The sequence below is a fragment of the Lissotriton vulgaris genome, chromosome 3_1, assembly GCF_964263255.1.
Source record: "Lissotriton vulgaris chromosome 3_1, aLisVul1.2, whole genome shotgun sequence".
NCBI lineage: Eukaryota > Metazoa > Chordata > Amphibia > Caudata > Salamandridae > Lissotriton > Lissotriton vulgaris.
Genome location: NC_141689.1, coordinates 947,356,966 through 947,429,054, shown reverse-complemented (window position 1 = coordinate 947,429,054; position 72,089 = coordinate 947,356,966).

Below are 72,089 nucleotides of genomic sequence, written 5' to 3'. Positions count from 1 at the left end.
AGTACTCTGATTGTAATTCTTTCAGAGAGGCTTTGATTGTTTGGTGTCTCAGACCCAACCCCATGTGTGCTTCCAGTAAGAGGAAGCCCCTCCTGCTCCTGTTTGGAATTACTCTGTCCCCCACTCCAGGGATTCGAGCAAAAGGAACGGAGTTTGCATCGATTATGTATGCATATTTGAGTGGATAGTTTACGGGTAGTGCTGCACAGTCGCCTTTTACGGTCGTTTTTACTGCCAGCATGGTTTCCCCGTCTATGTATTTATCTGTATGCTTTTTTGTGGCTACGGAAGCCGGGTTAGTTGCTTCCGCTTTGGCTGTATTAGCCAATGAATTCCCTGCAACGTGAACGCCATCACGTCGAAGACTCTGTGCGTGAATCACGTGAGTCTTTTGTAGTTCTTTGTGTAAAAGAGCTACCTCGTTCCAGAGCAATTTATGCTTTATTGTGGCACCTGTGTCATCTTTGTAGTCGTTTTCGATCCAACTCTGCAGTTTATTGTTGTAAGAGTTGACGCAAAAATGAGAATCGCACACTATGAGTGTCGGGAATTCACGTTCTGCATTTTCGAGCGCCATCTTTAAAGATCTGATTTCAGTTCTCTGAACCGAACAGTTTCTTACAGATTCAGTTTTTGTTACTTTCGGTCTGAATTTACCGCACAGCCAACGACCTTTAATGATCGCACATGCTGCATTGTAGGATTTTCTCTCTACGTTGAAATGCTGTACAGAGCTATCTGTATAGATTATACAGGCGTATTGTGGGAGAGGCAGAATTTCGATTGGCAGAGGATATTCTTCTTCATATTCTAAATCATTCAGTTCTTCAAATTGCGGGGCGAAATAGTATTTCACATCTTCCGCTCCTAGAGAATCTATGCACTGTATCCACTTTGAATCCAGTGTCACTGTAGGCAGGTTTACCGGGCTGAATAGCGCCTCGAAGGCGGATTCCGCTGTGAGGATATTAATCCTTTTGCCGTGTGCTAGTTCTCGTTCATTTGCTAATGCGATTTGCACTGCGTTCACAGTTCTTTCTGTGTGACTGAATGCTTTTTCTGCTTGTGTGTACAAGTGAGATTTAATTGAAATAGGTACCTTTTCTCCCTCATTAGAGGTTAGGTACGTGAATCCGCATCTTCCTGGGATGACTCGGATTACAAGATCACGTGTGTTGTCACGTGTATCTAATTTAGTTTTTGCTAACATGTCTGTTTGCAGTGATCTCAAAATTTCTGTGTGTTTTTGAGTCCAATTGATTTGTTTAAAATCAGGTTTAATTAGTTCGTAGAGTGGTTTAACCCTCTCTGCGTAATTTAGAATGTAAGTTCTCCCGAAATTCAGGAAACCTAGAATGGATTGTAAATTCTTCAGCATTTTTGGAGCTTGGAGTACAGCGCACTTCTCTAAGAAGTTGTCCGCTAGGCTTTTCCCTTCACTTGATAATTCGTTCCCTAAAAATAGTACTGTCAGATGGGCAATTCGAGACTTTTTAAAGTTGAATTTGTAACCCTCTGCTGCGAACCCAAGTATGATGGTGTTCACTCTTTTCAAGTGAGTATCCAAGTCGTCGTCTGTGAGATAAATATCATCTACGTAAGATAATGCTTCATCATCATAGATTTGTAGTAACTCTGTTACCCTAGCTGAGAATAGTCCTGGGCTGTTCTTGAACCCCTGTGGGAGTCGACAGAATTTTTTCTGCGACCCAAATGCGGAGAAAGCGGTCAAATATCTGCTTTCTGGAGCAATGTTTTGACAAAAGAAACCATTAGAAATGTCTAATGTCGTTTTATATTTTTTCCTAACTATGTTATTCATTAGGGCTGCACTATGCGAGTTTTGTACTGCAAAAGTTTTGCAACATGTATTAAGGTGTCTGTAGTCCAAAACTAGACGATATGAATTGTCTGGCTTCGAGACAGGAAACAAAGGATTGTTCATTTGAGAGGTGCATGTTTCAATCACCCCCTGGTACTCAAGTTGATCTAAGATCTCCCTGACTTGTTTTTTAGCTTCTTGCTTTATGGGATACTGCCGTTGGGCAGTTGGTTCACTTTTTAATTGGATTTTGTGAGGAGTTGAGTCCTCATCCCATCCTACATGATTTTTATACAATGCAGGTGCCTGGGCCACTACCCATTTCCTTGCATATGTGTATTTTTTGTGAATCGGAATGTGATTCGAGAAGGCAGGCATAATCACTTCTTCGCCACGAGGGCACTCCCTGACAAACTCCGGGGGCCAATCTTTTTCAGCTAACAGAATATCATAGCCTTTTGAGAGCTTATCCCAAAATAGACCCTTAATTTTCCTAGTCTTATCACCCTCTATACGCAATGTTATTTCGTATATTTTATGGGGGTCGCTAAGTCTGGCGTCTGCAGTTTCAACTTGAATGAATTCATTCGTGTCCACTGTCTCCAGATGACTCATCAAGATCTTGCGCGCTATACTGATTTCTGCTGCACTGTCCAACATTGTCAATGCCCACTCCCCGTTTTTCAACTGTGTCCTCAGTATTCTCGGCATGGTTGATTACTCTAATACTGGCTACCTTCTTTTTCTGAAATTGAGATTTTTTACTCTGAGCAGGTTCCTTGTCTTTGGACTTGGTGTGCTCTCCTGGGTCTGACCGTCCTCTTCTTTGCGAATTCTGTGGAAGAGATCGAGAGGGACGTGTATCAATACTTTGATATCTATCAGGTTTTTTCAGATTATCCCTATTTCTAAGGTTATATCTTTTCTCAGAGGGCTCCCTCTGGGGAGACTGGCGTTCTCGAGTCGGAGTTCTTTCCCTCCGTCGAGGAGACCTTCCTCTGGACTGGAAAACTTTTTCCTTGGGAGTGGATTGTTTATTTCCATCCCAGCTCTTTTTAGGAGTATTTAAATTATTTTTAATAAATAATTTTTCAGGATTTTCGAGCAGTTGGGGCTTAACTGGTTTTCCACCCAAGCTGTCTCTACCTAATTCTTCATAGCATTTTTCTATGATTTTGGCAAGCTCAACAGGATCTTTTATATCTGTTTCCATCAACTTCTGGCGGATCGCCACAGATGCTGCTTCTCCTTTAATGTTGGCTAATAATATAGCCGTGACCTGCTTGAAGTCTTTCAGTAATTTCATACCTAGATTTAAAGCGGGCTCTGGACCGAATTCATTTTGAATCTGTTTTAGCACTTCTGGTATTACCGCCATAGACGGAACACCGTGTGTTTTTGTGTAAATGGAAGCAAAGACTGTACCCCAAGTGTCGCAGTCCTCCACGTGTGGTGCGATTCCCATAGGAAGGCAGATGGTCAAGATTCTGTGTTTCTCTATAGGGGTAGTATCAGGAAATACTGCCTCTATTTGAGTGATTTTCTGTGCTAACCAGAAAGGAATGTGTTCCCGTTTTACGGGTGTTTTACCAAGACATGACTGTATGTTCTGTGGTGTAATTTTATTTGTGTTCCCCTGATGAGGGGTCAGCTGTGGTGTATTAACAGCTGGTTGGACTGTTGCAGTCCGCATTACATATTGGACTAATTGCCTATGTATTTTTATTAATGTGTTTAGCTGTACTAACAGCTCTTCTCTAGACATTTTTACAATGTCAGGATGTGGTGTGTAGCTGGCTAGAACCGGCCACGTGGCTCCTGGTCTACCTAGTGGACCGAGCCTAGTTATGTGATCAGTATGTTTTTAGGGCGCCATTAAACCAGAGCAGGTGCTCTTGAAATTTAAGTGGAATATCAATCTCCTCGAAAGGAGCGTACTCTTCCGGAGGTTTCTCTATTTTGTAATAGTGAAACTCTTTTGTTCTAGCGTTTACCGCTGGAAAGTTTATCCATGAATAGAATACCTCTGTCTGCCGATACTCGTGAGCCTCTATCACGAAAATTACTGTACCACCTTGAGGTGTCAGTCCGTTTTCTATAAGTTTTAAAGTTATAGATCTTCTTAAGTGGACCGGGATGATAATAGCATCCGGGTCTGTGTATTCGGGACCTTGCTGAGTCGCATCTGCTGCGGCCCCATTGGTTCCGTTATTTTCTGGCATTTTAAAAATGCAAGGTTTGCAGAGTAGGTCTCCAAGGAGACAAAGATTAGGTGCACAATATTTTGGAACACTGTATCCTTCAACGTTGAATAAACCAGAGCTTTACATAGGAATCTCTTCCTACTGAGTTCGGGCGGATTTTAACCTTTCACCCACTCCAGACGTCTATTGGAGTATTTACGGGAGAAAGGGGTCTGTGAAATATGCACGAGTGAGTTACTCTAACTGTCTTGCGTTCGTTTATCGCCTTACCAAACGTTGGGCGCCATGTAGTGTAGTTCCTAGTTTCCCACTAGGCCCTGCGCATTGGAATAACATAAACAGTAGTATCGACGTGGAACTGCGGATATTCCAGGCCTCCACTGACTATGCTAAACTTAATTGGGTTGTGTTACCAACTAGCTCAGAGGTCACTGGAAACTTTCTTCTCTGCATAGGAAGTGATCAGCTTCCTTGGCACAGACTAGAAGGGATTCAGCTTTCCAACAACCGTGCAACATGACAACTTTGCTCCTCAGATCAAGAGTCAATCTCTAGGGTCGTGTGAAACAATAGACATGTATTTCACTCAGTCAGTCTAGTGCAGTTTACTTTCACGAGATGTAGAGAATAGAGAGACGGGCGTTTGTCAATAAAGGGTTAACATTTATTGAACAGTCTTTCTTCTCGTACAAGAGAAATGTATTGCCACAATTGCAAGAATTGTTATTATAAAAAGTACGTACAGTAAGATAAGTATTGCGAAATAGAACTGTAAAAGCATTGATATGGTTTCTTAGCCATACAATGGTTTAAAAGTAATAAAACATATATACAGTCATATATACATTAGGCTAACATACTCAACTGGTGCTTCTAACTAAGCCTACCCCAGTGTGCCTGACCTAAGCCTAACACGTGGAAGGGGAGTAAGTAAGTAGCTTTAAGTTAAGTTGGTTTTGCCAAGGTTTGTTTCAAGAATTCTCGTCTAAGGGTTTAGTCAACACCATACCTCTGAATAGAATGATGGAGGATTGGTATCTCCTTCAGGGGTCTCTCTCGATATCCCAGTCACCCGCGAGGGTAGACCGGAAACGCCGGAGCTGGATTTCTCTGCAGGAGAAAGGCAGCGGGTCTCTTCCGCGCGTCGAGGAAGGAGGGGGGACAGCGTCCGCGGGCAGCTGGAATCTGCTGGATGTCTTCGCAGAGGGACGGCTGTTCAGCTCCTAAGCGTACTGCACCATAGTTCGCGCTTTAGCAGCGATAATGGTATCAGTAGCTTCACCACCACAGGGACAGCAGGCTGCAGCGACAGAGTGCTAGATTTACCAACACGGAGTCTTGCAGGCAGCTGGCATCAGCAACAGTAGCTCGCTTTGCTTAAGGCAACGTTGGTAATATTTATACCTGACAGGTGCCGGGTTTGACGCAAGTTTGCTGGACATAAGACGTCAATTAAAGATGTCACTAGGAAGTGATAGTTATCAGTTGCTCATTAGAGTTCCATTACTAATCAAAACATAGCAAGCGGGGATTTCCAGGTTTGCTGAGTTTTTATCTTGTTGAAGAACTCGGAGTGTTATCTAGGAATATCAGATAGTGACTACTGCTCTGTCATTGCACTAATTGGTCGCAAAGGAAGTGGCAGAGAGAACTATGCTGGAATGTGGCTCTGTTCGTGTGAGGCCAGAGATGACTTTTCAGAAAATCGCACTTGAACGGTTATGCCAATATAGGGAATAAATGGATTTATAGCCGAATAGGGGCATAAGGTCATAGTATCGATCAGGAACCTAGATAAACACGCAACAGGCTGAGCGGGGGGGGCAACGCCCCAACGCCCATAATGGACGGACCGCCACTGCTTGACCCTCTGTATGGCACTGCCTCAAGCTTGGGCCAAACATCCGTTATGTTTGCAAAATTTGCTGTTTTTCGGTATTTCACAAATCTCGCGAAAGAAGCGAAAAAACGTAAATTCTTAAGCGGAACGGATTTTTGGCCCATGCTTGCGGCAGGGCCATGCAGACGGTCAAGGCAGGCACCACTGAATGAAGCATCCTCCTGGTGAAGCATACCTAGGCTGTTTGACACAGACAGACAAAGCATATCTTCTCACTCTCCGATGCAGCCTGCAGGGCATTGGTGTAAAGCTTGTAATGCGTTTGAAGTTGCCTTCTGTCCACCAACCTTTTCCAGCGGGGTTGGATGTTGAGCGCCAAGATGCTCCCTGGAGCGATAGCAGCGCTATTTAAGTGTAATTTTACATTACATTACATATCTACGGTTTAGGCTTTTTGGGTTTAAGTTGGTATGGTTCACACTGATTCTAGGGCTCGAGCCCGATGCAGGCTCGTTCATAATGATTTTGGCAATGTTTTAGGGGGGTTTGGTGTTCTTTGGTCCAGAATTGGCAGAATTTTGGTCTTTTCGGGTGTTTTGCGGGCGCGTGTGTTTGGATGAAAAACTAAGTGAAAACTAGTCGTAGACCTTCTTCTTCTTTTCTTCTTCTTCTTCAAAGAGCGCAGTGGTTCGATTTTGTTCTGCCTTGCTGAGATTGTTGTGAATCGCTGGAACAAGTGACTGTCCAGGTGAGTTTCAAGAGGATCAAAGTAGTGGAAGTTCTGAAAACAGCAATGTTTTGTGAACAGCGCAATTTGCCATGTTTTGAATATACCAGTATTGCATGTTTTTGGGAGCTGTTTAGGGGTGTTCTAGATTTGTGGGGGAGGGTGTGGGGGACTGGGGGTCTGGGAGCACTGTTGGGATAGCATAATTTTTATTGGAAGTGATCGTAAGAAAATCCATGGTTGGAAAGAGGAGTTAGGGCCTAGCTGCAGAGCGCGTTTGGACCGATGTTGACTGGTTGGCTGAAAACTTTCTAAGTATGAGTTATTGCATTTTTGCTTTTTGCCTGTTTAGGGGTGTTCTGCTTTTTTGCGGGTGGCTGCAGGGGTCTGGGGGCATAGCTCGGAAGGTCTAATATCGGAATCAGGTTTTTTGGACTAAATCCATGGTGAAAAAGTTTTTGCGTTTTTGCTCACTTGCCTGTCTTTGGGGTGCTTCCAGGTTTTTGTGGGTGGGTTTTGGGGTCTGGGAGCACTGCTGGCACAGTCTAATGTTGATTGCATTTGTTTTTCAGGAAATCCATGGTGGAAAAGGGGAATTAGGGCCTAGCTGCACAGCGTATTTGGACTGAATTGAAGGTAGGCCCATTTTTGCTTTTTGCCTGTTTGGGGGTGTTCTGCTTTTTTGCGGGTGGGTGCAGGGGGCTGGGGGCATAGCTCGGAAGGTCTAATATCGGAATCAAGTGTTTTGGACCTAATACATGGTGAAAAAGTGTTTGCGTTTTTGCTCACTTTCCTGTCTTTGGGGTGCTGTTTGGGGGCTTCCAGGTTTTTGTTGGTGGGTTTTGGGGTCTGGGAGCACTGCTGGCACAGTGTAATGTTTATTGCATTTGTTTTTCAGGAAATCCATGGTGGAAAAGGGGAGTTAGGGCCTAGCTGCACAGCGCATTTGGACTGAATTCCAGGTGGGCCCGAAATTTGCTAAGTCTCACTTTTTGCGGTTTTGCTTTTTGGCTGTTTGGGGGTGTTAAACTTGTTTCCACCTGGGTTGACGGGTCTGGGGGCATTGCTGTGAAGGTATAATACCGGATAAAAGTGGTTTGGAGAAAATCGGAGGTGAAAAAGTTTTTCCATTTTCAGGCATTTCGCTCACTTTAACGTTTTCGGGGGCTGTTTGGGGCGGTTCCTGGTGTTTGTGGGTGGGTTTGGGGGTCTTGGAGCAACGCTGGGTATGGATACTTTTGATTGCAAGAGGTTTGACGGAAATCCATGGTGGCAAAGGGGAGTTAGGGCTTAGATGAAGAAAGTGTTTGACACTATTTTTAACTTAGGGCTCAGCAGTATTGCATGTTTTTGGGGGTGTTCGAGATTTTGGCAACTGGGTTCTGGGGTCTACTCTTGGAGCACTTGTGGAGAAATGTCTAATTTTGGTTGCAAGTGGTTTGAAGAAAATCCATGGTGGGAAAGGGGGGATTTGGGCCTACTTGACTTTCAAAGTACTTTTTGTCACCATTTTCCACTAGGCCTCAGACAGGTAGCAGTATCGCAGGTTTTTTGTGGTCTGATTGGGGGTATTCTACATTTTAGCGTCTGTGTTTAAGGGTCTGGGAGCACTGCTGGGAAGGTCTAATTTTGTTCTAAAATCGTAGTTTACACTGCACCTAGCTTGAGGGGAAAAATCCGCAAAATTCGCCCATACTTATTTATCCTTCAAAAGGAGACTCAGAGTACGCCCTTTCGAATCTATAGTACTGTCGATTCTGAAATTGAAAGTGTGAATTTTTGCACTACACAGCGTACGTACCTTATATTTTTTTCTCAGTGGTGTTTTAATATCACTTCCTGTTTTTGCATAAACATTTACAGGGCGGCTTTCACCCTGTGCAATGGAAAAAAGGATGAAGTCAGGCTTCACATTAGAGACCCGCAATTCAGCATCCGCCAGGCAGGAAGTGGACAGGGTGTCTTCTGGTCACCAACATTGATCGACGGAGCGTCAGATGGAACGGAGGAGTACCGCAAATAAGAGGAATGGCTTGATGCATGCAACTTCCCAAATTCAACAGGCCAAGTACAACAACATACAGTAACAGTATCCATTCATTTCTACTTATTTTTTAAGTAATGTTATTGCTGTGAACTTCTATGAGTGTGACTCAGAATTTCTTTGCTCTCTGCTTCTAAATTTGCTATGTTTTGCTATGTTTAACAGTAATTTAATGTTCTACGTGTTTATTCTCTCTGAGGGCAGAGAGGCAAGTGAAATTGCGTAATGACTGCAGCCCTGTACTCTCAACTTGTTTCTTCGTAGTTACTAGTAAGTTGCAGTAAGTAGTAGTGCTACTTTGCAGTAACCTAACCATCCATTTAGTAAACAACTTCTGGCATGCAGTAGTGCACTTCCTTTATGTCCCTTTAAAGATTTATCAATATCTTCAAATCCAAAGATTTGTTTCTCTTCATTTGTTGTTTGACTGTCCATGCTGTGTTTTTTTCCTCTCTACCAAACTTTCCCAAAAAACCCCATTCCCATCCAATTTTCAAACCCTAACCATCTTCCCCCGGGCTGTGTGGTATTTCATTGTGGTGTGACTGACAACAACAATAAATTCCACACACTTGCTGGGGAGGATAAAGTCAAAGCAGCCAAAATCATTACAATCAGAAGTTCATGTGCTCCATCGTGGATTGATAAGAACATCCTCCTCATACACAACGTGAACAATCAAATGCTTAATGCTTACGTTACGTTGATGACGTGTCCTTTGCCTTAATTTCTTATAGCAGTCCAACGCCACGTAACTACTACTTATATTTACATTAATTTAACACTGCTTAGGCTACAATTTAGGGCACTGTTCTCTATACAGTACTATCTAATGTACTGTTTCTGATGCTACGCTCAGCCCACTCAATGTTTCATTTCTTTTTTTTCATATGGGGAAACTGCCAGTGTGTACCACTACTGCTACCAGCACAACAATGATATTGCATCCGTCGAGGATTCAAGTCAACAACCAACCTTATTCACCAACCGTGATTCACAAATCACAGGTAACATAAGCATATTGGAGAGGTAGTAGAATAATGGGCTAGGACTAAGTTGGGAGGAGAGCAGAGACTGACAGTACTACTAGTAAAGTACAGTAGTAGGGTTACTGAATTGACTAACTCGGTTACTTGCATTTTGGTACATTTCAGGACAAGATGCTTCATTCATGCTGGTAAGTTTGAAAAACCAAATATCCAGTAACCACCGCCAACCCCCACACAAAATAATATGAGTGTGTATACTGTGCTTTGGTATGAAAAATATCATTATTAAGAAACATAAATTATGGATGTTGCTGTCACAAAAATAAAATAAATTTCCCCAACTCACCCCCCCTCACTAACCAAACCAATGTCCAAAAATCAAAAAGTCCCCTTTCCCAAAAACCCAATTCCAACCCCCACAACAGTCTTTAAAAAAGGGGCAAGGGACAATCACTTCCTCCGGTGGCGTAGTGTGGACAGCTGGCGCTGCACGTCCCACAGCTCTTTGCGGAGGTCCCAGAGCTGGCGCTGATGTTTTTCGCCCAACCGATCCAGGTAGTCCACTCGCTTTCGGAGGCGGCGCACACGTGCCATCCAAGCTCTGGGGGGGCAGCTGTTGTTTTTGCTGCTGTGCGGCGGCGGCGGGAGGCTGTCGGGCCACGGCTCCATTTGGCTGGAGGCTTGTGGCTGGTGGACCCGGGGGCAGTGGAGGAGGATGTACTGGTTGATGTTGATGTGTCCTCATGCTCCCGAGCTCACAACCGCCGATACTCGGCACAAATAGCCTCCAGCTTACGGGCCCTGGCCCGGACAGCCATCTCCTTGTGGGTGAGCTTTAATGGAGTAGCATCTATGAAGAAAGAAAGAAAAATACTGTAGCCAATAGTCTTTAACATAAATTCAAAATAATTCAACGTAAAGTTGACACTCAGTAACACCAGCAAGTAGCAAACACAGTATAACATTTTGAAGATAACGGACCAGATTTTTTGATTGTCGATCCACAACTGGCGCCTCCCATGTGTGACGTTATTTATAATTTCTAACCTCCAGTTAGGACCAAGATCCAAACATAATTGATACAACAGGTATCTGTGCACACGTCGCCATTTACAGAGTAAATGCTGTAGGTAATCAAACAACACAAGCAATAGACAAACAATGTGGAAGTAATCTTGATGGAAGTTTTTCTTCCATCAAGTGATCAACCAGAGGGTGGCACTGGTGAACCAGAGGGTGGCAGTGTGGAACCAGAGGGTGGCAGTGATGAACCAGAGGGTGGCAGTTGTGAACCAGAGGGTGGCAGTGGTGAACCAGAGGGTGGCAGTCATGATCCAGAGGGTGGCAATGATAAACCAGAGGGTGGCAGTGATGAACCAGAGGGTGACAGTGATGATCCAGAGGGTGGCAGTGGTGAACCAGAGGGTGGCAGTAATGAACCAGAGGGTGGCAGTGATGAACCAGAGGGTGGCAGTGGTGAACCACAAGGTGATGAACCAGAGGATAGCAGTGATGAACCAGAGGGTGGCAGCCTTGAACCAGAGGGTGGCAGTGATCAACCAGAGGATGGCAGTGATGAACCAGAGGGTGGCACTGGTGAACCAGAGGGTGGCAGTGATGAACCTGAGGGTGGCACTGGTGAACCAGAGGGTGGCAGTGATGATCCAGAGGGTGGCAGTGGAAAACCAGAGGGTGGCAGTGATGAACCAGAGGGTGGCAGTGGTGAACCAGAGGGTGGCAGTGGTGAACCAGAGGGTGGCAGTGATGATCCAGAGGGTGGCAGTGGCAAACCAGAGGGTGGCAGTGATGAACCAGAGGGTGGCAGTGGTGATCCAGAGGGTGGCAGTGGCGAACCAGAGGGTGGCAGTAATGAACCAGAGGGTGGCAGTGATGAACCAGAGGGTGGCAGTGGTGAACCACAAGGTGATGAACCAGAGGATAGCAGTGATGAACCAGAGGGTGGCAGCCTTGAACCAGAGGATGGCAGTGATCAACCAGAGGGTGGCAGTGATGAACCAGAGGGTGGCACTGGTGAACCAGAGGGTAGCAGTGATGATCCAGAGGGTGGCAGTAGCAAACCAGAGGGTGGCAGTGATGAACCAGAGGGTGGCAGTGATGATCCAGAGTGTGGCAGTGGCGAACCAGAGGGTGGCAGTAATGAACCAGAGGGTGGCAGTGATGAACCAGAGGGTGGCAGTGGTGAACCACAAGGTGATGAACCGAAGGATAGCAGTGATGTACCAGAGGGTGGCAGTGGTAAACCAGACGGTGGCAGTGATGATCCAGTGGGTGGCAGTGGCAAACCAGAGGGTGGCATTGGGGAACCAGAGGGTGGCAGTGATGAACCGGAGGGTGGCCGCGATGAACCACAGGGTCGCAAACAGGCTGGACACGTAGAAACAACATGGTCGCGACCGTTGCGACCACAAAAGTAAGTTTGCATTCCCGAACTTGTAAAAAAAACCCTCGCGAAGTGGCAAAAACAGCAAATTCGCAAATTCACACAAATTCATGAATTTTGCGAATTGCGAGTTCGCTTTTGCATGAATTTGCGGATCGTGAATTCGCAAATTTCACCCATACTTAATCTAACCCCAGTGGGTATGTTTGGGGCTCCCAGCATTAATGTCCAAACAATATCACATCTAAGCATGGGAGAATTTAGCAAATTCGCGAATTTGCGAATTTGCGAATTCGCGAAATCGCGATCCGCAAAATCCGCGAATTTGTGGATTCGCGAATTTTGGGATTGTGTGGGTAAAGGCCGGGTTGGAAAACGGTGCACATCGCTAGTGTGAGGGGCAGGGCCAAACGGGCGAGGCTTATATGCGAGTTCACATGCCTCTTGTGTGCATAAAAGGACAGGCACGGATCAGAGAAGCTCGTGGTCACAGGAACTGCACAGGGATTGAGCTCGTGAAAGTCAATAATGCAAAGGCCTCCATCAAGCATCAAAGCTAATTTTCGACGATAGATATGGGGAGAACGCACACCTACCCAGCTTCGACAAAACACACATTTTGGGGGGGGGGCTGATTAACTTTGGCATCACACCAAAGAGCGCTGGGGTCCCTCGAGTGAGCTGTCCATCAACTGGGTAAAGGGCGCGAAGATGGTGCACACCACTAGTGTGTGGGGAGGGGCCAAACGGACGGGGCTTATATGCGAGTTCACATGCCTCTTGTGTGCATAAAAGGACAGGCATGGATCAGAGAAGCTCGTGGTCACAGGAACTGCACAGGGATTGAGCTCGTGAAAGTCAATTATGCAAAGGCCTCCATCAAGCATCAAAGCTAATTTTCGACGATAGATATGGGGAGAACGCACAGCTACCCAGCCTTGACAAAACTCACATTTTCGGGGGGGGGGCTGATTAACTTTGGCATCACACCAAAGAGAGCCGGGGTCCCTCGAGTGAGCTGTCCATCAAGTGGGTAAAGGGCGCGAAGACGGTGCACACCACTAGTGTGTGGGGAGGGGCCAAACGGACGGGGCTTATATGTGAGTTCACATGCCTCTTGTGTGCATAAAAGGACAGGCACGGATCAGAGAAGCTCTTGGTCACAGGAACTGCACAGGGATTGAGCTCGTGAAAGTCAATAATGCAAAGGCCTCCATCAAGCATCAAAGCTAATTTTCAATGATAGATATGGGGAGAAGGCACACATACCCAGCCTCGACAAAACACACATTTTGGGGGGGCTGATTAACTTTGGCATCACACCAAAGAGCGCCGGGGTCCCTCGAGTGAGCTGTCCATCAAGTGGGTAAAGGGCGCGAAGACGGTGCACACCACTAGTGTGTGGGGAGGGGCCAAACGGACGGAGCTTATATGCGAGTTCACATGCCTCTTGTGTGCATAAAAGGACAGGCACGGATCAGAGAAGCTCGTGGTCACAGGAACTGCACAGTGATTGAGCTTGTGAAAGTCAATTATGCAAAGGCCTCCATCAAGCATCAAAGCTAATTTTCGACGATAAATATGGGGAGAACGCACACCTACCCAGCCTTGACAAAACACACATTTTGGGGGGGGGGGCTGATTAACTTTGGCATCACACCAAAGAGCGCCGGGGTCCCTCGAGTGAGCTGTCCATCAAGTGGGTAAAGGGCGCGAAGACGGTGCACACCACTAGTGTGTGGGGAGGAGCCAAACGGACGGGGCTTATATGCGAGTTGACATGCCTCTTGTGTGCATAAAAGGACAGGCACGGATCAGAGAAGCTCGTGGTCACGGGAACTGCACAGGGATTGAGCTTGTGAAAGTCAATAATGCAAAGGCCTCCATCAAGCATCAAAGCTAATTTTCGACGATAGATATGGGGAGAACGCACACCTGCCCAGCCTCGACAAAACTCACATTTTGGGGGTGGGGGCTGATTAACTTTGCCATCACACCGAAGAGCGCATGGGTCCCTTGAGTGAGCTGCCTGCCAGTGCCCATCATCCTGTAACAGGAAGCACTAATAGATAAAATAAAGCAGGTGCTCGAGCACCTGCTTTATTTTATCTATTAGTGCTTCCTGATGAAGCTAATTTAGTAACTATTTTAGGATGGCGCTGGCAGCTTGCCGGCGCCATCCTAAAATAGTTACAAGTTCAACAGGCTTGAACTTTTGCCCCCCAAATCCGCCGCTCGCTGATTTCCGGTAAATTCGCGGGAGGTCGCGGATTGCGGACTTACAGAAAATCCACGAAATCCGCGAAATCCGCGAGCAGAACGGATTTTGCGCTCACCCTTAATCACATCCACAAAGTGGACTTGTCGCTCATGCAGAGCCTCTTTGTCACTGGCGCTGCAGACCCGCTCGATAGGCGGTGGGGCTTCCTCGCGGCTTGGCTTGCCGCAAATGCACAAAAACCAAGAGTTGACCCAATGAGGAAGCCACACGCAGACAAGCTTTATCCTTGTATTTGCAGAATGTGAGAACATACAGCCTGGTGCCCCCAACACAAATAGCACAACCATACGCGTTTCAGGCATTCTCCAGCCCTTGTTCACTGGCAGTAGGGAGCAGCAATGAAGAGGAACCACCTGCGCACTTTTAAATATCAATGATATTACTATGGCAGGGTGGGAGCCGTGCAGCTCCTGCCCTGTCATAGCAAACAGGCTTTGGATTTACGAAGCAAAAGCAGGAAAATCTGATCTCGCTTCAAAAATCTAAAGCTGATTGCTTTTCCACACGGAGAGCTGAATGTTAGCAGCTCCCCGTGTGGAAAAGCAATGCTGGCTCCCGCAGGAGGCAGGGAGCCGGCGGGACCGCGGGGGCCTTGGGGCTCCCCCCACTGTCCCCAACAGATAGGACCTGTCCCGGCAGATGGGGTTCCCAGGGCTAGAAGTGGCCTGGGAGGGGGGCCACGTGGCCCCCTCCCCAAATAAAATAATAAATAAATGCCGGCCCGAGGGTTGGGGTCCCCGGGGCCAATAGAGGCCTCAGTAGGGGGGGCCACACAGCCTCCTCCTTAAAAAAAATATATGTGGCTGTGCCCCGGGGGATGGGTCCCCAGGGCCCAAAAAAAGGAACGAGAAGGGGGGCCACACAGCCCCCTTCTTAAAAAAAATGTAATTTAAAAAACCAGCATCGGGGCTAGGCCCTGCCCCCTCCCTGCAGCACTCAGAAAACGCACCCCCTGGCGCGTGGATAAGTTGGGGAATTCATTCTCCTTGAATACTCAGGGCTATATGAGTTGACCAAAATAAAATCATTCGGAATCAATTGTGCCATTTCAGCTACCGTCACCCATTTACCATTTCGCAAGAAATCCATCACTTTAGTGAATCCTGCCACTGCCCATTTTGACGCAAGATATACAGGTTCTCTTACCCCCGCCCGGGGCAGGATTCCTTCTAACAAAGTAGCTGAATTAATTGTCGGAATAGAATACTTTTTGGACAAAACCTGACGTTTTTAAAAAACACAGTGAAGGCACTTATAACGAACCAGTTTCGGGGATCTAAAGATCAGCAAGGGGGAATGGATTTGACTGTCTTTACAGATTAGGTTCATAAAATTATTGCAATAAAAGTTTGGTTGTGGCGATAATTTAAATCTAGATAGATATTGTACAAAATATGCATAATAGCACTCCCTAAGGTTTGGAAGAGCCAACCCTCCCTGATCCGAATTTTCATATAAAGTGCTGAGTGCTATACGTGGTGTTTTCTTCGCCCAAAGGAAGGCTGTAAACATAGATACTACCTGAGAAAAAAAAGGACCATATAAAGTGCATGGTATAGTAGAAAAAATAAAATTATATAACGGAAGAACAGACATTTTATTTAAGGCCATTTGCCCTTATAATGGAAAGGGGGAGCATGCTCCACCGAGCGAACAAGCCCTGAACTTTCTTAAGAAGAGGTGCAAAGTTCAATTTATATAAATCATTAACCGATTCCGGAAAAAATACCCCTAAATATCTCTTTGGACTGGAATTGACAGAAGCTAAAATATCAGGGTGCAGATCTAAAGCTACCCTCCCACAATGCAATACTTCTGTCTTCCCTTTGTTAATTCGATAGCCACCTAAAGCCTCAAAGACTTCAAATAACTCGATGACTTTAGCTTGGACCTCATTTCTTGGTGTAATTATGAGCATGATGTCATCTGCATACAATTTTAGTTTTTGCATGGATGGAATTGGGGGCATATCTCCGCACAGTTCTGAATGGCTATCTGCAAAGGCTCGATAAAAAAAGCAAACAGAACTGGCGCTAGAGGGCACCCTTGCCTTGTGCCTCATTTAATTTTCAACGACACTGCCACAGCCGCATTAATAACTACATTGGCTACTGCGTCAGCATACAGATTACGGATCAGAAATATAATCTGTGATGGAATGCCGAAATGCTGTAAAATTGTAAACAGTGTCTTTTAAACCACGAGGTCAAAAGCCTTTTCGCCGTCTAATAATAAAACTAAAGCTGGTATCCTCTGTGTGTCAAAATAATCTAAAGCCTCTGTCAAAAAGTGAGTATTAGTAGCTAATTGTCTGCCAGCGATAAAACCATTTTGATCCAAATGGATCAAATTCCTGCATACTTATTAAACCTAAGTGATAAAAGTTTAGTGACAATTTTGTAGTCCGAATTCAGTAATGTTATTGGGAGATAGGAATTAGGATCCCTCCTATTCTTACCCTTCTTCACAAAGCTCACTATATTCCCAATTTTATATAAATATTTTACAGAAATGGATGGTTCTCTTTTAATTGAACAAAGCCAGTTGGTAGATGAACTACTAGTGAGGGCATCAGATAAGAAACCGGGTGCATGGAAGAAATACTTAGCCTCAATCAAGGGAGTTGATCTTGAGCTAAAAGCTATTAAAAATGGTCGGAGCATGAACATTTTGAGATGTCATCCCACACTTGGTCAACTATTAATAAACTTAATTTTTGTACATTGATGGGGGCAAAATGGCGTAGGATGCTGTTTATTAGTAAATGGTTATTGTATTGAACCCCCCATTCTTTATTTAAAATATATCCTAACCAGTCCTCTCAATGTTTTCGCTGTATGAATCATCCATTGGCTAATTGGTCTCATATCATGCTGAGCTGTCCCAAAATTCATAAGTATTGGGTAGACCTATTTAGCTATTTGGAAAATGAATGTAACATCCAGTTGGCAGTGAATGATAAATTAATCCTTGTGGGATTTGATCCCGACCTTTCTTTTGTGGATTCAATTATAACATTCTTATATATAGCAATCGCAGTAGCAAGGTCACTTCTATTGCAAAGATGGCGAACGGACTTGATTCCCTCGGTTTTGGAATGGGGTCATAAGATGAAATTAGTTAAGAAAAGCAAACGCACTTTTGCACTTCGGAGGGGAGGAATTAAGAAATGTAATAAGATATGAGGTAGCTACTTTGATTAATGCAGGGGGTGAAACTGTTTTTATGATATATTTGTAGGTTGGGCTGTGGTTCTGAATTATATGAGATTATGATTGTGTAAATGCATTTATTGATTCTTGCTGTGTGTATTATTAATGTATTATTAATGTATTATAAATTTTATGTGGAAATTGCCCGAAGGAAGATTTATTTTTGAAATGATGCAATATTTCTATGTCTTCGGCTGAAATTTCTGGCTTCATTAAAAAAAAAGAATACTGAGGGTCCCTGGGGGCCAACTAGTCCACCAGGTACCTCCAGTATGCGCCAGGGAGCTGCGTTGCAGAGAGGTGTTCAGAGGCCATGCCCCTTTTCACACCTCTCTGCAACACAGCTCTGTGGCACTTACTGGAGGTACCTGGTGGGCTAGTTGGCCCCAGGGACTCTCAGAAATCAAAGGGAATTAATCCCCCAATTTACAACGCCCCAGAGGGCGTGTTTGCACAGTGGTTCAGAGAAGGGCGGGACCTGACATAGCAAGTGTACAAACTCACCCCCTAGCACATTGTAAATTGGGGGATTAAGTCCTCTTAAATCCTGAGGGTCCCTGGGGGCAAGCAAGCCTACCAGGTACCTCCAGTATGCACCAGGGAGCTGCGTTGCAGGGAGGTGGTCTGAGGCCCCGCCCCTTTTTACACTCTGTGGCGCTTACTGGATGTACCTGGTGGGCTAGTTGGCGCCCAGGGACCCTCAGGATTCAAGGGGACTTAATTCCCCAACTTAAATTGCGCCACAGGGCGCGTTTGCACACTTGTCACATCAGGTCACACTCCCTTCCTGCACCACTGTGCAAACGCACCCTATCATGCACTCATACACCTATACAGACAGTCACACACCACCACTCATCCATGGAGTTACTCACACACTTATTCAGTCCAGCAAATAATCAATCACACTCCCATTTCTCTCACCTATACAGTTATACACACACCACCTCACTTATTCAAACATATACTAACACATACTTTCTCTCTTATACAATCCCTGATACAAGTACGTACTCATCCATACAGCCACTCTCACAATTACTGACTCTCACATATAGTCATTTATATACTCCAACTCTCACATACACTGCCTTTTGCATATGTAGTTACTTGGACATGAACCACTGAGACATCCAATCTCTCACCAACACACCCATGCACACACTCACCCGCCCATACAGCCGTTCCCACATGCACTCTTGAACCCATACACCCAGTGAATCAACCACTCACACATCTATGCACAGAGTCACACACCTTCCACCCACCCACACACCCATGTAGCTACTGACCAACACATGCAGCAGCTTACACAACAACAGACATACTGATACACACATTCAGACAGTTTAGTCACTAACCCATGCATTCTTTAAGACACATTTAATTACTCACGTACACAGTCAGTCATGTACCTACTAAATCCTTCATCCAGACACGTATACACCCACTCATTCTTCAATACACCTTGGCATATATATATGAAACATATTTAAACTTCATAGAAACACACAGTGACTGGATGATGTCATCAGTGATGTCAATCGAGATGTCATCAGTGATGTCATCAGTGATGTCACTGACCATGTCATGAATTATGTAATATGTGACATCCTTAGCAGTGCATTTTGGGGGCGCGAGTTATAGTTAGCTGAACTAACTATAACAGGGGATTTTCTATGGTTTTGTACAAGTGAAATATCCAACTAACTATAACAACCTTGAAACCTATGTTTTTTTCAGTGAATTTTTAAGGTTTTTTAAATGCTAATTTCTAACTATAACGTGCCTGAAACCTATGTTTTTTTCAGTGAATTTCAATGTTTTTTTAAATGCTAATTTCTAACTATAACGTGCCTGAAACCTATGTTTTTCAGGGAATACATATAAATATCCACTGAAAAGGCAAAGGTTAAAGTAATGTTATAGTTGGGTCATAATGTCAGTCATAACGTCATGTTTTAAATGCAAAAAAGTTTAAATTTCACTTGTTATAGCTGACTGAGGCGTGGAGAGTGATAAAAAATAAAAAATCTCAGAAAACAAACAGGCAGGGAAAAATGCATAATAAAAGCACAGAGGCAGGGCAGCAGGACAGAAAATGAGAAAAAGAATTTAAAAAATGAGAATAAGACAGCTGGGGAGGAAAAGTGGCAAACTGAAGTGGGATGCCAGGGAAACAGACAGGAAGGCACAGGTTGGAGTATGGCGTGCCAAACCTGCATCAAAACGGCTGCTTGGCGTGCATTACACAAGATTTCATTCTATAGTTTAGCTCCTGTCCATTTTGGACGTGAGAGACCGGAAACGGCATTTCGTGTAATTTTACATAATGCTACTGAATTTCTCTGAAACCTCACTCAGGCCGAATTATTACAAACTTCTTTTTCATGGAATGGAAATGTATGTAGCTTGCCACATATGTCACAAGACTATTGGAAATCCATAGCACTCAATTCAAACTCCCCCATTTTCACATCACCACCTTTACACAGTGGTCCAATAATGATACATGGACACTTGATCAGTATGCAATGCATTTATAATGAGAGGCATTTGTCTCTTGTGAATTGCGTGTTCTTCCTATTGTGAACGAGGTTTAGATCAGGGGTCTGCCCACTTTACACCGCTCTCGCCCAAAAGCAACAAAAAGGGAGCCTAAATTTAGCAACTGAACCTCAGATGTCTGAACCTCATTACTCGTAGAAACAGAAGCCAGACTATAATAAAGGCTTCTTTGCTACCCGACCACGTGCAGGGCAGTGGTTTTCATGTGAAACCCATATCGATTGGCATTGGAGCCTTCATTATAGGCGTGGTTTTGTTTCTATGGCACTCAAGTCTGGCAAATAGAGTATTAAAATTCATTTGTTTCATTTGCTGCGGTAAAAAAAAGCTTTGTTTTTTTCAAACTAGGGGCCTTATTTATGAAGGCCTTGCGCCGCCGGTGCGTCACTTTTAACATGGGAAAAAGTGACGCATCCGTGGCGCAAGGCTTTCATAAATGAGGCCCTAGGTATGGCATTAAGGATTGGATGTGACAAAAAGTATGCCGATTCACTATACCTCGTGCAGTGCTATGGGAGTTCCTAAGAGTTGGAAGGACGCACCAAACAGCCAATAGTATGAGACTGAGGATGTTACTCCTCTCAAGCCCATTAGATGTCTACATATTAGAAACAAAAGCTCTGGCACGAAACTGCACCCTCAAAACTTAATAAACAGAATAAAATGTGCATGCCCAGGTCACAGAAGGCATTAGCATAAACGGATCTAATTCTGTGCACACACAGGTGTGCTTTGCATAAGTCTAGCAATGTGCGGTGGAAGGGGGCTGGTGAGCAGGGCAGGTGAGTGCATCCCTTATACACGGAGCTCACAGATGTGTACTCCTTGGCTTTGCCTTGTTGTCTGATCATGTGCACAAAACAGGGCAAGGCAGATTGTGCCTCATTATGAGACCCCTGCTTTTATAATAAATGTAAATGTAAATGTGGGATTCTTGTAAAGCGCACTGTTACTCTACCTGAGTGTCCTGGCGCTGTAGACCGCTGGGGAACCCGTCCTGGTTTTCCCTGTGAGATGGTCCCTTTCTGGGTATCTCCAGGGTGAAACCAGGCATCCCCAGCGTCTGTGGGGGGCCGATGTAGAGATGAGGCAAGCTTAATGCCCAGAGTTACTGAGTGTGTTCCCTGGTTAGAGTAGGCACTGGGGCGAGAATTATCGAGTCCGTTTAACCCTTCTCCACAACCCTGCCGCGTCAGGAATTGAACCCTGGTCCCGGGCCGTTCTCTGCTTATAGGTCTGCCGCCTCTAACCAGTGAGCCACACCTCTCCACTTATATACGGCGGCATAATGTATTGACATGCGGGGAAAGGGAAGTTCTCAAAGGTCAACATAGCATGTAACAGACATTCACATACGCTTGTACTGTAATCTGAAAGGTATGCTACATACTAGGGCCTCATTTATGAGACCGTGCGTCACTTTTACGTCGCCGGTGCGTCACTTTTTGTGACGCACCAGCAGCGTAAAAAATGTGCCTTGTTGCACCATATTTACAAAGTGACGCATGTAGGTAGAAGCGTCACTTTGTAAACCCCTGCGCCACATTATACCTGCGCCAGGTATAATGTATGCAAGGGGGGGCGTTTTGACGTAAGAAAGTTTCATGGAAGTGACGCAGTGAAATCTATAAGATTTCACTGCGCCACTTCTAGGACACAAATGCGTCAATTTCTAACGCCTGCCTCACAGCAGGCGTAAGCTTGACGACGGCCCTTCCAAATTGGGCTTGCCCCACGTGAAAGGACAGATTGCTGGAGTTGCGTCACTTGTGTGACACACTCCAGCAATGCGTCACTTTTGCGCCATACAGATACGTCAGAAATACTGACGTATCTGTAACTCCTTGCGCCATGATGCGTCATACTGTAAATATGACGCATCATTGGTGTCGCAAGGAGGGCGAAGTGAAAAGTGACGCATCGCTGTTTTTACGCAGCGATGCGTCACTTTTCATAAATGAGGCCCTAGCTTCGATGTATATAACGCACCAAAAAGTGATAACATACACACAGTCATGGAAGTAAAATATGATTTTTTTAGCGTCCTCTTTTTATCGTTTTGGTACAAAATTCTGTTTGTTTAGTGCTGGGCAAATCACTGTAGCTTTGTGCCAGGAAACCTGTCCATTACTTCCACCTCCATTAGCAGCATTGACCGGGGGCTTTCTTTGTCTCCGTGCTGCTTGTTCTCAGACACATTGATGCAAGTTTGTCTCCTGTTTTTTGCTTGTCCTTTTCCTGGTTCTAGTGTTGGCTGTGCATTCATGTGTTCACATTTGAAATTCAGGAGCTAGCCACGCACGTTCAATGATGGGCTCTATTTTGATTTTTTAGATATTTTGTCAGTAATGTGTCACGCTGCTTTTTTGTTCTTTAGGCCAACTCTTTTGCAACTGCGCACCTTGTTATGAAATCAAACCTTGTTTAACAAACTGGGGCTACCCTACCAGGCAGCCGGACACCCAAGTTTGTCTGACCGCTTGCAACTTCGCATTCACTTGGCGACATGCGGTGGTTTAGTGGTAGAACAATACATGCACATGAGTGCACCTCTCTTCCTACCTACCTGGAAACTCGTACATTTCCAAAGAGGACTGAAAACTCACCCCTCTGGACGTTATGTGATCCGAATCAGAAATAACTCCCTTTCCGGTTACCAGTTGATTGCCAAACAGAGACGTTTTAAGGCATGAGGCACAGAGTCAAGACTGATTTGCCTATAGCTGGGTCGGAACTGGGGTGGCGAAGTGAGCTAAAGAACGATGATGGATTCAACCCAGAACAGTTTAGCGCTCCGTCCATCAACAGGGTCCCAGCCTTTTAAAGGACCCCCTGATTGTTGAAAGATTCTTAAACATTGTTTTAATTACTATTTCCCTTTAATTTATTTTTAATACTGGTGATGTATGGGAGTCTATAACATACATTTTGTAGAGAAATGTGTTGAGGGCTTTGAGCAGCATGCAACATCCATAAAAAAAGTTCATTTTAACTCAAAACAGGATCTCACACGTGAGAAATGGAAGTGGGCCGCAGAGATTATCTGCAATAATATTCTTGAGTTGCTGCTGCATTATAATATTGATAACACAGGTTAATATCCCTGAATATTAGATGGAATCACGTTCAGAATGGGGACCAGTGTGCCTGTGCAGTGTCAGTGAGCTGGCCAAAAAGGGCATGAAAAAGTTGAGAATGGATCATCAATTCAAAGCTGTTGGAACATAGGCCCCCAAAATATGTTTGGCCCAGGGGCCCTGAAATTCTTAAGATGTCCCTGGCCACATCCAATCAGTGGTGACCACCTCTCCTACTCCAGTGAAACATTTGCCCCTGCACAGCTCTCTAAGGCATCCTCAATAAAAGCTGTAAGCAAAATAAAAATATACTTGGAGTTTAGCTAGAAGAAAAAGCATTAGACATGTATTTCAAGTCCTTTTTCATCAGTTAAACACAAACATTCATTGTAAGCGTATCCATTAGGTGAATATTAGTGCTATGTTTAATAAAGAGGGTGCAATCTACTTTATTAGCAAACATATTGTTTCATGTTTACACTGATATTAATTGCCTTACATAGTTTCAATAAACAGACTGTGTATTTGCGCGTCAGTAACTCATAATGTACCTGTTTGCCCATTGAAATAAGTAACATCCTCACTGTGTAATGCTGAAAACTTTTGTGATACATAAAATTATAAAAGGGTTAGTTACAATATTGATGAGATGGGAAGCATTGAAAGGTGCCTATGTATTTCTAGTGATATTTTTGTATAAAGACCTTTGAAGATGGTAAACAGTGATGCATAATTCACAGCCTCTAATTACAATTAGGCGAAGCAAAAGAACACAGCGTTCAAAACTATTCATAGAGCAAGAATAAACTGACCAGAACAAAAAGCACTCCTGGAATTTGCTGAATGTCCAATGCTCTGGAGACGTCACTTGTCCTAAAAAAATGCATAAACGAGTTCCATCTCCAGACTGCTGCGCTCGTTAACTGCTCATGACAAATGAGAAGCTAGCTTAGGAGAAAAGGAACATCTTTCTGGGCTTCTCCTGGTCTCCCACAGGATACCATCACTCCATTTCCAAAAATCAAATATCTTGGGACGCGAGGAAGACGTTTACGGTCAGTCCTTTCCTCTCTATCTGCTCTTTTCCCAGCAGGGTTGTTCCTAAATGGAATGTCCATAATAAAGATGATGACAGCTTTGGGAAGACTTGAGCAGAGTGACTTGCAGGCCACATGTTCGCGAATGTTCCTTTAAAAAAAAAAAATCCATAATATTATATCATTAATACACGGCAATTTATTAATGTTAATATTATTTTAAATTCTGTAAGCACTTTTAAGAGCAAAGATTTCCGGAACATTTTTTTAGAGCATAGGAGAGGAAAAGATGTCTGATGCCAGTAACAATCAATTCCATGGTGAATGCGAAAAAAATGCATAAACAACCGTATCTGTATTGAGCGGACAAAGCTGACCCCATTTAATGTATTGGGAAATAGTTTGCGTAAACATAACTGCGTATGACAGTTAAATGGGTGGTTTAAGTGTTGCATATCAAATAGTCTATTGATTGTGTTCTAGGGGAGCATGTTGCTTTTGCCACATTTTTATCAATTCGGCCACAAGTCTCTTTCAAGAGAGAACATCACTTTAAGCTGTGACGCCTTTCAATAAAAACTTTGAACAAAGAAATATGGTAGGCCTTGGACTAGTTTGTGCAAGCCACAAAACTGAGGGCATTTAACAAATCACTTTATAAGGTGGAGAAAGGAACTTCAGGTTGGCGCTGTGCAATAGTAGATGAAGTTCCCTCTTCGCAAAGTACAGATCAACCTCAATCTTGGAACACATCCCAAAAGTCGGACTACCTGAAACCTAATTCTATGTAAATGGATTGGAACTTACCTTTCTCCACTTTGCCCAGCAAAGTTTCCCGCTCATGGATAGAGTGGCAGGTTGGGGGTAGAAAAATGCAATCACGCTCCATCTCCATCACAGAATTAGAGGGCGAGAATGCAAACTAGACCATGACCCTGAAATGCAAACACAGACAATTGCAAGTAATGCAAGAACACCAACAGAAGCAAAGAAGAAGGATCACACCGTGAACAAGAAGACATTCATAAAAGTATACCACCAATAGCATTCTAAAACCTCATCAAGAGAGTCACAAAACGTGTAACTAAATCACAACATCACAACATACTCAGACGAGAGCCCTATAAAAAAGTTCAAGTTAGGGATGGAGTAGAACCTTCAACTTTGTGTACCCCAGGCTGAGCACAGATTCATGTAGAACAAGGTCATTTCTAAAACCTTGGCACATAACAACCAAATTCATATTTTAGAAAGGGTCTAGCAAAATGTCAATGGATGCTGTCTAAAGTAGCAGACCTTCAGCCAGAATGACAGATCACTACAGTTACTTCACTTGTTTGCTTAATGGAATTATGAAAAGAACACCTGGAATGAGCCATCAACACATCTACCGTAATGTATCAAAGATCTTCCCAGAAAGTAGCAGTGCACATGCTGAGGTACTGAGAGCCAGCATCATCCCGGCTAATTGCAGAGTGTCCCTAGTTGAAAAATAGAGCAACTGACCTCAAACAGATCTGAAGGAGGAGAATGGTAGCATTCACTGAGGATGAAAGACAAGTTCCATAAAACAGGTAGAGACTCGAGATACTGTCGAGATACTGATTCTTGCCCTGCCTCTTCCACATTCATCTGGTGCCACATGCATACATATTGGAAGCACATGACATTGGTTCCACATATACACTGGCAATACACATAACTACTAAAGATAAGTGGAGGCCATTAGGAACTATTACCAAGAAGGCAACTGCTGAAACAAGTCCAAAACTGGATGCAACAAAACGTGCTCTGCCTAAATAAACAGAGTTTAAATTGAAATTGTATTTATAGGACAGACAATCTCTCACCCCTTAAAATATCCTTTCAGATTGACTCTTTTCCTCCCACTCACTTCACAAGATAGTACTAAAGATTCTCAACCTGGAAGACACCTTGGAAAATACCCTTCCCTTCATGCCTGGCGAACGCAGTTACCAAAAGTGCCTTCAACACTCTTTAGTTTGTATGCTCTCAGTTGCTTATGGGTATCCAACTCTTCCTTCTTTTTCTCCAAAAAGAGTGCTCTTCTTCCTGGCATCATGTTATCTCACCTGGACTATTCTTAATGGACTCCCAAAAATATGTCTAGAGAAACAAATGCTGTCAATCTTATCTATTCTTTAAAGCACAACTCCTATCCTCAGACCACTTCATTGTGTACCAAATAAAGAGAGATACCATGTTAAGACGTTGTGCTTATTCCACAGAAACCGCAATGATTCAATGATTAAATAAATCCTTCTAGACCTACGATCCATCCAGGTCCGTGAGATCAGCCGCTGGGCGTCTTCTGATCATTCAACAATCAAAGCTAATCTTTCTGGTGGTTGGTCCTTACACACTCACAGCTACACCACCTGGCAAACTCTTCCGCTTGTGTCGAGAGCGGAAACACACTTCCTATGGTTCAGAAGAAAACAGCCCCTTTGCCTGAAACGTACAATCTTTCTTGAACATCAGAATAGGCCTAAATTCACACTGCCTGAAAAGCACAATTCTAATCAAATTCTGCAAAGTGTGACAAATGTTTTCTGGCACATGATTCTGAAGTAAAGGGCATTTAGAGAAACCTGTTGTGGGGAGACTTTCTCTGTGAAATTGTTCCTGCATATGTTTCTAAATGTTTGGCAGTGCAATATTGTCAAATTCATTTTGGTGAATGCCATTCATGTCATAAAATACCATGCAGTCTGCTTTTTCATATTTTGTATAGATCCTCTCTTCTCTTCAACTTCCCTTCCTAACCTCTTTCTCCCCCTCCCAGTATATTATTTGCTCATCCTCCTTCTCTTCACTGCTCTTCATACTCCACGACTGGTTCTCTTCTGTTCTCCTCTGTGATGTCTTTTCATTATTCTAGGCCTCCACTTTAGTCCACACTCTAATACATCTATTCTTTCCAATACAGGTGTGCCTCTACTTCTACCCATGCCCTTTTACTTGTACTACAATCTCTATCACAGTTTCTCTACCTCTAAATATACTTTTTCCCCGTTTTTATACCTCATATCCCTACATCCTGCCCGTACCCTAGCACTACTACCCATACATGTATCCAAGCTTCTCTACCCCTACCTATATCCTTATACCATTATCCTACCATTTCAACTCCTGTATTTATACCTTTACTGCTCACCCTACATATATCCCAACACTTCTATCACTGCCATTAATCTACTACTCCCCTCCCTACCACTACACTAATATCTCAATCCCATCCATTATATGACCTCTACACCTAGCTCTACTTATAAACAATGTCTCTACCCCACCAATATCTTAGGATCTTTAATCACTGCATTTACCCTAGTACCTCTACCCCTACCTATACCATAGTACCACAAATGTGCCTATACTACAGTACCTCTATCCCAAATTATCAATAGTACCCAACCCCTACCTACACTCTAATACCCTCACCCATATCTCCCGAGGCTATCAACATAGTTGTGTGGAAACAGACACGCTTCCGTTTCTACACAGCAACGTGCACCACTGACGCTGGTAGCCCGGAGAAGAGGAAGCTCGGCTGAATGAGAAGAGAGGAACCGAGTATTTAAGGGTTAAGGGTAGGGGAGGGTCGTGCAAGGGGTAGTCTTTTTGGTTTTAGGGTAGTGTAGTTGTGTTTTTGTAGTGTAGAGTAGTGCATTTTGGTTTAGGGTAGTGTCGGGGGGTTGTGCAGGGTAGTGTTTTGGAGTAGGGACAGGGCAGGGGGTAGGGGCAGGGTCGTGCTGGGGGTAGTGTTTTAGGGTTTCGGGTAGGGTTGTGGTGTTTTTGTAGTGTAGGGTAGTGTTTTAAGGTGTAAGGTAGTGTCGTGGGGGTCGTGCAGGGTAGTGTTTTAGTGTAGGGACCGGCTTGGGGGTAAGGGCATGGTCGTGCTGGGGGGAGTGTTTTAAGTTTTAGGGCAGTAATGTGGTGTTAGTGTAGTGTAGGGTAGTGTTTTAGGGTTTAGGGTAGTGTTGTGGTGTTTGTGTAGTGTAGGGTAGTTTTTTAGGGTAGGGACTGGCATGGGGGTAGGGCAGAGTCGTGCTAGGGGGAGTGTTTTAGGGCTTAGGGTAGTGTAGTATTTTTTGTGTAGTGTAGGGTAGTGTTTTAGGGTTCACAGTAGTGTCAGGGGGTCCTGCAGGGTAGTGTTTCAGTGAAGAGGACAGACTGGGGGTAGGGGCAGTGTTTTGCAGGGGGTAGTATTTTAGGGTTTAGGGTAGTGTTGTGGTGTTAGTTTACTGTAGGGTACTGTTGTAGGGTTTAGCGTAGTGTCGGGAGTCCTGCAGATTAGTGTTTGGGAGTAGGGACAGGACTGTGGCACAGGGCGGGGTTGTGCTGGGGATAGTGTTTTAGGGTTTAGGGTAGCGTTGTGGTGTTAGTGTAGTGTAGGTTACTGTTTTAGTGTTTAGTGTAGTGTTGGGGGCTTGTGATTGGTAGTGAATGAGTGTAGGGACCGGAGTGGGGGGATGCATATTTTCGTGCAGGGGGTAGTGATTTAGGGTAGTGTAGTGGTGTTTCAGTAGTGTAGGGTAGTATAGTGATCAAGTATTTTGGTAGTGTTTTCAATTTTAAAATTTGTAAGGTAGTGTTGTAGGGTTGTGTTTTAAACATTTAAAAAAGGGGTTAAATGTCTTTTAATAATATGAAACGTTATTCCGCATACCATTTATAGTACTAGGCAAGATTATACTTCGTATACATTAACACTTACAATGTAATGGTATGCAAACTAATAACTTGCGTAGTAACGGTTATTGCAAAGTAATAACCACGTAGTAATGACATGCGAAATACCGTGTCATATTCATTTCCTACTACTACTTCATATCCATTCTCCAATATCTCCTCTGCCTCCACTTTCCAATAAATCCGTTCCTTTTTTTTCTTACCTTTATTCTACAGCCATTTTCTTTTCTCACTTGCACCATTTACCTGATGTAGGTTTTGTTAAACTTGAATTTGTTCTTCATTTTTCAACTTCACCAAAACTGACTTTTTCCAACCTGGGGAAGTCAGGCAAGTACTCATTATTTTTTAGTTTTCTCTAAAATGATGCAGGGCCATTTTAAGCCTAACAATTTCAAGGCATGTCAATCTTCAGAAACACTTCATTGCCATATCTTCAGGAGAATACCAGCATGCTAACCACACACACTGGCACTTGTCAGACAAGTGCTGAATACAGGTCATCCTCTTGTCTGCTTGCTACTCCCACAGTCACCAACTGCTTGGAAATTGCAATTGACGCTCTTAATAAAAGCTTTAAATAAGTTAGATGCAGAGCCTTTTTTGGACATGGACTTGCCTGGTGTTGTAAACTAACCTCTAAACAGGTGATAACAGCCAGTAAACTGTTTGCTCACAAACAATGATACACCGTCAATTGAGGCTGCCTGTCTTGAACTAGTCAATGAAAATTTAGAACATAGTCATAGGGACCAGACATGATTTCTTGATGTTTTGGACCTTAAAGAGGGAGAGAGTGTTATCACAGGAATATTTGACCAGGGGTGTCAAAGTTATTCTGAAAGCTGGCAGTGAAAAAGATATTCTGAATGCTGGCAGCGAAACAAAACAGCAAACAGCTGGAACGGAGATGGCGCACCAGCAAGGACAACGCAGGGCAGCCTTTAAGACCTCCCTCCACCTCTACCACCTACTGCTGAAGGCAACAAAGAAGACAGCCCTAGCCACACGCATCAAAATCAGCACCAAAAACAATCTTTAAGCACCTCTCCAACTACCAGCGAAAACAACATCACACCCAAACAGGAGCTGTGCGACAACTTCTCCAACTTCTTACATGAAAGGAATGCAACCATATACAGAAACTTCAAGCCCCAACCCACAACTACGGACTTTCTCAACAGATACCTCATCACCGCAACTGACACAAACCACAGACTGAACAACTGGAACCTCCTTTCTAGGCAGGACACCACCACCTCCATCACGAAATCCATCCACTCAGGAGCTCACACAAGCACACACCTTCACCACATCTTCAACTTCGGAAACCAAAGAATCGGCCTGGAAATTACCATGCTGCTCAACACCTCTATTACCACCACAACAATTTGCGATGCCTGGAAACACACAAAAGTAAGACCACTATTCAAAAACCCCTCTGCCAACCTCAGTGAACTCACAAACTACTGGACAATCTCCCTGCTCCTATTTCCAGCTTAAGGTATTATAGAAGATCATCAAGAAGCAACTCATGACACACCTGGAGCAGAACCCACTACTCAACGTCTCCCAATCCGGCTTCCACAGCAATCAGAGCACTGAAACAGCCCTGATTCACTGAGAAGAAACAGCAGCTCTGATCCTCCTTGACTTCTCAGCAGCTTTCAACAGTGTATTCCACCACACGCTGATCGAAAGGCTCCACCACATCGGCATCCAAGTGGACTCAATCGGATAAATAACCTCTTTCTTCACAGGAAGAGCCCAGAGGATCCATGTTAGACCCGGGACCCCGGGCTGGCCAAGGCTCACGCCAAAGTCAGTCAGAGACCACCATGTCTAAGGTCAGGGCAAGGGAGTTACACACCAAGATAACCCCTGCTCACCCTCTAGGTAACGTGACGCGAGCAGCAAGGCTAATCTCGGAGCCGATGTGTAAAGCGTTTGCGCGCGCACCCAGCAACAACACCCAAGGCCCACCACAAAGGAAACTCCACACAAGGTTATATAAAAATAGCCTTTGTATTATAGCAAAAACACATTAGATAACACACACACTTTACAATGTGCCAACAGGCACGGGCAGAATTTACAAGGGATTATGTGCAGGACAGGGCCACATGGACCACTGTCAGGGGTAGGCACTTGTTAGAAATAATACTTGTAGGTATAACACTTAGCACATAAACATATAATGACTGTAGCACTAAAATAGTAAATGCAGCACACAACCAGTAATCACTGGTAAGGGTAAATACCTCCTACGCAACCCTAAACACTGTAGGAAAATCATGCAGGGAACTAGGACCTTATCATCAGGACCTATAGAAGGAAAACAGTCACCTAAGCAGGTCACTTTTAGCAAAGGGAAGGAAACCTAAACAATCACCTAAGCAGGTCACATTTAGCAAAGGTAATAAAACATAAACAATCCTCTAAGCAGGTCACTTTTAGCAAAGGGGATAAAACATAAAATATCTAAGCAGGTCACTTTTAGCAAAGGTAATGGGACATCAACGATCCTCTAAGAAGGTCACTTTTAGCAAAGGGGATAAAACATAAAGCACATTGCACATGAGGCATTAAAACACATTCAGAGGTGCAGGTAGAACATTTGCGCAGGAATCACATAAGCAAGTAAATTACAATGCACAGGGTGCATGTAGCACAACACTAGAATTGTCCCTGAGGCCAACTGGCCTCGCAAGGGCTGAAATGCCCTGAGTCCAAATTGTCGGGGAATGCTGTGCAGGCAGCCAAGAACACAAACCTAAACGTAGCAACTGTCCACTAAGTGCTGGACAGTTGTAAATACAGCTGGGCAACGTTGGAGCCTCGTGGGCTCAAGAACAAGGGTGAGGGCAACACAGCGTGGGAGCCACGGGGCTCTAACCAACTGCCTGTGTCTCAAGAGCCTCTCTGGGCTCTACATAAACTAAATGGTGATTAAGATCTTCTACGCTCTAAAACAATTAAATGCCCCCAGAGCCTCTCTCAGGGCTCTAATTCAATATGGCCGGGAGCCTCGTGGGCTCAAAGAGCAACTGGGGCCCAAGAGCCTTTCAGGGCTCGAAGAACAATGGGGCCGGTTCTGAGCCTCGCAGGCTCGTGAATAAATTTAGGGCGGGAGCCTCTCGAGGCTCGAAATACACAAATTGCCCCCAGGAGCCTCGGGGCTCCAATCACGGAGATGCGGAACGTTGGAGTCCCTCACGGGGGACTCAGCAGCAAAGGCGAATGCCCCACGAGCCTCTCTGGGCCCGAACACAATGGGGGCCTCGCTCGGCCAGGCCCGCACACGGAAGGGGAGGGGCGGGCACCGGCAATTTGCCCCGACGCCCTCCTCCCTTCCCTCCACTCACCGGCTGTCTCGCTGGGGCGGCTCTCCTTTCTGGCAGCGCGGGGCTCCTCTCTCCTCACGGGGAGCCTCGGACACGGCCGGCTGCTTCTCTTCCTTGCTGCTCTGCTGCGGGGGCGGGACTTCCGGTTCGCCTCTCCCAGGCCGCGCAGCGATTGGCCGGCCGACCCAGCACTTCCGGGTTGTTGTAGGCAGCGCGGCTGCCCGGCGGGGGCTGAACACACTCCTGGGCTGCGGCGGTGATCTCGGGGCAATGCCGGGTGGGCACCGGCTTTTAAATAATTAAATAACACGGGGCAATGCCGGGTGGGCACCGGCTTCCAATTAAAATATAAAGCGAGGTGGGCACTCGCTCGGCCAACAGCACAGCGCCAGGTCCCTGGTAGGGTGGGCACCTGCCAGGGGACACGAAAATCGGCAGAAAGCGGCGTTGGCAGCCGCAAGAGTAAAAATAAAGCGCTCTGAGCGCTACCAGGCAATAAAGCGCTCCCCAGCGCTGGCACAGCAAGCAAAGCGCTTCCAAGCGCTATAAGTCAAAGGAAAGCGCTTCCAGGTGCTCTGGCAAAAGTATAGCTCCAGCAAAGGTCTGGAGGCAGGCAGGGGGCAAGGCTGGGCCCAGAGCCAGCTCACTGGGTCTCCGGGCAGGGAGACAGTCCAAGTGGCGGTCCTCCTGGCCCCAGCAACAGCAGCAGCCCCCTCTGGCAAGGATCCAAAAGCAGAACATTTTGTTAGGGGACACAGTCCCTTCTTATACTGTAAATTCCTTTGTCTGTAGGTGCAGGGTGGGGGGAAACCAGTCGCAGCTGGTTTTGAAGTACCCTTGATAGCTCAACCACCCATTTCATTCACTGGCAGGGCTAGGGTCATCAGTCGCACCACAGGGGGTGGAGCCAGCATTGTGTGGGGAAAGTCCAGCCCCATCAGGGACCAGGTGCACTACTCCCCAGCCATCAACATGCTAATCTCACACTCACCACTGGGCAGACCCATCCAGCCTTCCTGGAGCCAGGCTCACCAGCCAGCTCCAGCCAATCACACGCCAGGCATATTTTACATTAATATGCCAAGTCCTAGAAGTGGCATTTCTACCCAAGACACACTCATGCCACATACATCCTTGCAAAGCATTCATTCTCACAAGCTCCCACATACCAAATTCGAGCATGCACTCCCCACGCATCAGGAACTACCAAGGACACAGACATTCCCCATGCATCCCTATGGGAGAGCAGGCCAGCCTAACTACATGCACGCACTTTACTCTGGGACACAGGGAAAAAGTGCGCACAGACCAAAAATCATCAACACAGATCACAGATTAAAAGCAAAAAGATTAGGGATGAACCTGCCAGAAGGGCCAAGTCCAACAATCCACCTCCCACCTTTAACCTCCAAACCAAAGGAGATCACCTGCAGTGTCCCCCAGGTCTCATCCCTTAGCCTCAAGCTCTTCAACGCATATATGACCACGCTGGCCAACATCGTCAGATCCCATGGTCTCAACATAATTGCCTACGCAGACGACACCCAACTCATCCTTTCACTCACCGACTATCCCACCACCACCAGAACCAACTTCCACACATTTATGACAAGCGTTGCCGACTAGATGAAGAACAACTGCCTACAGCTGAACACAGACAAGATCGAAGTACTAATCTTCTGCAACAGCAGGAGCACATAAAATGACTCCTAGTGGCCATCAGACCTAGGATCCACACCTAATGCTTCCAACCACGCCAGAAACCTCAGAATCATCTACAACAAGCTCACCATGAAATCACAGATCCACGCTGTCTCCTCATGCATGCTACGTAAGATCTTCAAGTGGCTAACCCTACACACGAGACGCACCGTGACATGGGCCCTCACCACCTACCGACTGGACTACAGCAATACCCTAAACGTAAGAATTGACACACAGCTCCTACAGAGACTTCAGGTCATACAGAATGCCACAGGCACACTCATACTCGCCCTTCCTTGAGGAACCTACATCACACACCACCTCAGGCAACTGCACGGGCTCCCTGTACAGAAGAGATGCCAAATTAAGCTGCTGACCAACGCACACACGGCTCTACACAACCGAGGGCCGGTCTATATTAACTGTTGCCTGAACTTCCACCACCCATTGAGAATAGGATGCTCCACCTGACTTTTTCTTGCCCATACTCCCAGCATCTACCAAAGCAGAAGTGGAGGTTGCGCGTTCTCCCACATTGCAGCAATGACCTGTAATAGCCTCCCCACGTAACTCTGGACCATCACCTCACTTCCCGAATTCTGAATAGCCATCAAGACCTGGCTGTTCGAATAACCCTCTGAGACCTGCAAGTGCCTGGATCCCCAAACAGGTGATTAGTTATGCTTTATAAATCCTGATTGATTGATAATTGATGCTGGTTTTATGTTGTTTCACATCAGTAAGTTGTTAATTGACAGCTAACAACAGTGTCTTCATGGACATAAGAATAGTTTGGCTTTGTTATAAGTTTACATATGTTTGGAGCACCCCAGTGATACTGCACAATACCCCTGTGACTTGGAGGGATGGAAATGCTGAAGCTACTGCTCAGGATTGAGTCCATAGAGGCATTAATTAGTGTATAGATTAGGAGAACAGAAATCAGGCAGTTGGGTGACATCTGTGCCTCACTGGTGCATGTGCCTGTAGTGGTGGAAACCAAAGGAGAAATTCTACGTTTTGGGGTGCACTTGGAAGCTCATATTGGGTACATGATGGAGGAGAGGATTTCTGAGTGTGGAAGTGAGATATCCCATGCCATTATGTGCCCCATTCTCAGCACTACACTACTACTACTGATGTCACCACCATTGCTACAGTCACTTTAAATAACTTTTCTGCAGCCACCAGCAACTTGGTCGCCACACTGAAAACCACCTCTTGCATGAGCACTGGCACCAGGGAGACTGCATATCTGCATTTGGAAGTAGCCCAATGTGATTTTACCCCCTGCACAAATTATTGATCTTGAACTTCTGGTGCAGATCAATGCTCCATTCCAATGGCAGTGTTGATTATGCATTGTTTGTCTTGTGAGTTCAAAATCTAGAGGCAAGAGGGTAGATGGGAGACCCAGAGCTGTATTGTTCCCTCTATACTGTCCTTACCAGGATTTCTGCAACAAGCACTTCTCCAAGTAACATTGGAATGTCCTAGTGGTGCAGCCATTGCATCGTCTTCAAAGTAAGTAAAGTTATCGCCCTATCACCCCAGGTGCAGGCCCTAGCACTGGTGCCCTTATACCCAATGGAACAAACTACAGCAGTAGTTTAATGGGTCTTCCTACTTTGTGAGCCCTCACTTAGCAGTCTTTGTGGTTCATTTATGGGTGTTTCCCAAACGCCCAGGTGGCCAACAGATGTAGATTGTTCTGACCTGCTAACTATGTGTTAAATGCAGGCTTTGTTGTTGGTAACTCCCATACACCCCCAAAGGGGTTCCTAATTCAAAAATGATACAGCATGTTAGTACCCAAATGCCAAAATCTGGTGCTACTACTCAGCTACGATCAAGCCAAGTGCTGCAGCACGGTTGAAACTTAGCCTAGATGGTATCCGAAAGGTATTATTCAGGGGTACTTTCTTTGGAAACAAACAGAGGTGCTGAGCTTCCGAATGAAACTTGGAAAGCATGCCAGATCTGAGTGTAAAGGAAATCAATCCGATCTGACCGTTCAAGAAACACATTGAAAGAGGCCAGTTCATGATGCTGGTGCAAAATACTTGAAGGGAGAAAGGTCGACTGGAAATGCTTCCATTGCTGCTGCTGTATGAAGGGCAGTTCGAAAAGGATTCAGTGCATTTATTTATTTTCTGATAATTTACCTAGATTTGCTGCCTTTGCTTTGTTGCAATGCTGTTTTCCTGTGTACACTAGTGGTAGCTGCACTTACCAGAGACTCCTGACCTATTGGTCATTGATACCCTGTGAGAATGCCATATTGGAGTGAGTCAGTGTGAATATTTGGGTGGGACTGGGCTTCATATGATATCTTGTGTGTCTCTTCAAAGGAATGGGAAGGTGGCCATTGTTTCCATTTTAGTACGTGGGCTTTTTATTCATTGCAGTTCATTGTGGGAATGAATTTATTTAGTACCTCATTGGTTGTAGCAGTTCCTTACACTCGAGCCTTCTTCCTGTTGCAGATGCGGACAACCATGTCAGTCTGGTCCTAACTCAGAAGTAAGTGGCAGCAGTGTAAACTGCTAGTAGAAGAAGCTGCTGCCACATTTACAGTAGAAACACCCTGGCTTCCCACACCTTGATGGACCTACCCAAACCCTGTCTTCGTAATTCCTCCAGAGATTCTTTATGTACCAATATCCCAGAGATGTTGCTGCAGGCATTAGTCCCATGCATACTTTTGTTGGGGTTCAAATGTGGACCCCCCACTTGTCCCAGCACCGCCAAGTCAATGGAAATCATACCGCCATCTTGTGTCATTTACTTATCGCATTGTTCATGTTCTCTGTCATGCTTGGTGATCAATATCAGTGTTTCCTAAACTGTGGGTCCACAAGCGATTTTTGGTGGGTCATGAAAGTCCAATCAATAAATACTGTATTTAGAATCTATATTTCTCTTCTCACATTTGCTGAGATCAAATGTGCGGCTATGTTTTCTGACAAATTGCTGCTTATGTTTTTTAACATGGGAATTAGTGTTTACAAATTCCTCTCACTTTGCAGCGAGAGAAGAAGAGCAAAGTGAATTATGTGACAATCTTGCTGTGGTACAGAAAGTGCGAGAGAAAAGGCTCCAGTCATTTTTTGAAACACACAACAAAACTTAAATACCTATAAATTAACTGTAAACATTCACCACGAACTCTGCTACAGGTCAGTGCAGGCCTAGTGATATCTGTTATTGCCTTAGCTAATCTCAGCTTCCCTACTTGTCACAATTGTGTGATTTTGGGCAGACCACTAAGGCCTGTCTCCTAGTCCAACACGAGACAGTAGAATCTCTCTGTATGTATGTATGTATGTATATGGTATTAGTTTAGCTGGAACCAAGCTGAAATGCAGCAAAGTCAAAGGTAAAGGTATATTCAACATGTGATCAGAGGGTAGATGGCTTCTAAGAGCGAGAGTAGACTGTTACTGCATAATGATGTAGTGTTCTGTAAAAAAAAGTATGTATCACAACTGAGGAGTCTATCTATACTCCAAAACATTGACCTGGGAGCTTGCACCCCACTACATTGAAACATAAAAATGGTTTTGTATACATACATTTATGGCATAGTTGGCATAACACCAACATTTAGAAACTAATCTTCTGACATGTCTGACTACAACTCATTTAAAAAATTGAATGGCACACGAACCTGTCTCTAAGAAAGGTCCTCACATTCAGAGCAAACTCATTCATATTGCTCTTATTAAATAGACAAGTAGCACACCCCCACAGATTTGTTTCACAGTTTAAAACTAGTTATTATAACATAATTCAATAGCACTGCTTGCATTATCTTAACGAGTATGAAGGAATAAGTTTGAGTCTTTAGGATTCAAAAGTAGCTCTATGGAATACTGTGACCATTCTAGGCATTATGGTGATCATGGCATAAGATGTTACCTCTTGGCATTGTGGGGGAATTCTATGCAATGTGATGGTATGGTACAGGCTAGCCTTTTCCTTGTATTTCTGCAGTCACTCTAGGCATTATGAGAGCCCCAGCATCAGGCATTCAGTTTCAGCAAGCAAATGTCCAACTTATGTTTGCAAAATGATTGCTCATTTAAAATCTATTTATTGCTGGGTTTTTTCCTGAGTTGAGTGAAACAATGCTGGATGTGTATGCTTGGCACCATAGTAAACTTGATGCTGTGGTACAAAAGTGATACTTCATCATCTATATCAATAACATGTTTTGACATTATTATTCCTACTACTGACTGATGCCTGAGCCTTTAAGATTGGTGAAATCGTAAAGAAATATTGCATGTATGACCTACCAACGTCTCTGTAAACTGAGTGGTAGCTCTTGTGCCTAAAGACTGTGAGATCTGTCTTACCAGACATATTTACTTCTTGCCTAATTACTCAGATTGAGATCCTTGTAACATTTCATCTCCAGACAGATCCACAGACTCAGTATGAGGCTGTCAATATAGTTATAAAGAATTAATAGAGAATGGGAAATTAGGTGGAAAGTAAAAGTGCACCGACATACTATATGCATCTTGAAATATGATAAGCCATGGCAAATTGCATATCCAAATGATTGTAAAACCTATGGAAATCGAACTGTAAACTGCACTGTCGCAATTTTTTCAAAAATGTCTAGGGGCAATCCCCATTGAGGAAGGTAGACTTGCTTGCTTTGCTTACTCACTGCAACTCTGCACCAGTGAGGGAAGTATGTTGTACCACTCCCGAAAGTTAGTGGTGGCCTCCTAATAGAAATTTGGCACCTGAGTGATTGATTAATTTGCGTTTTGTAGAGCGTTCTGCTACCCATATGGGTGTTCTGGTGCTAAAGACATTCAGAGAGGCAGTAGAGGCAAATTAGAATTCAAGCTTAAAATTTTTTTTTAAGTGCTAACTAAATTCTAAGAGAGCAATTGTTTATTCCAAATTGATTTTGGGGTTGTGAACCAATCTTTATACAAAATGGAAACATGGCCAACATGTGTTTTGCGACCTTAGAGTCGATTCATCAGGGCCACTAGAATGATTAAGGTTAGACCTGTCAGCCTTAGTGTGGCATTCCCCCATTCTTTTTGCTTTTTACCTCCATATTTTGCTGAATCATTTTGTTGGCCGTAGGAGTCTGAGGACTTTATCACAGCTAATCAGGGCTTCTTCCCTAAACATGTGAAATTGGTGTATACCTCATTGACCTATTTAATTTAATTGTAAGTCCTGTGTAAGGTGGTATACCATATACCCAGGGTCTGTAAATTAAATCAGATTAATGTGCTGCAGCACTGATTTCGCCAGAACAGAAGTAGCCTTTCAAAGCTGTCTCTGCAGTGCCCTTGTGCAGTTTACTGCCACTTCGACTTGGCATTCAAAACTATTTACCAAGCTTCAGACTCCCCTTTTATTGAATAATTAGTCACTCCTAAGGTAGGCTGTAAGTAGCCCTTAGGGTAGGGTGCAATGTAAGCAAAAGGGTCGGATAGGTACTTTTATGTTTTGCATGTCCTGGTAGTGACAAACAGCTTATTTCATTTTTCCCTACTGCGAGGCCTACTCATAGGTTAGCATTGGGAATTCCTTAAAACACTTTTAAGCTGTAATTCCTGATCAGAAAGGAGTGTCTTTTCCATGTTTCATACATTTGAAATGGTAATGATAAATCATCCTTACTGGTGAAGTTGGATTTAACGTTACTGATTTAGAAATGTCACTTTTAGAAAGTGGATATTTCTCTGCATTTACTGCTCTTTGTGTCTGGCAGCCTGTCTCCAATACACATTTGGGGTGGGTGACAGTTACACTTTGTGCACTCCCTCTAGACAGCCATAACACAGGAAGGATAGGTGTGTCTGAGTACTCATCTACATACATCTGCATCCTGATGGCTTTGTCTGGACATGATGGAAGGGAGGGGCTAACACTTCGCTTGAATAGGTTGTGTCCTATCCCCACACACAGGGCTGATATACCCCCCATAGATAACCTGGAGCATTACTGGACTGAAAGGGGCACCTGTGCACTTCAGAGAGCTGCTTAGAAGTGAACCCCTACATGAAAGGCATCATTGGGTATAAGTACTGTGTCTCTGACCCCTAAAATCAAACACTTCTGGATCTTGCAGTGAACCTCTATCATTGGGACTGGTGCGCTGCTTAAAGTATTCAACTGAACTGCTGAACTGGAAAACCTGCTTTTCTGTTTGATGCCCTGCTGCCTGCTGCTCTCTGACTCTGCAAAAGGAGAGCTGGACTCTGCCTTCCCTCCAGGTTATCTCTAAGGGCTTCTTGGCTTGCCTCCTGTTGCTGAAGACTCAGGGATATCAAAGTTTCAAACCCTGCTCCTGTGCCTGGCTCACGAGAAATGGCTCAGATACTTGTAACACAGATTTAAATGCTTCTCCTGTCTGTGTGTTATATAATTGGCGCATAGATCCAGTTGCGGTAGTAACATCGGCGCATCGCATCGGAACTAGCTCTTGGCCTCCCGAGATCAGCGGATCGGAAAGCGTATCGCTGCCATGGCAGCTTGGTGAGATCGACGCAGCACCTCGACTGCGTAGCAGAATCCAGCACATCGCTCAACGACTCTCGACTTTGTCACGCATCTTCATAACTGACACATCACCTTCACAGCATAGAGAAGATCGATGAACTTCGTTGTTTGCTACCAGGAAAGATACTTTGTTCACCAGGACCTGCGTGGGTTCTGTAGCTGATCTGCGCCCGAACTTTGACTTTGCCCCAGTCCAGCGTGATCTAAATAACCTTTTAGTGCTACTTGCTTCTAAACACTTTGTTGCATTTATTCTTTTAAAATTCAATATCTCAAATTCCATACATTGTATTTTTGTCGTTTCAGTCTTGTTTTTCTTATAATATAATAATCTATTTTTATAAACCTGTGTGGAATTTTTTTGCGGTATATTAATTATGTTACTGTGTGTGTTGCACAAATACTTTATGTAAGGAACAACGGAGAGAGCGAGAAAGGAAAAAAGCGGGGTAGATCCTCTTCCCCTAATTAGTAATTAATATAACAACGTGGACGGACCTGTAGGTATATCCGACTCAGTGCAGTGCCTGAGAGCACAACAATCCACTGGATTTGTTTGAAACACCCTCACCCACCAACCTAGTTGGTGGCATGCTTCATCATCGGGTTCCCAGCTGGGCTGCCAAATGTAACCCAGCTGTGCTTCGATGCCTGGATAACAGCGGAGTGGGTTTTGTTTGGGATTGTGAGTGTGAGATGTGCTCAAAAAGTGGTGCAGTTTAAAAATGTCTCTAGGATGCCCAACCGGCTATTGATTTATTCATAGGAACCTGGGACATGTTAAAAACAAGGTGAGATATTGTGAAGATAATAATTGTTCTTCTATGTTAGTTAAACGCTGGTCAACATGTTTCAACCTCGCTTTTGTCAATTTTAATGAGGCTTTCTTCAGGACCAAAAAAGTGGTGTTGTGGCTGTGAAAATTGAAGTAGCCACGTGAACGTGTAAGTGATATTCAGCACACACGCTAAGGTGTGCTGTGCATGTGGTGGATTAACCGTACTTACGGACCCACAGTTGGTGAAAATCTGTAAGAGAAAAGGACATACAACGTAAAGGACATACACAACAAACATATAGAGAGGCATGCCATTGCGCTTTGTTTCTGTCCTTTCGTACGTTCTGTGCTCATAGAAATGCTCTAGTGCACTTACGTAGTCGGAAACATAAATGTAGAGTATTTATATAGCGCATTTCTACCCGGAGGTCTCGTAGCGCTGTATTCATACCACTGTGGAACCCATCCTGGCTTTCCTGTGAAATGTCCACTCCTGGGCACCCCAAAGGTGAAGCCAGGCATCCATAGCGCTGCTGGGGCCGTTGTGGAGATTAAGCAAGCTATTTCCCAGAGTCACAGAGTGGGACCCATGATGATAGTAGGCACCGAGGCGAGAATTATCAGGTCCGGGGAAATTGAGTCCAAGAGCCGCCGAGGTGGGAATTGAACCCTGGTCCCGGGCCAGACCTCTGCATCAGGGTCTGCCGCTCTAACCATTGAGCAACACTTCTCCAAACATTAAGGTGGGTGTTGAAAAAGGTGCATCATTCATACACAAACATATTACAAACACACATAATAGCCCAATGCCATGCATCGTGGAGTGTCAGCATGCAGGTTTATTGGTGCGTAGGCTCCTTGCGTGTTCACAAGTATGCACATTAGTGATGGAAGATGGCCGATTTACTCTGTAAATATTGGGAGTCTAAACTGCTTCAGTTTGCATTTACAATTTAAATTAAGATCGGTACTTCCGGGGACTCACCAGTGGCGTATTTCAATAAGTGAGCATTAATACACTTAGTATACGCTAGTTTCGCCTTTAAATAAAGGGTCATTGTGTCACATATAAATAATAAACATGGGCAGAAGTCAGGTGTCAATAGCGCAGATTTGGAGATAGAAAATGTCTTACATCTTTCGTGAATGCTAAATGATCAAACGGATCCAAGAAGCAGAGGACTCCCGTAGTCACACACTCTACAACAGAAGTGCAGGGGAGGATGTACTAAGCTGCTTGATGCCGGTATCAGTGAACGGCTAGCTACATACAGAGCTCCAGTAAACTTACTTCGTCAGGGATGACACAATATCAACCAGCAAGCCTCTCAGCTGTGGAGTACCACAGGGCTCCTCTTTGAGCCCTGTGTTATTCAATGTCTACATGAAACCACTGGCTGGAATCGTCGAACCGTACGGCATCAAAATTGTGTCGTACGCCGACGACACTCAGTTAGTGGTATCATTGGCTCAAGAGAACATCAGTCACCCCCAAGGAGGCCTGCTGAGCTGCCTAGAGGACATCAAGGAGTGGATGACCAGCTCCTCCCTCAAATTAAATGGAGATAAAACAGAGCTCATGCTTCTAGGCCCAGCCTCGCCAACACCTTTTATCTCCTTGTGGCCCCAAGCCCTGGGCACTCCTCCCACCCCCAAGGAAAGTGTCAAGAGCCTAGGAGTGTGGCTGGACAGCAAGCTGTCCTTTTCCACCCAGGCTACCAAGCTGTCCGCCACCTGCTTCGGTATCCTCAAAACTCTAAGGAAGGTCCTTCCACTTCTGCCTCTAGAAGCCAAGAAAGTGGCAGTCCAAGGCCTCATCCAGTCCCGCCTTGACTCAAACAATGCTCTATACGTGGGGGCTCCCGAGATGACTCTCCGGAAACTCCAGATAGTGCAAAACTGCGCAGCACGCACCCTGTTAAAGATTCCACGAGCCCAGTCAGTCAGACCTGCACTGAAAAGTCTTCATTGGCTGCCAGTTAAACACAGAGTGTCATTCAAGGCGTTGTGCATCGCACACCGGGCATTTTGGAAAACAGGACCCGCTATTAACAGCAAGCTTGTCACTCCCTACCACCCAAACAGGAATCTCCGCTCCTCTGAGGCTTTCCTGGCAGTGGTTCCTAGAGTGAAGAGAGCCAGATCTGGGGGTAGGCTGTTCTCATTGAATACCGCTAAACTTTGGAACACCCTCCCCCTCTCACTCCGTTCCAACCCGGACCTGCTGTCATTCCGCAAAAAGCTGAAGACCTTACTATTCACCCAAGCCTCCGAGCTCTAATGTATTTACAACAAGGGGTGGTGAGGGACAGAGTCTCTGAATTAAGCAGAAAGCTCTCACCCAGTCAAGAGATCAGGGCTAGATCCAACACCGTTTTTTAGCTCACTGCACCATCCCAGTTTCAGAACCTGGCTGTATGCAAATTAGTCTGTTCCTGTCCCAGTGCATGATGGGAACAGGGCAAACCAAACTACAAAAGCCAATTCTTACACTGGGAAGGAAACAAGCTCCCGGGGACCGGTTTCTGGCATTACAGCCGTCTTCGGCCCGGTTTGCTTGAATCCTGATGGTGCAATGAGCAAGGGTCTCACATCTGAGAATACCCTTCCACGCTTAGGGTGGACAAAAATATTTACAACAAGGGGTGGTGAGGGACAGAGTCTCTGAATTAAGCAGAAAGCTCTCACCCAGTCAAGAGATCAGGGCTAGATCCAACACCGTTTTTTAGCTCACTGCACCATCCCAGTTTCAGAACCTGGCTGTATGCAAATTAGTCTGTTCCTGTCCCAGTGCATGATGGGAACAGGGCAAACCAAACTACAAAAGCCAATTCTTACACTGGGAAGGAAACAAGCTCCCGGGGACCGGTTTCTGGCATTACAGCCGTCTTCGGCCCGGTTTGCTTGAATCCTGATGGTGCAATGAGCAAGGGTCTCACATCTGAGAATACCCTTCCACGCTTAGGGTGGACAAAAATATTTACAACAAGGGGTGGTGAGGGACAGAGTCTCTGAATTAAGCAGAAAGCTCTCACCCAGTCAAGAGATCAGGGCTAGATCCAACACCGTTTTTTAGCTCACTGCACCATCCCAGTTTCAGAACCTGGCTGTATGCAAATTAGTCTGTTCCTGTCCCAGTGCATGATGGGAACAGGGCAAACCAAACTACAAAAGCCAATTCTTACACTGGGAAGGAAACAAGCTCCCGGGGACCGGTTTCTGGCATTACAGCCGTCTTCGGCCCGGTTTGCTTGAATCCTGATGGTGCAATGAGCAAGGGTCTCACAACTGAGAATACCCTTCCACGCTTAGGGTGGACAAAAATATTTACAACAAGGGGTGGTGAGGGACAGAGTCTCTGAATTAAGCAGAAAGCTCTCACCCAGTCAAGAGATCAGGGCTAGATCCAACACCGTTTTTTAGCTCACTGCACCATCCCAGTTTCAGAACCTGGCTGTATGCAAATTAGTCTGTTCCTGTCCCAGTGCATGATGGGAACAGGGCAAACCAAACTACAAAAGCCAATTCTTACACTGGGAAGGAAACAAGCTCCCGGGGACCGGTTTCTGGCATTACAGCCGTCTTCGGCCCGGTTTGCTTGAATCCTGATGGTGTAATGAGCAAGGGTCTCACATCTGAGAATACCCTTCCACGCTTAGGGTGGACAAAAATATTTACAACAAGGGGTGGTGAGGGACAGAGTCTCTGAATTAAGCAGAAAGCTCTCACCCAGTCAAGAGATCAGGGCTAGATCCAACACCGTTTTTTAGCTCACTGCACCATCCCAGTTTCAGAACCTGGCTGTATGCAAATTAGTCTGTTCCTGTCCCAGTGCATGATGGGAACAGGGCAAACCAAACTACAAAAGCCAATTCTTACACTGGGAAGGAAACAAGCTCCCGGGGACCGGTTTCTGGCATTACAGCCGTCTTCGGCCCGGTTTGCTTGAATCCTGATGGTGCAATGAGCAAGGGTCTCACATCTGAGAATACCCTTCCACGCTTAGGGTGGACAAAAATATTTACAACAAGGGGTGGTGAGGGACAGAGTCTCTGAATTAAGCAGAAAGCTCTCACCCAGTCAAGAGATCAGGGCTAGATCCAACACCGTTTTTTAGCTCACTGCACCATCCCAGTTTCAGAACCTGGCTGTACGCAAATTAGTCTGTTCCTGTCCCAGTGCATGATGGGAACAGGGCAAACCAAACTACAAAAGCCAATTCTTACACTGGGAAGGAAACAAGCTCCCGGGGACCGGTTTCTGGCATTACAGCCGTCTTCGGCCCGGTTTGCTTGAATCCTGATGGTGCAATGAGCACTCGGTTCATCACCACCCCCTTTTCTGAATCGTTTTTGGCCACTATAGGTGTGGCAGGGTATACTCAGACATGAGTCCCTTTCTCACTGCTCCATCAGGATTCAAGCAAGCCGGGCCGAAGACGGCTGAAATGCCAGAAACCGGTCCCCGGTAGCTTGTCTCCTTTCTGGTGAAGAATTGGCTTGGTAGTTTAGTCTGCCCTGTTCCCATGATGCACTGGGCCAGGGACAGACTGATTTGCATATAGCCAGGTTCTGAGCTGGGATGGGGCAGTGAGATAAATAACGGTGATGGATCAAGCCCTGATCTTTGGACTGGGTAAGAGTAGTCTGCTTAATTCAGACACTCTGTTCATCACCACCCCCTTTTCTGATCCGAGCTCTAATGTGTCACGTCAATTGTCCCTCCGATTCTTACCCCCAGCGCTTGGACGCCCCCGGGCAGCAATCGCGCTCAATAAATCTATTTCCATTTCCATTTCCATTCCATGACCTCCCATCTACAAACCTACTCTGGTCTTCAATGGATACTGCCGATGAAGGCTCTGCGTGAAAGTTACGCTTGAAGCAGTTGCCGGTGCGCAAGTGGGGGTGTGACAGCATAGAATGCTGTCATCGCACTGTGCGACGTGGTCACGTGATCGTTAGCCATTGATGCTGCAATGCTAACTCATTGTGAGAAAACCGGCAGAACGCGGGCATTGCATGATCACAAAATCACAAGTATGTGCTGGTTTGGATCCAGACTGCAGCTTGTGTTGTGCGCAAGTTTACCTGAAATGGTAGTCGTATTATGGTAAATGGCTGAACAGCCTCAGTTTGTGTTCACACATTGTTTTTACCATCAATCTGGGGTTTTAAGCACTCAACATTGTTTATTGAACGTTTTCCCTGGTAATAAATCGCATTTGCCATCACGTTAAAGGTTGTTTAGCACCAGATACCTATAGGTTCTGACCTTCTACCAATTCCTGATCTAAGTGATTTGGCCTTGATCGGCCATTTACCGTAATACGACTACCACTTCAGGTAAACTTCCGCACAACACACGCTGCAGTCTGGATCCCAACCAGCACATACTTGTGATCACGTGATAATGCAATGCCTGCGTTCTGCCGGTTTTCTCACAATGAGTTAGCATTCCAGCAGCGATGGCTAACGTTCACGTGACCATGTCGCACAGCGCGATGACACCATTCTATGCTGTCAGGCCCCCACTCGCGCACCGGCAACTGCTTAAAGCGTAACTTTCACGCAGAGCCTTCATCGGCAGGATCCATTGCAAATCTGAGTAGGTTTGTAGACGGGAGGTCATCCCTGATGAAGTAAGTTCCATTGCTCTCTGTAGCTATCAGTTTACTGATACCGGCATCAAGCAGCTTAGTACATCCTTCCCTGCACTTCTGGTTTACAGTGTGTGACTACAGGAGACCCCTGCTTCTTGGATCTATTTGATCATTTAGCATTCAGGAAAGGTGTAAGACATTTTCTATCCACCAAATGCCCGCTATTGACACCTGACTTCTACCCATGTTTACTATTTATACGTGAAACAAGGAACTTTTATTTAAAGGTGATACCAGTGTACACTTAGTGTATTAATGCTCACTTATTTAATTACACCACCGGTGAGTCCCCAGAAGTACCGAACTTAATTTAAATGATATAAATGCAAACTGAAACCATTTACACTCCCAACAATTATCGAGTAGATCGGCCAACTTCCATCACGAATGTGCATACTTGTGACCACGCAAGGAGCCTAAGCCCCAATAAACCTGCATGCTGACACTCCACCATGCATGGCATTGGACTATTACGTGTGTCTGTAATGTATTTGTATATGAATGACGCATCTTTTTCAACACCCATCTTAATGTTTCCGACTACGTAAGTGCACGAGAGCATTTCTATGAGCATGGAACGTACAAAAGGACAGAAAAGCCAAACAAAGCGCAATGTCATGCCTCTCTATATGTTTGTTGTGTATGTCCTTTCTTTCGTATGTCCTTTTCTCTTACAGATTTTCACCAACTGGGGGTCCGTAAGTACAGTTAATCCACCACATGCACTGCTCACCTTACCGTGTGTGCTGAATATCACTTACACATTCATGTGGCTACTTCCATTTTCACAGCCACATCACCGCTTTCTTGGTCCTGAAGAAAGCCTCATTAACATGAACAAAAGCGAGGCTGAAACATGTCGACCAGCGTTTAAGAGATATAGAAGAGCAATTTTTATCTTAACGATATCTCATCTGGTTTTTAACGTGTCCTAGGTCCCTATGAATGAATCAGTACCTGGTTCGACATCCTAGAGACATTTTTAAACTGCACCACTTTTTGAGCACATCTCACACTCACAATCACAAACAAAACACACTCCCCTGTAATTCAGGCGTTGAAGCACATCTGAGTTACACTCGGCAGCCCAGCTGGGAACCCGATGATGAAGCATGCCAACAACTAGGTTGGTGGGTGAGGGTTCTTCTGACAAATCCAGTAGATCTTTGTGCTCTCAGGCACTACACTGAGTCAGAAAACCTTAGGATATACTTACTGGTTCGCACAAATACTTTACACATTGCCTCTTTAGATAAGCGTGACTGCTCTGTGCCAAACTACCGGAGGGTGAGCACACGTTATCTTTCAGTGTGTATCTAGCTTACCCTGACTAGGATTGTGGCTAATGTTTGGACAGAGTGCGTACCTCTGCCTATCAGAAACCCAGTTTCTAACAATTATGCATTTTTCTCTTAATTACCAACATCTACTGGGCTTTCAGTTACAGTAGGTGCACCACATTTATAAACACCAAACCAATCAATCTTCCTATATTTATTCAGAGACCAAACTCCATTTCCAAACTAATTTATGCATGCACAAGCGAGTCATTTCTTTTTCGGCATCATAACCACATTCTTCCTGGTGAGAGGCATGGTGAGCCTCATCCTCTGAGGTCTAGTTTGTTTGATTATCAGAGCTTCCTCTTCCCTTAATTGCTTTGTAGTAAATAAGGCTTCAAATGGGCAATAGCTGAGCAGAAATCAGGAACACCCAAAGTTTAAGATGTTCAGCAGGACAGGGTCAAAGGGTTTCCCATATATAATGATTGTGTTTTTAAAAATTGTGAGACGTTGGCCTGATATGTAGTGCTCACTATTCTAGTGATCACTGTGTATCATTCCAAACGACCCTTATTGATGATTGGTTGTAAGTCAACCTTATAGACCAGCTATGCTAGTAGCATGGACAAGAGCAGTCTTTAGGCTAAACTCTAGCGGGCGTGTTAAGCCAGCTGTTATACCATCACATATACCCCTTGAACACCAAGTGAAAGGACACCACACAAGTTGTTAGGAAAATAAAAGGATATTTATTTATAACAAGTCTACCCTGATCTCTTTATGAGTCAGGGAGCTAAGCACATAACAAAACTCTTAAGAAAATACTTTAAGTTGCACAATTTACACAAATGCCCGAGGGGCACGAAAAACCATATACTACAAAAGTGGAATGCGAAATACTAGCAGGTAAGTAACAAGATCCAGAGGCTTCAGGATCGCTAGGACTACACTACTGAACCTTCAGGTTAGGATCAGGAGGCCTAGGGAGATTGGGTGCAGAGTGTGCACTCTCACGCGGGATGCGGGACAAAGTCTATGGATGCTAGTATCTCGTAAAAGTACAGTTATCGGACGAATCCGACTAGTTAGGCTGAAAATGAATAAGGATCTGGACACTTAGATAGTGGACCTATGTTGGAGCACCAAAATGCTCAGGTTACCTAGCCCAGGGGCTGCGGCTGCATAGGGTTCAAAAGACGTCGGGAATCCTCATTACAGTCTATGGAGCCTGAAAGAAGAAGTTGCTGGCAGGCGACCAGTGATGAAGTTCGATGTGATCCAAGCCTGGATCGGTGATGGAGACGACCTGAAAGCAGAGGGGACTCAGTTCTTAACCACTAGCCAGTGATTAGGTGGGCACCAGGATGGCACCGGATGAAGTCACCTCGACCAGGTGAGTGGGCGACGCTGGGCTCTGCAGTCTCTCGGACCAGGAGGCGTTGTCGGCGACCAGGATGGAGGTACGAGCTGTCCCACAAAGGTGTCTGCTGTCGGCGATGCTGGACCCAGGATTGGGGCAACAAACCTTGGCAAAGGCAAGCCCACGCGGTGGACTCAAAATGGCGTCTGGAGTGGACCAGGAGGGTCCGGGGTGCTCCTCTGTTGGAGGGGAGCAAGGGCCAGTCTGGAGCAACCAGACCAGCGATGGAAGTGTCGTGGTTCGTCATCAGGAGGGCTACAAGCCAGCAGGCAAGTGGCCGGACAACGCGGTGAGCAGCAAAGAGCAGAAGGGCCCCACGCAGATCTCGTGGATGCTGGGGGGCTGAACTTCGGTGCTGGAGCTGCTCAGGGTTAGGGCTTCTCAAACCCCAAAGCACTCACTCGAGGATCCCTCGGCGGTCGTGCTGGATAAGCATTGTGCAGTCTTGAAGATGGCCGGTCCCTTCAGGTCTCGTCACACCCACGAATCTCAGCTGGGCTGATGATGTAGGTAGATGTCAGAGATGCCAGGGAATCCGGGTCTCGTCGAGCTGGGCAGTCTTGATCCGGAGGATGGACTTGCAGCAAACCGCATGCGCTTAGATGGTGCCCGCTGGTGCAGGGTGGCTACTCCTTAGCCACAAGGGAGAGTCTTCAGAAATGTTCAAGAGTTCTTTCGTGGAAAGTAGTCAAGATTCAGAATTATCTAATTTGGGAAGGGGGCCCACTCCTACCTTTATACTAAAGAAAGGGGCTGGCATGCGACTAGGTCCTGCCCATGGGTGGGACCAGGAGGGGGGTGGTTACACCCCTCTCCCTTGTCCGGACTTTCCCAAGCTCAGGGGCTGGTGTGCCCCTGGAACTGGTTTAAGCCGGCATATGCACAGTGAGCCACTTGCAGTCACCTTCCTTTCAGCCCTGCCTACCTGGGATACACAAAACCCTGTCTTGGATGGTGCTAGCACCGCCCCTGACAGAAAACCCTTTGTCCAAGCTCTCCTCACTGGAAGGACTCCCAGCAGCAGGAGGTCAGACTTGTGTCTGTGGTGGCAGCATCCATTTTGTGATGCTGAGGCTCGAGTTAGCTTTAACCGGGGTTCTCAGTTACATACATATCGTGTCCCTCTAGAAGGGTGGAATGCTAACCCCGTCGCCAGAATTGGCGAGGGGTTAGTATTCCAATTCGTATGACACCTTACTGGACATTTTTTGATAAAGCGATACCAAAGTTGGCAAATAACCACGAGGATTATAAGGCACTTAAGAGTATATGGTACGCGTTATCATGGAACAGCTATTAGGACTTGGTTCCGCAAGCTGCAAACGGGCTCAGCTCATGCCAGAGCACCATCTCACATAATTCCAAGCACTCTGCCTTCAGGATTGATAAGGCCTGCCATAGGAGTGACTGATAGGAATACATGTGTCCATTTTAGGGTTAGATATAGGAATACTATATCTAAAGCAAAGGGTGATTACACTACCTTGCCCCAGCTGTCGTGCAGCCAGTTGTGTCGGATTTGGATGGCCAGCCAGGGGTGGCATAATACATGCTGCAGCCCTGGTAGGCCCTGGGTACACCTATGCCCTGGGTACCTAAGGTACACTGTACAGGTACTGATAAGGTGACTCAGTATCCAATTAGGTATGTACCTAAGGTACATGGAATCCATTTTACAGAGAGAGCAGTAGGCCTGGGGCCCTGAATAGCAGGGTCCCGGGTCAACTAAGTTGGAAAACCAGCAAAACACCAGGCAAAAAGTTGGGGGTAACCATAGTCAGATATCCACCTTCCTACATAACCCCCCCCCCCAAACGAAAGGAGATAAGGCTATCCTTGACCAGGTAAGCCTATATTGCCTGAGTGGCCATATGAGGTGGTATATGCACTGGCATGGTTACCCCCTATCTCATGGTCCACTAAGCAATCCCTCACCCTAAGGGTATCTGAAGGTATCCACCATAGGGAATCTCTACCTGTGGTGTGTTTTGGCAAAGTAAAAGGCTGGTGCTGGGATGGAGTACTGAAGTGAGACTCCACTAATGTTGGGCTCAACTTCCTCCAATCACTATCCACCATATGTGCCTTTCTTTCCAGGACTGAGTTGCTGTGAGTTCTCAGGGTCAACCTCTGGCTACCTAAAGCTGGAGGCTGAGTCCCTCTGTTTGGCTTACTGGAGGGACAGGTCAGGTTTGGGGTTTTTAGGCCCCAGGTTTGGCTGTGCCCAACAGTGCCCATCTGTGGGAGGTCCCTAGCTACTTTTAAGGGGGATCCCTCAGGAGTTTGTTTTATTTTCACTGGGCTAGAATTACTAGCTTCAGTGCCCTTAATCTGCTGATTGGGGAGTTCTTTTGGACAGGGGGCCCTTTGGGGTCCACCACTGGCCTCCCTGACCTCTACAGCCCTGGGCTGACTGAGGCAGGGTAGAGAGGGGCAGGTTACCTGCTCCAGACTGGGTCCCACCTTGGAAGGGTCCACTGACATCAGGGGCTCTGCCAGGCTAGGCCTGACTACCTCTGGGGCAGTTCCTTCACAAGGGGTCAGATCAGTTCCCTGAGGAGACTGATCCTTTCCTAGAGTCTGGTGGGAGGGAGATTTCTCTTCCTCCTCAATGCTCTCTGTCTGAGTGGAGTGATCCATAGTTTCAGGCTTCACAACACTATTATCTGTCTGAGTTTGAGCTGTGGCCATCACAACTCCACCAACCTTTTCAGGAAGGGACACAGTTTGGGTATGGGCTGTGACCATCACAGCCTTGCCAACCTGTTCAGGGAAGGAATCTGTCTGAGATTGGGCTGTGACTGGCACAGCCCTCCTGACCTGTTCTGGGAGGACATATTGGACTGGGGCTGTGGCTATCACTGCCCCACTAACCTTACCACGGAGTTTTACCATTCTAAAATGGGTTTCTTGCTCTACCTCAGCCCAGGCTGAGATCTCTAAATCATTCCCCAGTAGGCAATCTACAGGCAAGTTTGATGACACTGCCACTCTCTTGTGGCCAGTGACACCTCCCCAGCTGAGATTGACCACTGCTATGGGATGATCTCTCTGCACTCCATCAATGTTGGTTACCTGGTATGTGGCTCCAAGTATAAGTTGCCTTGAGGGGACTAGGCTCTCAGTCACCATGGTGATGCTAGCCCCTGTGTCTCTATAGACCTCAACTTTTGAACCATTGATGAGGGGCTCCTGTCTGTACTTGCCCAAAGTGTTGGGACAAGCTGTGAAGTTGGCAAACCCCATGCCAGTCTCACAGACAAGAGTATCTAAGTCAGGGGACCTGGTTAGGCCAGAGTCCCCAGGAACTCCCAAAGTAAATGCACCCAAATTATTGGGGGCACTCCCACCACCTGGGGGATTACTACTAGTAGTAACAGGAGGCTGGGATGTTTTACTTGGGGGTATGTTCTCCTTATTGTCGTTGGCCCTTGGGCAACTGTTATCAGTTTTGTAATGGCCTACCTGTTTGCAGGTATGGCAATAAGGTTTCTTTTGGGAATTGGAAGGATTTTGGGACCCACCCTTTTCAGAGGATTTTTGGGGCCCTTTGGTTTGATCAGAAGATTTATTCCCACGCTTCTCTTGAGGCTTGGTTGATTCCTTCTTTTGGTCACCACCCTGGTTCTTAGGCCTAATCCTGGTTTTGACCCATTTGTCTGCCCTCTTACCCAATTCTTGTGGAGAGGTCAGATCAGAGTCTACCAGGTGCTGGTGTAATAACTGGTTCTGACAATTATTTAAGACTTGCTCTCTCATAATAAGATTATATAATCCTGTGAAGTCAGTAACTTTACTACCCAGTAGCCAGCCTTCTAGAGCCTTAGTGGCACAATCAACAAAGTCAGTCCAATCCTGAGACTGAGTTTCTGGGTGTCTCTGAACATCAACCTGTACTTTTCAGTTGTTAAGCCAAACCCATCAACCAGTGTATTCTTCAGGACTTGGTAATTGTTAGCATCCTCAGCTCTAGTAGTGAGGAGCTTATCTCTACCTTTACCTTCAAAGGAGAGCCACAGTATAGCTGCCCACTGACTCTGGGGGACGCACTGGACAGTGCAGGCCCTCTCCAAAGCAGTCATCCATTTGTGGATGTCATCCCCTTGTTTAAAGGGGGCACTATCTTACTCAGGTGTCTAGTGTCTAAACTCCTGTCCTTTTCTCTAGGTAAAATGCTGCCACCAGTGGGGTCTGCCCCACTCAATTTCTGCTCTCTAGCAAAGGCAAGTCTTTCCTTGGCAAGGGCAAGTTCTTCCCTCTCAATCCTCAGATTGACTTCCCTCATCTTAGCTTCATGCTCTCTTCTCTGAGGGGATGTCATCCCTTTGTGAGAAGAGGCCTGAGAGCCATTGGTACGAATGGATCTGGTAGAGCCTCGGGAAAGAGACCTAACTCGTCCACTCCCAACGTTAAGCCTGCCTGAGAGTGGGCCTGTGGGTCCCCTAGTTCCATTCTCATGCCTACTTAAGTTGGTCCTGGTGAGTCTACTGACTTCTACCTGACCCTTGTCTGCCTCATCCCCTGACAACTCCTGATCCTCCTCCTCTCCTTCACTAACTGTTCCATTGAGGTGGAGGTCAGGGTCCCCAAGGGGGGCATTTTCCCATCAGGATTAGAAGGGCCTGGATTAGAAGCCCTCCTGGCATCATAAGTCTCTAAGAGACCAATCAGAAATGGGATTGTAGGGTTGGAACCCTGTTTTAGCTTCCTGGAGGTACACACTTGTCTCATCTCCTGGAAGCTAAGAGCTGCATATCTTGATATGACCTGTGGAGGGTCAACTGACACAAGGGGGCATCCGAGTTCCCTCCTTTGTCTGACATGCTTTTCTAGTGAGGTGTAAGTGATGCACTTACCTACACTATTTGTTTGCCTACTGATCCCTTGCTAAGAGTTGTAGTCAGGGTGTGCTAAGCCCTGTTGAACTACAACAGCTGGTTCAGTAGAAATCAGAGTATTCTAAGCTAAGTTATATGTACCTTGGTACTTATGTGATCTTTCAAATGATATTCTTAGGATACGTGTGGTAAAACAACAGCAAGCTCAAATCCCAACCGCTGCTCACCAATTTGAGAAGTTGGCCTGATATGTAGTGCTCACTATTCTAGTGATCACTGTGTATCATTCCAAATGACCCTTATTGATGATTGGTTGTAAGTCAACCTTATAGACCAGCTATCCTAGTAGCATGGACAAGAGCAGTCTTTAGGCTAAACTCTAGAGGGCGTGTTAAGCCAGCTGTTATACCATCACATATACCCCTTGAACACCAAGTGAAAGGACACCACACAAGTTGTTAGGAAAATAAAAGGATATTTATTTATAACAAGTCTACCCTGATCTCTTTATGAGTCAGGGAGCTAAGCACATAACAAAACTCTTAAGAAAATACTTTAAGTTGCACAATTTACACAAATGCCCGAGGGGCACGAAAAACCATATACTACAAAAGTGGAATGCGAAATACTAGCAGGTAAGTAACAAGATCCAGAGGCTTCAGGATCGCTAGGACTACACTACTGAACCTTCAGGTTAGGAGCAGGAGGCCTAGGGAGATCGGGTGCAGAGTGTTCACTCTCACGCGGGATGCGGGACAAAGTCTATGGATGCTAGTATCTCGTAAAAGTACAGTTATCGGACGAATCCGACTAGTTAGGCTGAAAACGAAAAAGGATCTGGACACTTAGATAGTGGACCTATGTTGGAGCACCGAAATGCTCAGGTTACCTAGCCCGGGGGCTGCGGCTGCATAGGGTTCAAAAGACGTCCGGAATCCTCGTTACAGTCTATGGAGCCTGAAAGAAGAAGTTGCTGGCAGGCGACCAGTGATGAAGTTCGATGTGATCCAAGCCTGGATTGGTGATGGAGACGACCTGAAAGCAGTGGGGACTCAGTTCTTAACCACTAGCCAGTGATTAGGTGGGCACCAGGATGGCACCGGATGAAGTCACCTCGACCAGGTGAGTGGGCGACGCTGGGCTCTGCAGTCTCTCAGACCAGGAGGCGTTGTTGGCGACCAGGATGGAGGTGCGAGCTGTCCCACGAAGGTGTCTGCTGTCGGCGATGCTGGACCCAGGATTGGGGCAACAAACCTTGGCAAACGCAAGCCCACGCGGTGGACTCAAAATGGCGTCTGGAGTGGACCAGGAGGGTCCGGGGTGCTCCTCTGTTGGAGGGGAGCAAGGGCCAGTCTGGAGCAACCAGACCAGCAATGGAAGTGTTGTGGTTCGTCGTCAAGAGGGCTACAAGCCAGCAGGCAAGTGGCCGGACAACGCAGTGAGCAGCAAAGAGCAGAAGGGCCCCACGCAGATCTCGTGGATGCTGGGGGGCTGGACTTCGGTGCTGGAGCTGCTCAGGGTTAGGGCTTCTCAAACCCCAAAGCACTCACTCGAGGATCCCTCGGCGGTCGTGCTGGATAAGCGTAGTGCAGTCTTGAAGATGGCCGGTCCCTTCAGGTCTCGTCACACCCACGAATCTCAGCTTGGCTGATGATGTAGGTAGAGGTCAGAGATGCCAGGGAATCCGGGTCTCGTCGAGCTGGGCAGTCTTGATCCGGAGGATGGACTTGCAGCAAACCGCATGCGCTTAGATGGTGCCCGCTGGTGCAGGGTGGCTACTCCTTAGCCACAAGGGAGAGTCTTCAGAAATGTTCAAGAGTTCTTTCGTGGAAAGTAGTCAAGATTCAGAATTATCTAATTTGGGAAGGGGGCCCGCTCCTACCTTTATACTAAAGAAAGGGGCTGGCACGCGACTAGGTCCTGCCCATGGGTGGGACCAGGAGGGGGATGGTTACACCCCTCTCCCTTTTTCCGGACTTTCCCCAGCTCAGGGGCTGGTGTGCCCCTGGAACTGGTTTAAGCCGGCATATGCACAGTGAGCACCGGGGTGCCACTTGCAGTCACCTTCCTCTCAGCCCTGCCTACCTGGGATACACAAAACCCTGTCTGGGATGGTGCTAGCACCGCCCCTGACAGGAAACCCTTTGTCCAAGCTCTCCTCGCTGGAAGGACTCCCAGCAGCAGGAGGTCAGACTTGTGTCTGTGGTGGCAGCATCCATTTTGTGATGCTGAGGCTCGAGTTAGCTTTAACCGGGGTTCTCAGTTACATACATGTCGTGTCCCTCTAGAAGGGTGGAATGCTAACCCCGTCGCCAGAATTGGTGAGGGGTTAGTATTCCAATTCGTATGACACCTTACTCGACATGTTTTGATAAAGCAATACCAAAGTTGGCAAATAACCGTGAGGATTATAAGGCACTTAAGAGTATATGGTACGCGTTATCATGGAACAGCTATTAGGACTTGGTTCCGCAAGCTGCAAACGGGCTCAGCTCATGCCAGAGCACCATCTCACATAATTCCAAGCACTCTGCCTTCAGGATTGATAAGGCCTGCCATAGGAGTGACTGATAGGAATACATGTGTCCATTTTAGGGTTAGATATAGGAATACTATATCTAAAGCAAAGGGTGATTACACCACCTTGCCCCAGCTGTCGTGCAGCCAGTTGTGTCAGATTTGGATGGCCAGCCAGGGGTGGCATAATACATGCTGCAGCCCCTGGTATCCCCCTGGGTACACCTATGCCCTGGGTACCTAAGGTACACTGTACAGGGACTGATAAGGTGACTCAGTATCCAATTAGGTATGTACCTAAGGTACATGGAATCCATTTTACAGAGAGAGCAGTAGGCCTGGGGCCCTGAATAGCAGGGTCCCAGGTCAACTAAGTCGGAAAACCAGCAAAACACCAGGCAAAAAGTTGGGGGTAACCATAGTCAGATATCCACCTTCCTACAAAAATCACCCAGGATTTCTTCACTGGGGAAAAGTTAGGAAGTTTTCAGTGTGAGACAGCACTGTATGTAGTGCACTAATTTCCAGGTGGGGTGCGTGGCTGAAGTAAACGTTGAAAACATGGACAATATAATTGATTTTATCATGAAAGAATGTAGACAACATTAAAAAGTGTTTGCAAGGATGTGCAATTGGAGTTACAACAATCAGAGTTGGCGATATTGTTGACAATATTAAAGACTTCCTTTAATTTATTCGAGAACTGTGATGAACACCATACAATGTTATCATGGGGTGAATAAGTCTTTTATTTTGCCATACAGTCTCAAGATAGTTTATTTTGTTCAAATCTGTGTAGAACAGGTGCCAATAGTGCACTAGTCATTTGCAGAGTGTTTTTTAAGTATTTCATTTCAGGAGTGTGCCAGAGTGCCGTGGGGTGAGTGCAGTGGTAATGCACAGGTCTATAGGAACTGATTCCCCAAGCACAGCAGCAATATTCACACTGTAGGCTGTTATATTTTCATTGAGATCAGCCATGAGGATGGGAGGGGCAGCCAGAGTTGTATCTGCAACAGTACTAAGATCTACTTTGTGCCAAGGTCTAATTACAGGTAAAGAAGATGATTTAGTGCAGGGTAGGGATTAAATATTGTTAGGAAGTTTTCAGTGTGAGACAGCACTGTGTGCAGTGCACTAATTTCCAGGTGGGGTGCGTGGCTGAAGTAAACGTTGACAACATGGACAATATCACTGATTTTATCATGAAAAAATGTAGACAACATTAAAACGTGTTTGTAAGGATGTGCAATTGGAGTTACAACAATCAGAGTTGGCGATATTGTTGACAATATTAAAGACTTCCTTTAATATATTCGGGACCTGTGAAATATGAACACCATAAAATGCTATCCTAGTGGGGTGAATAAGTCTTTTGTTTTGCCATACAGTCTCAAGATAGTTTATTTTGTTCAAATCTGTGTAGAACAGGTGCCATTAGTGCTCTAGTCATTTTGCAGAGTTTTTTTTAAAGTATTTCATTTCAGGAGCGTGCCAGAGTGCCGTGGGGTGAGTGCAGTGGTAATGTACAGGTCTATGGGAACTGATTCCCCAAGCACAGCATCAATATAAACACTGTAGGCTGTTATATTTTCATTGAGATCAGCCAAGAAGATGGGAGGGGCAGCCACAGTTGTATCTGCAACAGTACTAAGATCTACTTTGTGCCAAGGTCTAATTACGAGTAAAGAAGATGATTTAGTGCAGGGAAGGGATGGAATATTGTAGATGAGTAGTCCGTCCATGCCTGTTGGGGGTGTGAGTTCAGGTCAGGTGTCGCGAAGATAAGATCAAGCCTGTGATTTTTAGAGTGAGTAGGGAAGTTAATTAATTGGAAGAGGTTAAACCTCCCACAGCCTTCCAATAACTCACATGCACTTATTTTTTTTACAAAGTAAGTACTGACTGTATCCATGAGCAATTACATACTGTAAATAGAAGAAGAGGTACAGAGAGAGGGAGCATAAACAAGATAGTTCTCTTCTCAACTTGGCCAGAAATGTTGAAGAAAATGGAATTCCCTTATTGTAGGACTAGATTTCTATTAATGTGCATGTTTTGCGTATACATGCATTTCTATCCGATATGAAACCTCTCTTGCACCAAAACCGCAACATTCAAAAACTCCCCTTTCAAAAGAGGAAACATGTAATTGATTAGGCATTCTACAGCTGAGGAAAGCAGCCACGTCGTAGTCAAATGGCTGTCGAGATTGATTTTGTTGTGTTCACTGCAGCCGCAATTATTATTGTCACAATATTTAATCCTTCAATGGAGCTCCGCTGTTATCATTATGGCCAGGGACTATGCAGAAGCCTTGAGACTGTAAACAGATCCAAAAAAGCGGTTGTGGCGGGTGTCGGTTTCCCTTTGCAACCTTCTGCTAATTATCCGGGGATAACCCGATCCTTCCAGAAATATTGGCCGGGCAGAGAGCAGGCGTGAAGAAAAAGCTGAGTCTTTCATTAAGGACTAAAAAATCCATTTAACCCCCTTGCGAGGCAGCGTTTGCTCTGATGACACAGGGCGCGCCTCGTGCGCTGGGGAAGCAGGAAATGGAGGACACTGAACCACCAGGCGGGCGGGCGCGCGAGATGGGCCCGTCCATTAGCGCGCTGAATAATAGGCTGCTGCAGTCAGCAAATGTACCGTGCAACGGCTAAGAGCTGGAACACTAGAAATAAAGCATCCCGGCGGTATTTCACCCAGGGACCGGCTGGCACCTGCACTTGTAAGATGGGCTGAAGTATTGTACTAGATTTCATTGAGCTTTACCCAAGTGCACTGTATCGACCTACCTCTTGCTTGGAAGCACATATAAAGATTTTTAACCAAGAAGAAAGTGGGAATACTTGCAATTGAAAGGATAAAGTCTTTATTGCGGACGATGCAACCCCTACTCTTTTACCATCCCTTCTATAAGCTTTTCCGTCTACACAACCATGACTGCACTGACTTCTTCATAGTGCAGGCCTGAGCATGTCGCATGAAGCGCCTATGTATTTGCTTTAGGTAGATGTACATTCAATGGATATTGCGGCTGCCTGCAGCACATAGTGTGCCCTTTTTGAGGGCGGCCACCTTAGTGCCGCATTCCAAAACATCCAATGTGCTCCATTGACTTGGGCCCCACACAGGAGTCCCCCCACATATGGTGTTTTCGCGGAGTCACTTCTGGTACGCAAGGGGAAGGGGTCAGGTACTTATGCCTGCTCCAACCCACTGGCCGTCCTCTTACCCCGCTGGACATAAACCGGGGGCTTTCCTTGCAACGCTCGGCCCCTAAAAAGGCGTGAGTAAAGTCATGGACTGGTCGTCCACAGTGTTTAAGGGGAGAAATGCCCAGCTATTTGGTAGCACCGATTGCGTTGGCCACAGTGCCATTTGGCTCATCAGGCGGAGGGGCGGCTCAGGTTACTCATGTCTGCCTGCCCTTGGTTCGCCCCTTAAGTTAACCCCCATGTTGGCATATTTCATGTATGAAATAAACCTGCAGCAAACTGTTTTCCAACAAAATGTGTGTGGCTTGATTATTATTTGTAGTCTGTACCTTACTATCCTTCGGGGGAGGGTTGCCGATATCAGCGCTAAGGAACCTAGCAGAGTGCACTGTTAAGGGTCAGCTGCAAGGCCAGTAGTGAAATATGTCGCCAAACAGTTAGTAGTTTGGCGAGCTGTGATAGCTCAGGCTGTAACAACTACTTTATTACACACAAAGAAAAAAGAAAAGAAAATTGGACGATGGGCTCTCTTCTCTCTAGGTTCAATATCCGGCACATGGTTATCAGATCTGGTATTGTCTATTGAATTAATGTATGCACTTAGACATGTTGGGCCCGATTCACAGAATGAACTTAAGACTCAATCCTAAACTTACTATTATTTTGGTATTCACATAGCGCACTTACTACTTTTGGTATTCACAGAAAATAGGATTTTGTCTTAAGTTTGTCTTAAGACAGACTTAAGACAGACTTAAACAGACTTAAGACAAACTTAAGACAGACTTAAGACAGACTTAAGACAGACTTAAGACAAAATCCTAACTTAAGTCTGTCTTAAGTCTGTCTTAAGTTTGTCTTAAGACAAACTTAAGACAAAATCCTAACTTCTGTGAATACCAAAAGTAGTAAGTTCATTCTGTGAATGCCAAAAGTAGTAAGTGCATTCTGTGAATACCAAAATAGTAGTAAGTTTAGGATTGAGTCTTAAGTTCATTCTGTGAATCGGGCCCCATGTGATACACATCTCAACCAGAATTTGTGACATAGAATAGAAAAGGTTGATTGACAATGATGTGTTTGGTAAACTTTTAATAATGTTGAAGCGTTTCTTTGTAATTATTCTTCTCAAAGGCATACAACCGGCATGGGATGAAAATATGTGTTGCCTTAAAATTCTGATCATATTTGATTGCTCTGGCTTTTACAGGTGTCTTTTTAGGAGTGTCCAAAGATTTTCAAATTCCACATAAGCAACTGAAATATGCCCCTCTCCCCTTCATCAATATTACAAAACTATTAAACTTGGAAAAAGCAAAGGTATTTTTTGTAATGAACAATTAAGCCATCTTTTCGCCATTAAAATACAACCACCTTTTCCTCACACTTTCCTAAAATTTTCCCCTTTGCCCACAATAGCAATACAACTTGCAATATCCTAGACGCATCTTTAGCTGCCTCGCCATCCTCCTATAACAAAAAAACATAAATAAAAAAATACATACATAGAAGGGCTTTCAGTCAGCTCTCTTCATCAATTGATCAGATCAACTGTTATTCACATTTGCTACCACAGCACAGAGCAGGGAGTAATGGGTCAAACCATTTCAACCTTATGCTCTCTTGAACTGTGACTGATGGCATTTTGTCTGATTACACATGCACATCATTTAACAAGCACTGGCAAAGCCAATAGGTTTTGCCTATGCAATATCTATTGGCTTTGTAAAAAAAAATTTCAATGCTTGACAGCAGTATGGGTTGCTGGGCAACATCACTTCAAGTAATGAAAAAAAGCAATACGATGTGACTGCGCTGTCCACGCCAAAGCGCTTTTCTCCTTTAAGCCATGTTGCATACACAAGAAAAGTATGGGAGAGGGTGCTGCTGGGAAAGAGTGATGGAGAAGCAACACCAGACAGAAAGAGTAGGTCGAGGGGCAGGCCGTACAGTACGATGCACTCTTTTAAAGTGCATGGCAAAAAGTAAATATAAACCACATGGAGGAGCATGGGACTAATGGACAGACATTGTCTGCAAACAGGATGCTGTGCTGTTTCCATAATCCACGACAAAGACAGAAGCCCCGGGAGAAAGAAGGAGGAGGCAAGCAGCCAGGAGGAAGCTTGAGGTGTGACCAATAGGAAGCAAGGTATCGAGATTGACGTGGAAGCCAATCAATGGTAACTATTGGTAAGAAGGGGCCTTGTTTAACAAAATATGTTTTTTAACGAAAGATTTTGACAACCGAGCATGTGCGTGGTCTCAGGCGAAACCTAAAAAGGAATGTACTTCAGTGCCAGCACTAATGGGCAAAAACTTGACTTTTTCATTGTTATTTTTTTTAGATACCCCTTTTTCTATTTGTTTTTGAGCCACCCTGGTGTGTCCATACTATGTCTTTAGGATACAGTAATTCAAAACCAATATTGTATTTGATTTATGCCTATAAGAATCGTCTTTTCCTGTGATGTACCTTGTAACAAACATGGGTTTCTATACCTGTTCTAAGAGCACCTGCCTGTAAGGAAACACCTGTACTGTTCTAATTAAATTATATTTTTAAGTCTATTTTTTCCAATGGAAAATATTTATTGTAAGCATGTGGCCGCCATGGTTAGGCAGTAACACGTTTTCTTGTTTTTCTTTTGGTGGCTTATGTTTGCCATAAAAAAAATATGATCATCACATAAGCTTGCCAAGGCCAGACTTAAGGGAGTTGTCAATGCTTGTCACTAATGCAGTGATGACAGAAACGTTATAGACAGTTTTCCCCCAAAATTGGAACACAGACATAGTCACAATCCAACATCTTTATCTAATTTTACCACAATATTTGGCTCATCCGCCCCTTAAAGCTAATTTCCAAAACAGCAAGAGACAGTCAATTAGAATGAGGCAAATCGCATTGTAGGTTGTGGTGGGTAAGAAAGGGAAAGAAACCCTGCACTGTGGTGAGAGGAGTAAGATGGAAAAAAAATCATGCAGGGTTGTAACTATGTGCTTTCAGAGCAGTTTCCTTCTGTGTGCTGTCTCAGAGAAAATATTCACCCGTTTTGCAGGCTTTACTTAGGGAACGCCAAATATTTAAATTTCGGTTGGCCACAGGCTACTGTGGAGTGTCCTAGAGTTAACCCCCTCATTAAAGGCTACTGAATACAGTCAAAAGTGTGGGTTGTGCACCAACTGCGGTCACCTGTGTGCAACCTGTAGACCTTAGGTTCAAACCCCAGCAGCAGAACTACATTGCCTTTAGTTGTTATTCATAATCACGGGGTGCATTAGCCACCTGTTCATTTTGACTGTTTCATAAAAATTTAACCCCTTAAGTGCTGCGTCGGTGCGTTGGCCGACGGCAGCACTACCTCCCCAGTGCTGCGCACGACCATTGGACGTCCATTCAGCACTAGTTCCAATGGACAGCGCAGCACTGGGGAGGGATGTTTACTAGCATCTATGAGGTTAAGTCGCACCTTCTCTGATTCAAACCTGTGACTTTGTAGCAGGGACCTTAATCCAATGTGCTATCTGGAAGAAACGTGAGCTGAGACATATTCGCCATTTACAAAGCACAAACCACAAACTGATTTGTTTCTTACCTCTATTCAATTTTGTGACTATTCTGGCGAATGTAGGCAGAAATGTCCATCCCCCATATGAACCTAATGACACTCTTCTCGTGATGGCAAGGCCGCAAGGCAGCAGTTGTTTCGTTGTAGCGCCCTGGTTAGTGTGACACTTCTTTAGAAACCTCACAGGGAGCAGATGGACGTTTGCATTAATTGCACTTTTACTCCTTGTTAGATTTGGGGGTCTCTAGTTGGCACAGGTAGGTACTTGTGACAAATAGGGACATTCTCTAGTCAGGACAAGGGGATTACACTCCTAAAATAACCCCTGCTTACCCTCTAGGCTGCGTGGCGCGAGCAGTCAAGGCTTATTTCAGAGGTGTTGTAAGTTAAGCAGTTGCGACCACATACAGTAACCCAGTGACAACACTAAAAATGGACACCACACAGGTTTTATATAAAAAATATGTAGACTTTATAAAGAGTTACCACAAGACCATAAACGACAAAAATACACACTATGATTACTTTAAGATGGTAGATTAAGCTTAGTTCAGTTCAGTTTTTAGATGCGACACTCTAAGTCAATGTACCTTAGGTTGCGTTGCACTTCCACGACAAGCAATGTCGCAGCGATGGGAAATGCGGCAAAGTTCAGATACAAAGAAATAAAAACGTGATGATCTGCCAGATGTGGCACGCTTCTCGGGGATGCGAGAAGCTCTCGGTTCGATGCGTGGACTGCAGCGGCGACACCCTTACGATGAGACGACAACAGTTCCAGCAGCGACGCTCTTCTCCACGATGCGTGAAGCTTCCACTCGATGCGACAACTACAGCGGCGACATCCAAGATGCGACGGCAGCAGCTCCGATGGCGGCGCTCTTCTCGGGGATGTGAGGTGCTCTTAATCGATGCGGTGCAGTGCAACAGTTCCAGCGGCGACACCCTCCTTCTCCGGAGTTGCGACGGCAGGCACAGCGACGGCGACACTCTCCGACCTCGTTGCGAGATTCATCTCCTGATGCGGTGCAGTGCGACAGCTCCAGCGGCGACACGCTCCTTCTTCGGAGTTGCGCCAGCAGCAGCAGCGATGGCGACTCGCTTCCTCTTCGTTCCGGCACGCTTCTCTCCGATGCGGTGCAGTGCGACAGTTCCAGTGGCGACACCCTCCTTTCTCCGGAGTTGCGACGGCGACACACTTCTTCTCGTTGAGTCGCGCTTCCAGCTCCTTGCGACAAGCCGTTCCTCAGAAGGCCCAAAACAGCAGCAGGCACTTCCACAGAACTCTGGGGAACCGGGGGGTGAAGTCTGTTGTCCCTGAGACGTCAGCAGGAGGCAAGCTCTTTTCCAAGCCCTTGGAGATCCTTCACAAGTTGAAAGCAAAGTACACAAAGTTCCTTTCTCCTTCCTTTGGCAGTAAGGCAACCACTGCAGGCCAATCCCCCCAAGCAGCAATTCAGCTTGGGAATAGTCTCTCCTCAGTTTCTTCAGGTTTCTCTTCTCAGTAAAGGTTTATTCTTGTAGTCCAAAAGTGATCTAATTTCATGGGATCAGGGTCCCAATACTTATACCCAGAAATCCTTTGTTCTCTGAGGGAGAGTGGCCTTTGCCCAGTCCAAACCAGTTCTGAAGCACTCTGTTTACCAGACTTCTCCTTTCCTTTCACAGTGCAGGGCATGAACATCAGACACCCCACAGGAGGTGGAGCCAGCATTGTGGAAGGCAAGTACAGTCCTATTCAGAGTTCAGGTGCACTCCTCCCTCCCATAAAGATGCAGATCTTTCTATTCACCACTGGGTGACCCAGCCTGTCTCCTGGAATTCCCCAGCCCTGTCACTCACAGAAACCAGACATAGGAATACACATCATAGCAGAGGCAGGTTTGAATGGTTAGACAAGCAAATACCTACTTTCTAAAACTGTTATTTGCAAACACAGAATATTAAAATAAACCTTACTAAAAGATGTATTTTATTATTCTGAGTTCAGGCATACTAAACTCAAATTTCTACCATGCTCTCTGAGCCTGTTAGGATTATAAAGTGTAACAATTCTAACAGCCCGTTCTGTCATATGGAGAACAGGTAGCCTTACAATAGTGAAAAACGAAAATGGCTGTATTTCACTTTTAGGACATGCCACACTCATCAGGGCCTGTCCTACCTTATACTTACAATGCACCCTGCCCATGGGCCTACCATAGCGGTGACTGATATGAAGAAAAGGGAAGGTTTAGGGACTGGCAAGTGGGTGCACTTGCCCAGTCAGCATGACAGTACCAGACTGCACGTAGTCTGTGCAATGGCAGACCTTAGAAACATTTTACAAGGCTGCTTCTGTGGGTGGCACAACCAGTGCTGCAGGCCCACCAGCAGCATTTGGATTACAAGCCCTGGCACACTCAGTGCACTAGACTAGGGTCTGACAAGTAAACCAAAATAGCCAGACATGGAATCACTAATCCATACATCCATTTACAATAGGGAGCACTTGCACTGTGGCACTGAATAGCAGTGGCACAGTGCCCAAAGCATCTAACACCAGCAAAAATGCATGAGGCATCAGCAAAAATGGAAGGGAGACCCACGCCAATGGTGCCAGGTCTAACACTCTTACTTGCACTCACAGATGACTGTATATCGGCAAGGGCACTGTATTTTCGTACAAAGAATTTAATTGAATAAAGCCATTGTATTCTTTTAGTCCAAAGTGTTTAGTTTATACTTATCAAGACTGTAAGTCCCAGAATGAAGCAGGCTGTTACATGAAAACATGTGATGTGGTCCGGAGTCATCAATCACTTGGGGTTCTTTAGTCGTGCACAGAAAATAATGAAGCCTTGTCTAACTTAGATCGGGCAAAAGAGAACTTTAGCTGTCCAACACTCCAAGCCAGGGCTGACCCTAGCACTGGTCACACACGGTGTAACAGTCTTTTTCGGCACCCCTGCGACATTTCCTCCTTCTCCATGAATCACTTCACTACCGCTCACCAACAATGCACCTCATCTCTCTATAGCACCTTTCTGACAAACATATAATTTTTTTTATAGCGCTACTCATAGTTTACTCACACTCAGTTCTGTGATCTGCATAGTACATGTTCTTTGTAACAGGCACAATAACCCTCTGCACTGTGTGGGTGGCAGGAGTGCCCATGTGAGTGCACGGGGAGCGATGTGACAGTGTGAGAGTAGGGTAAGAAGAGTGACTGCAGGGTAAACGAGGTGACCATATGAAATTGGGTGCGGATGTAAGTGCAGAGTGGGACGAATGAATGCATGGTTAGTGATGGGCTTGTTTAAGTGAGACTGCAGATTGAGCATTGAGCGGGACATGTGAGTGAAGTGTCACATGAGTGCAGGGTGAGTAGTGTGCTCGTGTGACTGCATGGTGAGGCATAAGGTGAACAGTACAAGTGCATTGTGAGTGCAGAGTGAGCACTGTGAATGCAGGGTGAGCGGGTGAATGTTGTGAGTGCATGGTGATCAGTGTGAGTGCATTGTGATCACTGTGAGTGCAGGGTAAGTGTGAAAATGAAGAGCTAGAATGATGAGCGAGTTGTCTGAATGCAGGGTGCATTCCAAAACACTTGAAGTAACTCAGCATGTTATTGACTGCGGCGTAGGGTTTCAGATATAAGTTAAACTATTGCTATAATGGCATTAATCAGATATGGAGGGTGGAGGAAATAAATAATGTGCTGATCCTGCAGTAAACTTCCAGTCTTATGATTAGGGTTGCCAGCTCATTATTTTGAAGTCCCAGACGGTACAAAAATTGACAGTCACCTCAAGCCGTATTTTCAGCACTTATCTGTGCATACTTCGAACAGCAAATATAAATAGAAAGCACTTTTAATTGTGTTCTAGGGCTGCCTGAATGATCTATGACTGATAATTAAAAGGAACAAAGACAGAAAAGTCACATTACAAATGAATACATACTTTTCTATTTAAAACCCTATTTAGTGCCAATATTAGGTCTTTGCAGGCTCTTTAAATAACACATGGCTGGCATTTTTCTTTTGGCAACCCTACTTCATATTCCTTTTCATGAAATGCATTCTCACACTATGGCAGTAAATTTAATATACAAATGTATGGAATAGGCAGAGTGGGGACCCAGGGGGTACTTGAACCAGAAAAAAAACTAAGCCTCAGTACGTAACCAGTTTACAAAGGTATGTAAATATGCAAATGGTCTTTAAAGACCTGTGAAAAACTCTGGTGTTCTGGAGACAAGACTCCAGACACTGCCCAGCCGAGCCCATAGAATCTCGAGCTGCAGCAGCACAGGCTGAAACACATGACGGTGCGAGGCTGAAGCCCTTTTAGCCCTATGGGCGTTGCGCACCTGTTTTGAACGGAGTCACCTCCAGGTGTTTTTAAGGGCCACGAGTGAGAGTTCTGGAAAACAGTTTGAGAGGGAGTTTCTTGCAATGCCTGTGCATTGGGCGAAAAGGTGTTCAGAATACGTGGTCATCTGATCCTTGGATTCTTTCTCTCCAGAGAGCACACAGACAACCATTGGCAAAGCCAATAGTCCATGCTGGTTTAAGGTGCAGATCAGTGGTTGTGGTATTATGTCTGGATGCAATAACAGAAAGCTCAGAGATGCCCCAAAATACAGAACCTGTGTCACACTTTAGAAATCACAGATACGTATTTTATGTGTTTAAGCCACGCCTATTACTAAACAGGCCACACCCCCTTTACAGGGCCTCCACACTTTTTTCACCCCTCTAAAAGGCCTGCGTAAACCCAACATGTTCTGTATTTTCTCCTCTCCTAGTCACTTTACACTCTATATATCCTAAGTCTGTGTTCCTGGTAAGGACATGTAATTCAAGTGATTACATTTAAATGGTTAGGAACACCTAACACCTACTAGCTTGAGGTGTGGGTGAGTGCAAACTCACCATTGGATGGCACTGATAGAAGTAGCCTGCTGCCTACCCTCAACAGTCCTGCATATTATATTGTGGAGAGATGGTCCTTGACTGACTTTCCAAAATACCTTATTAAAGAATTGAATCGTGGCGTGCTGCCTAAGGGTCAGACACAAGTATTCAATACAAACAAAGGTTATAATAGGTTGTGTGTTGCCAAAGGGTCAGACAATGGTAATTGATACAGAACATAACTAAATACACACCCTAAAAACACCGAATTCATTCATACAAAAAATAGTTTTACAAAAAGACACCCACGCAAGATTAGCATAAATGTGCTTTTTTCGTTTCTATAATCTGTATTTACAGTCAACAGACAATTGATGATCATATTATGCAATGTAATTAAGGAGAGGCAGATGTTGTGCAAGGGATAGAAGAGGTGTGCTCGTGGAGGAAGAGACTAAATCAGGAGGGTTTGGAATATAGATTTTCTTATTACAGTAGAACACTTGTCTGAACGAGAACCAGTCTTTTTAGAACCTGTCCAAAGTTTTTATACACTGATTTATGTCCTTCATAGGGGTGCATGATTGCACAATCCAGTTAGGAGGGGAAAGAATGGGAACAGGTCCTATGTAGGGGAGAGGGTGTTGACGTTTCGACCGGGCTTAGGCAAAAGGGTGATTTGATGCCTCCGCATGCAGATCTTCTACAGGACGAGGGAAGGCAACCTATGTCCCAGGTTGAGGCTGGTATAGGGTTAAGGTCGCTGTACGCCAGTGAAGGGCGAACCAAGCTGAATATCCAAAGTTTGACGATTCGCAAGGGCGTAGTATTCACGCTGAGTGGACAGCCAAAAGTGAAGTCCAAGTATTTCACATTATTTACTCATGAAACGATCCAATCCTTGTTTCCAAAGCAGGGCGACTCGCAGTTACCCGCTCCGTCAGATTTCCAACAGTCCTGCAGCCAATTTTCTTTGCTCGGGAAGAAAAAGAGCAGATATTTGATGCTAAGTGAGTAAAAATGTCCACTGATTTGGTATTCAACATCCCAGCAGCCTTCAGAAAGAGATGGGGCTGCACTGTTTGCATGCCATGCACTAACCCAAGGTGGCATGCGGTTGCCCCAACTGTCCCTCACTCAGGAGCTTCTCTGTACACGCCTCCTGCCCTAACATACTGTCTTCTTTCCAATACTCCGGGGCATATTTACGAGTTCTGGCGCATCTCTGCATATCAGCAGAGATGACGTAGCATTGTCGCGGAAGTGCCTGCGTGAAATCTTGTAGATTTCACGCAGGCACTTTTGTGAGGCGCACAGGCACCGGAACGCCCACCCTGCGTGGAAACGCCCCCATTGTGGTGCTGGGCTTTATAACGTGACGCATCTCCCTAGATGCGTCACGTTGTAAATGCCTCGCAGGGCTGCGCCATGTTTACGCCGCTGTTGCGTCACGCAAGGCGGCCTAAACGTGGCGCAAGGGGCTTGTAAATCTGCCCCTCCGTCCTTAAAAACAAACATTGGCAGAGTCAATAGTTCTGGTAGTATTTTGAGTTACGAGCTGAAACCTACTGGCTTTGCCAATGTCTTTTCTCCTTAGTGTTGTGTTCCCTTATTACCGCCCAGTTCACACGAACTGACAAATGGCACATTTAATAATTCCCATCTCTCACTTGGAAGTAGCTTTTCAAAAAACGCATTTGCTGAACTAATAATTTCGAAATTGCAATTTTGATTTTCGCTTTTGTTAATCGACCCGAGATCCACCCCTGTTCTTCACGCTGCATTTTGTCATTAAAGGCTCAACGGCTGCTACAGCTAAGTTATGTCATTTACCCATCCCCGCAGTAAAATGAAATAAAATAAAATAGACTCGTAATTTGGATTTTGACAAGTGACCAGTCCAATCATTTTTTCGAGTTTATCTTTTAAATATTTCAAATGTCATCACGAATCCGGAATTCGAAGGACGTTTATTGTTATTTGGTCGCAAGCTGCTTCCCGGCCCGTGCTTTCCACATCATTTGCAGGGTAGATTAAACGTAATGGGAGCCAAATGCCGGGCTAGTGTTACAGATGATTTGAAGTTTCAAGCCCTCGTTTCGCCAAGTCATTTGTCAAAGAGCTAATCCTGTCAGGGGGGTTAAATGTTAATGCGCCTTAAAGAGCATGTGAATTATGTTCCTGCTCGCCCTTGATGGCAGGTTTCACCCCTCCCAAACTAAACCTTAACACGAATTTTGGTGAGAGTGGCATTGCATCAAGAACCACATCATAATAAAACAGTATATAGCACAGCCAATCACAATACAATATTGCAGCACAAAAACTCAGCAGAAAAAAATAACAGAACACATCACCTCCACAACAAGCCACACAATAGTTGTGCACAGATTTACATGTCACACATTACCATCCCGAGAGGCCTGTTTTTAGAATACGGTGGTAAAAGGTGTTTGCAGCAAGGACTGTCTTAACTTATCACCAAGAACACGAAGTGCTGCCAGTCAAAAATGTTTTGTTATCTAGGTCCTGATCCTAAATTCGCACTTCCATGTCACGCTTGATGTGATATGACCTCAGAGCTTGTGAGGAGAAGATGTGGCTTAACGGACAGAGCGGCAGACTTTGAAGCTGGGAAACTAGGTTGAAATCTGGCGGGCGTCTCACACATTGTGTTATCCCGGGCAAGTCACTTAATCTCCCCGTGTGAATGTGTCCGCCTGTAATGCAACTGGTGTTCATGAAAGGCTTTAATACCTTCAGGTCGAGTTCCAGCTATATAAAACTGCAAAAAAACAAAATATTAATAATGACCCACCAGGCAGATATTAGCAAGGAATACATAGGTCTCTGTAGCATATTAGTTACAGAAGAAAGTATGGCTGAGGAAACTTAGAAATAATACAGGGCTGGACGGGCAGTTAGTTCACAACTTAATATTTACAAGGGGCATACTTACAAGCTGCTGCTTCACTTTTGTTACTCAATTAGCAGAAACTATTGAATTGAAGTGCAGTACTGGCATTTTTTGTTGCTTCACTTTTTGTGGCACAACCTGCTGCCCAATATATGCAAGGACACGTAAAGCCACCCTGTGTGGCTTTTCGTGTCCTTGTAAATATGTTCCCTTCCCACACAACACTTTGGGGTGAAAGGGGCGTGACATGGGTGGTGGTGTGAGTGTTCCAACGCAACACCCATGTATTCTGCCGCATTTCCATATTTACGAGAAATCATAAACCTGGAAATGCATCAGAATGCTATGCCACCCGAGGGCACATAATAGGAAGAGGTAAACACCTATTGTGATTACACAAAAACAATCTCCCTGAAACATAAGCACCCTTGCACCATGGCGCAAGGGTGCCTGAGTCGGCGCACAGCAGCCA